At 43.5% G+C, this 60,469-nt stretch overlaps 1 long non-coding RNA gene across 1 annotated transcript; it reads right to left on the minus strand.

Annotated features, from left to right (window-relative positions):
- Positions 1-11,277: 11,277 nt before the first annotated feature.
- On the minus strand, positions 11,278-45,231 carry LOC110295255. Its single transcript, XR_002378034.1, has 3 exons — positions 45,152-45,231; positions 38,181-38,328; positions 11,278-11,824 (listed from the first exon to the last, which is right to left on the minus strand). It is a non-coding gene; the product is annotated as an uncharacterized LOC110295255 (long non-coding RNA).
- Between the last annotated feature and the right edge of the window lie 15,238 nt (positions 45,232-60,469).

Raw genomic sequence — 60,469 nt, forward strand, 5'->3', positions numbered from 1 at the left:
CAGTGTAGACCCTGTGCTCACACACTGACTCTGTGACAGTGTAGACCCTGTGCTCACACACTGACTCTGTGACAGTGTAAATTAACTGTGTGCTGAGCACAGATGCTCTCTCCTCCTCCTACCCCTTCACAATCCTGGAAGTGAAGACTTCGAATGTCTCAGAAGGAGGAGTGTGATGTCACCAAGCTGTTGGAAAGAACATTCTAGAGGAAATACCAGAGGCAGAACATGAGGTACAAATGCCGTGGGAATCACAGGGAGCTATCAGAGTAAAACACTGGGAGAGAATATGGACCCAGGCACGTGCATGCATGTGCATGTGTGTGTGGTGGGGCTGCTTCACCAGGTCGGGACCAAGAAGCTGACCCTGTCCCACAGGTGCTGAGGGACCGGTCATCATGGCAGCAGAGTACAGTTGGGCTAGAGATGTCTTGGAATAACTTTGATGACCAGTCTCCAACTTCTTGGTTTGCCACTTGCCTACAATGACCTTTCACCTCCTTCATAGCAAAGTCCTTTGTTGTCATTGTTCTTATGTTGTGCATCTGAGGAGGTCAAAGGTCAACCTCAGGCATTGTTCCACAAGGTGTCATCCACGTTGACTTTGTTTTGTTTTTAGGTTTAGGGTCTCTCCCTCAATCCAATAGGGTGGCACGCACGGCTGACCAGGAGGCCCAGGGATCTTCCTGGCTCCACAGGGTCAGAGCTAAGATTGCAAATGGCACCACCATGCTGAGGTTTTTGTTTTTGTTTTTGTTTTTGTTTTTTAAATCTGGGTTCTGGGGCCTGAATGCAGGTCCTTGTGGTTGAGTGAAAAACACTTTACCACTGAGCTATCCCCTCAGCCTCCTTCAAGACAAAATTTAGATGACAATCAAGGTCAGCTCATGATCCATCACTGAGGGAAGTTCTTGTCAGCCTCTCATAACCCAGCCAATCTTTATCTAAAGCCCTGAGCAAGTCCAGTCTTCTCTACTGTGGTTCACACAGTTTCTGCTGGAAACAGCCTTCCAGACCTCCAGAGGCAAGAGCACCCAGAACTGCCAGGTGTCTGATATGTCACAATGAATGGAAACAGGAAACATTCCGTCCTGCAGGAAGCTCCTTGGGATTAGGGAGGTAAAGAAACCTCACAAGACTCAGGAAGGTTCTAAAGCCAGAGAGTTACAACTGTCCTAAAAGGTTATACAAGCAGGAACGGCTGCTGGAAGAGAATGCCCTGGCTAAGCTACCTGCCAGTTTTACAGGGAGTTCCAGGACCAGGGTGGGCCTTTGATGATTCTGCTACCTTTGAGTCTACCACTCCTCTAAGCAACCCTTCCCCAGTGCTCTATAAGCGTGATACAATTGTTGCCAAGGTGAACTTTGGTGGGATAGTTGCTTTGGTCTCTCATCCATTGTTCTACGGGGAGGTGAGACATCATTCTCGTCTCCCCTGGAAGTCACACAACTGTAGGACTACACCTTGGGATCCTCTCCCAGTTGCACCCACACAGCCACTGTTCTCTCCAGCTGATCACAGAGGCCTCAGAGGGGAAAGCCACGGAGCGCACAGGAACCAACTGCTCATCTTTGCCTGCATGCCACATGTTCAGCAAACAAACCCTGGCTCAGAAATCCCCGGTTTCTCCAGAATGCAAGCGTTCCCAGGGAAATTGAGGTCACTGGATTCTCGGTTCTCCAGGGCCCTTCTCTCCACCAGCAGAAACAAGTGCCTGCTACTAGGGCAAAGCTATTCAATTAGTTCTCATTGAAGTTTCTTCTTTTCCCCACAGGTGTAAATTGGTTACCTGGCATGTTGTTTTGAACTTGACTCCACATAAAGAGATGTTTATTTCCAGACTGTCTCTAGCTCCGAAGAAGGAAGTGAAGACACATTTAAGGCCTCCAGCATTTACCCCCTGGTGCCCCAACCCTCTATCTCGGGAAATCAGGAACAGGGAGGGTTTTGCAAACAAGTTACAGGGCCATTCATTCTTGCAGAGAACTGTGCAGCAAGTAGCACCTAAGGTATTCTAAGCTCTGCTCTATAGATGTCATATATTCTGGCTGGTTTTGTGTGTCAACTCGACACAAGCTGGAGTTATCACAGAAAAAGGAGCCTCCCTTGAGGAAATGCCTCCATGATATCCAGCAGTAAGGCATTTTCTCAATTAGTGATCAAGGTTGGAAGGGCCCATTTTGGGTGGTGCCATCCCTGGGCTGGTAGTCCTAGCTTCTATAAGAAAGCAAGCTGAGCAAGCCAGGGGAAGCAAGCCAGTAAGGAGCATCCTTCCATGGCCTCTGCATCAGCTCCTGCTTCCTGACCTGCTTGAGTTCCAGTTCTGACTTCCTTTGGTGATGAACAACGATGTGGAAGTGTAAGCTGAATAAACCCTTTTCTCCCCCAATTTGCTTCCTGGTCATGATGTTTGAGTAGGAATAGAAACCCTGACTAAGACACTATGATTGTCAGGTACCAAAGAAAAATTCTCCAGGGAGAAAATGAGTCCCTGTAAAATCTGAACTACGGAAGACTGTACTTTTCAGAAGAGATTTTATGTGGCGTCCATCAGGTCCCGTGGCACCCACATGACCACACCTGAGAAGAGAAAATGTTTTCCCCAGTCTCTGTAGGGATTCTGCCCCATTTCTACCATGGTTCTTCAATGGCCTTCCCTTAACATCCAGCGTGTGATACCTTCATGTTCTGGCCCACCTTGCCACTCCCCTATCTTACACTACTGCTGCCAAACCAATCTCATTGCATTTCTTCACATGGAAAATGCTCTACTCCCTCCTCAGTGGAATTTAAATATGACTGTCAAGAGAGAGGCAGGGTGCTCGAAGGAACAGCTTGGGACAGGCCATGCATGCTGACCTGAGGATCCTAGTAATAAGCTGGCGTCTCTTTCGAAGATTGGGGGCGGGGGGGAAGCATTACCTCATCAGATTTAGATATACGATTGCCTTTCCTATTAAATGGAGGGCAGAATAAATAATATTTGAGGTAAGGCGTATTTATCCAGCTGCTCCACTTTTGTTGGGAATGACTTTATTATGTGTCTCTGTAGCAAGGGATCAGCAAAGATTTTTTTTCTTTCCATTGAAAGCTAGATAATACATACCTTAAACTTTGTGATCTATATGGTCATTGCTGTCACTCCACTCTTCCATACAGCACTAATGATGGAATGAAAACAGGCAATGCATATTCAAATGAATGTGGCCTGTTCCAATGGAATTTAATTTCCCTAAATGCATGGTTCCCTTTACTTGAACCACAAGCTAGTTTTCCTCCTCCTGTTCTGGTTTTGTTGAAGGATCTTTGTGTGTTGGTTGAGGAGTTTCTCTGTTCCTGTTGTGCTTTAAGGTGTTTATTTAAAATAGCTGCCAAAGCAAGTGTGGGGCACACACCTTTGATCCCAGCACTTGGGAGACAGAAACAGGTAGTCCTCTGAATTCCAAGTCAGCCTGATCTACAGAACACATTCCAGGACAGACAGGACTGCACAGAGAAACCCTGTCTCAAGCAAGCAAGCAAACAAGAATAGCTACTGAAAACCAAAGTGTATGAGGGGAGGGTGTTGCTCATGCGCTCCGACCCTCTACCCAAGGAGTTGTTGGCAACCATGGCTGCTGGGAGAGGGAAAGTCAGTTGTCTTTAGAGATACGGCTCCTCAGAGGTTGTCCATGCTCCAACAGATGGCCCCTACAACCATACAGGTAACTTTAAGTGGACTCAGTGGGTTTTAAAAAGAGCACATGAAGTTGGGAGAGGAGAGTGTTGGGGTAGCTTGGTAAGGGATGGCAAGTGGATGCAAAATTTGAAAGTCTCAAAGCATTAAAAAAATGCTAAGAAAAATTAATAAATAACAGACTAGGACATGAAGAGTTACCAGGGTTGGTGAAGAGTCTGGGCGCCGGTGGGGGAAGAGTCTGTAAGAGAGGGTGCTCACAGATATAATCAGGATACATTGTATACACACATTTCTACATTTTATTAAGTACCTCTGCTCTGCTATGGTTTGTAATGCCTCCCACAGGCTCAGGCATTTGCACACTTGGTCCTCAGCCCAGGGTGCTGTTGGGGAAGGCTTTGGTGCCTTTAGGGGGTGGAGTCTGGTGGGGAAGAGAGTGATGAGGATTGGATAGAGAGGTCTTATGATCCAGCCCAACTTCCTATCTACTCTGTGAACCATGGTTGATACAATGTTGCCTCTGCTCCTGCCTCCAAGCCTTGCCTGCCAGGAGGGGTTATGGTCCCCAGTCTTAACTCTGTGTGTATATTTCTTATCAGGTATTTGGACATGACAACAAAAAAAGTAACCAATCCGGTATGCATCAAGTCATGTAGCACTGACCTTTCAACTCAAGACTGAATAGATAAACCTCATTATGCTGAAAACACTACCTAACTGTGGACTTTAAATAGTTAAAATAGCAAATATATTATGGATACATTGCAACAATAAAATAAAGCTTTCCAATTTCTAAAGAAAAGTAAGATTCAAGACTTCTCACCCATGCCAAGTTCAAATTTCAAATTGCCACTAGAATATCAGCTTGTGAAACTAGACAAGATCCTTACATTGAAAGTAAGAATGTATGCCCAGTAAAATAAGATGTGATTAAGAGTCATCTCTATAGATAAATAGCCAAAATATTTCATGTTTAATGTTTATTTTTAAATGGTGAATCACACAAATTTAAAAAAAATAAAAATTTGAGTCATATCAAGAATTAAAACTTGAATAAGGTAAGATAGTCATTGACCTACACCATGGATCCCACACGGAAACTGACAGTTTTCAGTACCCTCTCCATGGTGCTGAAGACACCAGAGGCCAACACAGCTTATTGAACATGGGCTTCACTCCTTTAATGTTGGTGGCTGTACTGACTGGTTTTGTGTGTCAACTTGACACAGCTGGAGTTATCATGGAGAAAGGAACCTCCCTTGAGGAACTGCATCCATGAGATCCAGCTGTAAGGCATTTTCTCAATCAGTGATCAGGGGTGGGAGGACCCATTGTAGGTGGTGCCATCCCTGGGCTGGTAGTCCTGGGTTCTATAAGAAAGCAAGCTGAGCAAGCCAGGGGAAGCAAGCAAGCAAGTAACATCCCTCCATGTCCCTTGCAAGTAGGCTGAGAGTTCAGCTACTAAGCTTCACTCTCACACCATTAAGAAGGGAGATCCCAGCCTTACTACACTCTAGTCCCACTGAAGAAACACAGGAAACCCCCAAACTCAAGGCAACATGATCTTCAAAAAAAAAAAAAAAACTGATTCCACAATAATGAATCTAAATGGGGGATGAAAATCTCAGAAAAAATAAAAACTTTATCAAATGTCCAGTGAAATCAAAGAGAAAATAAACCACTGAATGGAGTCAGAGAGAATACAGGCAAATAGCTTAATAAAATAAGAGTCAGTATGGGGCAAGAAAGAATAATTTGATTTTAAAAATATTAAAATGCAGAAAAAAATCAAAATTTTGGAAATAGGATTTCCAGTAGGTCAAAAAATATTCAATAGAAAGCTTTATCAATAGAATGTATCAAAAGAACAAACTGTTAGGGCTTAAAGACAGCTAAATTACTTAAACATCCAAAGAGGTTAAGATAATCACAAGGTGAGAATAAATCCTGAGACCTTTGTAATATTGTAATAGACAATCTACAAATATGGGCATAGAAAAGGAGCAAGCCAAAGGCATAGAAAATATATTCAATAAATCACAGCTGAAATTTTCTCAGCTATAGGAGTGCCGATAATCAGGCAAACGCGGAAGCATCTGAAATGCCAGAAAGCAACCATATTATAGTTAAAAAGTCTGAGTCTTCAGACAAAACAAACAAACAAACAAAAAGCCATGTAGGGTTGCAAGAGAGAAACACCCAGCCAAGCCCACAGAGGAAAACCAGTTGGAAGAGCAGCTCAACAAATATTTCAAAAGTCAGGAGGGCGTAGAGGAATGTATTCCAGTCTGAAAGAAAATAGCTGCCAACCAGATCGTTTTATTTTCATAGCTGGATAAATCGTGCTGTGGGTAGTACAACATCATTTATATACATTCAAGTTATCTCCTTGTTTGTGACAATTAATCTCAACTGTCAACTACAGGTCCTGCAGAAAGACTTGGGTGAGGGGTATCTGGGCGTGGTTACCTGAGATACTCTAGGTGGCGCCCCTCTCTGGGGTAGGACCTGGGGCTGTGTAAAAGGGAGAAAGTGGGCTGAACGTCACTACTCATGTGTCTCTGCTTCTTCCCAGTGGATGTAAGTGACAGCAGTCACGAGGTCCTCGCTCTGTGACAGACACAACCTCAAACCCTGAGCCACGATAAACCCACCCTCCTCCCCTTGGCTCCTTTGGCCAGAGTCTCCTGTCACAAAAATGGGAAAGGAAACTAGGATAATAAAAAATGCACATAAGGCTGGAGATATGTATGGCTCAGCGGTTAAGAGCACTGACTGTTCTTCCAGGGGTCCTGAGTTCAATTCTCAGCAACCACATGGTGGCTCACAACCATCTGTAATGGGATCTGATGCCCTCTTCTGGTGTGTCCAAACACAGCTACAGTGTACTTAAATATATTAAATAAATCTTTAAAAAATAAGTAAGTAAAAATTAAAAAAATGTACATATGCATGACGTCCATTTCTAAGTAGGCAACTGCATAGAGAAAACATTTTTTTTTCTGAAAATACACACAAAGGGGAGGAATATGGTAGAACGGAGCTATTTTATGTGTCTCTTGCTAAGGGTATCACGTGCATCAATGTACAGATTAAGTGAAACGAGATTACAGTCTATGAGGTCCTTCGCACTGAGTGGAAATATCCCCCGACTTCTCTTATAGCTGAGGTAATAACTCCTCTCTGAGCCCACCTCGTTCAATCTGAGCCCACACCATTGGTTCTTTGTGCATGGAAATAATAACTGCAGACCTTAAATGGAAAACTCCTCTCTGCCTGAGGCTTTTGGATGAAAAAAAGAGTAACTCAGAGTCGTAAAGTTGGCAATTGCCAGATGGGAGTCAGGCAGCCCATCCTTCCAACTCCCAATCAGAATAAACAGGTTTAAACTTTACTCTTAGAAACACCTGGATTTCCTTCTTACATTCAAAATACCGGCACCATTCACTTGTTTTTTTTTTTTTGTTTTGTTTTGTTTGGTTTGGTTTGGTTTGGTTTTTGTTTTGTTTGTTTGTTTAGTTAGTTAGTTATTGTTGCTTTTTCCTCGCCTCCAAAAGGGAAAACAAAACAAAACCAGACAACCAACAGAAATCTTCCGACTATCAAGATTGGATCTTTCGCTCTGAAAGGCTTGTACTTGGCTGAGTTTCCCGCCCTGTTTCCACTCACTCTTCAGAAGGCAAAAGAAAAGGGGTTTGAACACGAAGAATCGATGGCTTGTGTCAAAAACACACTTTAAAATTGAAAATAGAGGAACAAAACTCATCACGTCTCTGGTTGTAGAATGATGATGCACCTACTTCAAATGACTGAGTCCCGCTGGGCGCCGGCTGGGCAGTACCTGCCTCCTAACGTTCCATGCCAGGATCTGGGCCAAGTTCCAGGACGGAGCCCCACCCCACAGGCCTTCATCATTTTTTAATTGCCCATGTCTGTAGTTCCTTACCGCCTGCCACTTAGTATTCGAGCACGCTCCCAAACAGCTGCCGCGTCTTCCCCCTAGAGGCGTGTTTTTTATACCCTTACCTAGTTCACAGGGCTGTTGGAAAGCTTAATTAATTAATGTTTCCTGAATGCCTTGAGGTTTTCAGACGAAAGTGCAAGGTGGAACTGTAGAGTCTTATTAAATTTCCATTATTTTCTTGGAAATGGAAGCAGCTTATGTAGTCTGGGTTCCTAGCAGACAGGACCCTCCTGGTCCCCCATGCCTTGTTCAGAGGCTTAGATCATGGTTCAGTTTTGCTCAACCCATCGCTTCAGCCCACCCTCAGAGAAAAGACAGATCACTCAAAACGTCACACGGGGCTATGTGTCAAGACCAGGTTCTTCTCCTCCAACCTGTAACATTTACATATAACAAAGAAATATGCAAATGAAGACATAGATAATAGGCTGCCCTCCACACAATCTACCTGCTCCATATGTGTGCATGCGCACGATACATGGTTTCTATTTTCTGAACACAGCTGGTGATGGTTGAAATCTGAACTGTCTCCCACAGGTGTGTGTTTTTAAGTATTCTGTCCTCAGCTTGTAGAAATGTTTTCAGGGGCCTTGAGGGGGTGGAGTCTGACCATCTCTGGTCACATGCTCTCTCTAGTCATTCGCTGCCACCTCCCAGAATGTTTCAGCCAAAATAAATCTTTCCTCCTTTGTTTCTGTCAGGCATTTTTGGTCAGAGCCATGCACAAGAAACCAGCACACGGGTGTGCATAGAATCCTTTTCTGTAACTATAGAAAGGGCAAGCGACATCATAAAGTGCAGACAATATGAACTTCCTCAGGCAAGCCATAAATAAACCTGTCTAGAGTGGTCTCGAATTAGTTTTTGATTTGAGATTATTTTTTGATTATATTTTGCTTTGTTTTGTTTCTTGTCCACCTTTTTGGGTGCTTTGTTATTATTATTTTTTAAGATATAAGGAAATAAAATAAATTCTTATGAACAAATGCTATTGAGACATTTTAAAGAAAAATAAATCCAAATGGCCAAGATCATAAATGTATACCCAACATCCCTAGAAGACAGTGAAATTCAAATTAAAGTCACATTGGAACTATACCAGTCCCATGAGCCACACCTCATTCTGGACATGGCAAGAGTTGGAAGCCAAGAACGAATTTGTTAACCCCATAAACCGTCAGTGTGCAGTCACATGACACGCAGTGCAACGAGCTGGAATGTGTCATGTGCCCATCTATGATCTAGAAACCCATTCCTGAGGATTTTCAGGGCGTGGGGTGTTTGTCTGTGGTTCTGTGGTTGAACCTCAGGACTTACTCTGCAAGGCCAGTACTTGGCCGCAGAGCCACATTACTTCTTATTGGCAGATGACTTTCCCGAGTTGCCCTGGCTGGCCTTGACTCTGCAGCATTTGTAGACCTTAGGATCTTCCAGCCTCAGTCTCCCTAGCTGCTATCATTATAAGCCTGCAGCATACATCGCTATAATTTCCATTACATAATAAAGAAGCTTTTGCATGTGGGAGAGGTTTACATTAAAACAGTCATTTTAAATAAATTTGTGAGGTTTTAATTAGACTGGGTCTCATGTGCATTGACCTCAAACTAACTATATAACCAAGGCTAACCTTGAACTATCTTCTTGCTACCACCTCCCAAGGGCTGAGATCTTGGGCACCTGCCACACCCAAAGAAGCCTCAAATTTAATTGCCAAAATGGGGGAATAATCTAAATATTTGTGAACAGTGAAGACAAATAATAGATGGATATTATTGAATAGGGAAATACTTAGCATAGGAAATAAGCTGGAGCGACTGAGTCAACATGGAGTCCCTTCACAAGTGTTCATGGGACACTTTACTGTGGAGTGCAGACAGTGCTATTTGTGTGGACAGGAAAACATGATAAAATGTCATATTCTGATGTGCAAAAACATGGAGCTGAGTAAACTTCAAATTGGAGTAGGAGGCCTGGGAGAACATTGAAGGCTGACTATGAGCTGAAGATAGGCAGAGGTCAATACTACCCTTGAGAGTTGATTTATTTTATATTTTTTACCTCTCTGAAGTAGCTTTAAATAAAACTCTATTCACAGTGTATTATGGCTCCATGGGTACAGGTGCTTACAGTACAAGTGTAGGGACCTGACCTGATAAGCTTTAATTCTTACCTTGAAACAGCATAGACTCATCTGAGAGCTGAGTCTCAACTGAGAATTGCCCACATTAGATTGGCCTGTGCCCATATCTGTAAGAGATCGCCTTAGCTGCTAATTGATGTAAGTGGCCCCTCCCACTATGGGCAGAACCACTGCCTGGTTAGGTAACCCTGGGCTCTGCGGAAAAGCTAGCTAAACACGAGCCTGAGCGAGCCTACAGCATTTCTTATGGTTTCTGCTCAAGTTCCTGTCCCTGTCAAGTTCCAGGGAAACCCTGGGGAAACTGAAGGTATGGCTGCTGCCAGAGCCATGGCTCCTAGGGCCAACACCACAGTTCCTCAAAAGTAATTTGATCTCTTCCAGGTCAGCCATGCTGGAAAGCTCAGTAGAACTGGCTGGTGCATTCACCAAAGATGGCCAGACTTTGAGGGTATTTGAAGTAATTATCTGCACAGCAGGTGATTGTTTCGAATCTAAACAGTCTAACTTTTAGAGTTTGGTTGGTTTTTTGTTTGTTTTTTTGTTTTGTTTTGTTTCTGAGACAGGTTTTCTCTGTATAGCCCTGGCTGTCCTGGAACTCACTTAGTAGACCAGGCTGGCCTCAAACTCAGAAATCCGCCTGCCTCTGCCTGCCTCTGCCTCCCTGCCTCTGCCTCTGCTGGGATTAAAGGCGTGCGCCACCACGCCCAGCTCTAACTTTCAGAGTTTAAACATCTAAACTCTAGATAAATCCAGAGACAATTGTGGGAAGATTCTGTGTTCCAAATAGAATCTAGAAATGGCATCTTAGGCTTCGTGAGCCCAGTTTTCCACTGTAAATTTGAGTTAAGCATTCTGTGATGTTCTTAGGTCAAAGGAGGTCAGCAATCTATAGGTAAAAAAAAAAAAATTGCAACATGGCATATGACATTAAACACAATTTGAAGCAGAGGAAACACATGTCCTTTGAGAAAGATAGGGCAATGCAGCTAACAATTAGAGTACTGAACTGTGCCCATCTCTGTTTGTTTCTGTAATGAACTGGTATCATTGGGGTGGTTAGGCTAGAAAAGGCTTAGACCACTGGATAATGGCCACCATGTTGGAAGAGCTGGAAGGTTGGCAAGAGGATGCCTCTGACCAGTTGTTTACACTCATGTGACTTAGAACCTAGGATATAGTCACTGGTGCCTACTTATTGAAAGGGGAACTAGAAAGAAAGAAAGAAAGAAAGAAAGAAAGAAAGAAAGAAAGAAAGAGGAACTAATATTTTCATACAAATCCAATTATAATTGGACTCAAATAATAAATGTTCCTAGGTGTGATGCTATATACTTATAATCTCAGTACTTGGACATATGACTCAGAAAGACCAGAAGTTTGAGGCCAGCCTGTAGTGAGTTCAAGGCCAGTTGGGCTACACAGCAATCCCCCATCTTAACAGTAACAACAGCCTCTGGGAGACCATTTAAAGAGTTAGCCATTTATTGCTTTTTCATAGTTAAGCCACATTTTAAGTTTTCTCCCCATGCCTTAGTATATAGTCAGTACCACCAACCTTGCCAATTTTAATGTGACAGGGTAGTTTGTCCCATTATCATGTGACCCTGACCCCTTCCTTCTCTTCCAAGAAGAGAACAACCCCAAGGAGGTAGAAAACAGTCACCATGTTCCTTCCCACCATGTCCCTGGCCAGGCCTGGACAATAGTTTCTCAGGTACCCTTGACCTGGGACTCACATCATCTGGTCCACTTGGGTGCTGAAGAAGGCTGAGCCTCAATCCCAGCAGCAGCAGTGAACTGTTCCAGCCTCCCCTCTGTCCTCTGAACTAGCTTTGTTTGGTTTTTAGCCCCACTGGAATTCAGTGAGAGAACGGCCTCGTTGGATCTGCTTTGTCGTGATAACAGGAATGATGAAAGGCAGAGGGGAAGAATCAAAAGGTTGTCTTTCCGAGATATAATTTAACGTCTGGCAGGAGTAATTCGAGAAGACTGTGTCCACTTCCTGATCGCATAACCAAACAAACAAGGAGGGAGGAAGCCCTGCTGAGAGACATTTTCACATTAAAAGGTGCTAAAAATGGGCTATATCTCCTCACAGCCCTGTTGGAAGTCTCCATTCAATTTTTAGTCATTTCCTCTCTGTCTGACAGACTGGTAGCAACTGCCCAGGCAGAGGAGGAGGCCAGACTGGGAGCTGCACCTCCACACTGACCCGTGATTGACTCAAGGAAGGGCAAAAAGGAAAAACAAAAAGAAACAAACAAGCAAGCAAACTAGTGTCTGTCCTGGACAGTTCCAGTCGAGGGCATCAGCAATGCTGAGAGCAGGTCGGGGGCCCTTCCTCCCTTCGTTCCTTCAGGAGAGAGAGACCTGAAATCAGTTCTAATCGCAGTGTGCTTCCACACAGAGGGGCTGCATGGACTTCACTGATGCGCACCTATCGCATTAAGAAAAAAAAAAAAAAAGTGAGATCCCAATGTGTTTAAATTCATCCCCAGCTGGAAATGGCGGTGTGTGCCTTTAATCTCAGCATTCGGGAGGCAGAGGCAGATGGATCTCTGTGAGTTTGAAGCTAGCCTGCTTTATATGGTGAGTTCCTCTGAGATAGCCAGAGCTACATAGTGAGACCCTGTCTCAAATGATAGACAGATGACTCATAGATGATAGATAGATAGATAGATAGATGATAAATAGATTATGTGAGAGATGGGGAGAGAGGGAGAGGGAGAGGGACAGGGAGAGGGAGAGGGAGAGAGTATCCCTTGGCATGCCCTCTTCACACAGCTATTGGGATGATTTTTGCTGCTCCTTAGTAAACATGGACATTCAGTCTATAGTTAAAGTCTTCTGTAAGTATAATATAGATGTTATTCTGAGATGGCAATTCTGTCTCTGAAAAAAAAACAAACAAACCTTGAAACCAATTGAAGGTTTCATATTTAGATAGAGAGAGCCACCAGGGAGCACAGTGCATCAGTCCAACACAGAAGGGGGCTGTGATGGATCCCAGCTCCAGATGGGGGCAGCAGTGAGCAAGGGCCAGCCCTCTGGGAAGAGGGATGTAGATGCTTCTGATGGAGCAGGTACTGGGAGCAGCTATGGGTGTTCTGTACAAGTCTATCTCTAACGGTGGGATCCCGACAAACTCTGTGGGCATGGACAAGACCCTGATGACCTCCCATACTAATTGCAAGAGCACACACTGAGAGACACGGGATGCGTTAAAATGTCCTGTGGGAATTTGGGTGCTATTAGCTTTTGAAAGGTTACTTGATGAAGACCCAGACCCAAGCCTCCAGCTCTTACTCTAGTGGAGAAAGACCACACAGTTCCATGGTTGCTTGTCTACCTGCGTTTTTCATCCCCTCCCCTGCCACCCTAAGTGGGAGTTCTTCAAAAGCAGAAATTGGGCCATGTTTCTCTATGAATCTCAGATGCCAAGCAATGCCAATTACACAGATGTATAGAGTAAACACCTGTTAAGTAAAAACAAACAAAATTGTGTGTGATATTTGTGTAAATATCTAAGGATCTGCCTCTAGACATGATTCATGTTTATAAAGATTATTCTTCATTTTGTATCCCCAGTGTATAGCACTGATCTTTGTATGTTTGGGAAGATGGATGGATGGATGGCGGATGGATGGATGGCAGATGGATTGATGGATCGATGGACCAACTGGCTCATTGATCAATGGAGTGATGGGCAGATGGGTAAACTTAAGATTGAAGATTTCACACACCCACACACCCATACACACACACACATACATACACATACACACACTCACACACACACATATATACACACATAATCTCTCTCTCTCTCTCTCTCACACACACACACACAAAATTATTCTCCTTCACAATTTACAGCACTTTGAAAATATCAGGTCTTGACTTCTAAGACCACAATCTAAGATATTCCTAGAGAAATTATTCTAGGATGATCCTGACACTGGAACCATCTAGAGTATTCAGGGTGGTTGTACAGCATGAGATGATGAAAACCTACAGGAGGTTTGTCCAAAGAACTTTGTTCCTATAACCAGCAGCTCCAAATGTCAGAGTCTGGAACAATCTTAGCAATGCTATAGAGCATCGTAGGTCGTCTTACAGCCCAGACTGGTGGTCGGAGAATTGTAAGTCTGACACTAAACAAAGACTAAATGGATAAGTTGAACAAATCTCGGTGTAGAGGTCTAAATAATTTATACAGATGCTCGAGCCTTCTATGTGTGGGTGTGTACCGTGCTCTATGAGAATGCAGCACACGGTTTCACTGGCTTACCAAGGCCACCAGAAGTGATGAGTCCTGTTGACATAAAGTACCCTGGATGCTATCTGACACCAATTGCGGATAGATGGCGGGTTTTGTCTCCTCCAGATCCATAATGCCTAAGTCTACTCGGGAGAAAAACATGAGGAAAATTGAAGGTCATTCTGAAAACCATAAAGATCCCTCCAAAACATCAAAACCATCCAATACAAGGAGCTTGTCACAATTCCAAGAACAAGTAAGGTGTGGACTTGACCATGAAGTAGAAAAAGGAAATTAGCTGCAGAACAAGAAGAGCTAAAGAAATCGTACACCTTACTCACTGATCATGTGGTAATATTAGTTTAACTATGAGACATGTATTCTGCCCATCCAAGAAGTTAGTAACAGGGAACACTGGGCAGAGAGTACTTGGGAATGGTCCATACCATGTTTGCAACTAAAAAGATGTGTGCCTCCACAGCAGGCTAAGGAAGCCAGGCCTAGTGGGGGTAGACATCACACTCTCCTTGATATCTTACTTTGGTGTTTTTTCCTAAGGAGCTATGGTGAATTTTGTTTCAAAGGCAGATCCTAAGGATTTTGTTTCTCCTGTGAAGGCTCTAAAGTAAAATCTACCTCTCAGCGCAAGTAGACAATGGTGCCGCTTTCTTTGTTAATCATTTCTAAGCCTCTGAGTCATTTGCCCTCCACCCCCAACCCCCGTCAGACGTCTTATTCTAGCACAGGGTGTGAATGTCCGGCCCTGTGACCGATGTGATTATTGAAGCTCTTCCTGCTTTGGACTTTTCCTTTCTACAGCCAAGGACAACCTCAGATAACTACACTGACCCCCCCCCCTTCCCTGCCAGTGACACCCCCTGTCCTCCTTCAGGCAGAAGCACTGCTAGCCCTCTCTGAACCCACCCTGAGTGCTGAATACAATAGCTGAGGCTGGGGGATGGCCAGTCTTGGGAAAGAGGGTGACCAGGTGCAGCAGCCCAGCTGCTAGGCCTACCTCAGACTGGGCCCTTTCTTCCAAAGATCTGAGTCATTTCCTCTGGCCCCTTTATGTCCAATTGAGATGAAAATTGGCCTTTCTGCTTGTGTCTCCATGCTCCTTTGGAGTCTAATGTCTACCTTATCCGTCTGTACTCTGATCCTGAAGGGAAATATAAAGTTAAGGTCAGGAGCCTGCTTGAGACCTCAGAGCTCTCAATGGCATGGCAGGAGGCCACAGTAAAATCCTTGGCTCTTCCCAAGGAAAGCCTGGGCATCAGCAATGACCCACGATTTGTAGAGCTGTGTGAACACCTTGCAAAACTCAGTCCTTTAAAGCGTCCCTCTCTGCAGCCTGAACCCCACACACACCATCCAGAGCAGAGGTGATGGACACAGGCAGCCAAGTGTCTGGCCGCGTCCCTCAGGCTCCATTCACTTGCAGAGGCCGTTGCTTTCTGACCAGCCACTGAGCTTGACTGAGAATCCTTGGTTTATTTCCCTGCATACACAACTCTGAATTAGATTGTAAACAAGGGTCTGCGAGGGAACAAAGCAGACACAACTTTCATAATTATCAGAAGCGTTCATTCTCATTAACAAGGGGTAATTGTTTCTGTTTTGTAAATTGATCTGAGATGAAAGAAGTTAGTTAATAATTTATACTGTACCAAGGAAAGGGGGCTGTGAAAAGACTCTACGGAAGGATTTGAATTAAACAGCCTCTCGCCCTTTTAATATCTCACAAGAGATCTTCTGCACTGGTTCATTTAATTTAGTGGACACCGCAGTGTGGCCCATTGATTGCAGACAAAACTTCTGAGGGCCTGGTGCGCACCCTGTTAAAACGTGGGAAGAGAGTGAAGTTGGATGTGAATTAATTTGATTCTGTACATAATTCTTTTTCAATGGGATTCTGTGTCCCATTGCAGAGGCATGAAAAAAGGAGACACTGAATTTGATTGCTCAATATTCATCTACACTTTCCTCTCTATGGGCCCAATATGCTTGGCTTAATTAACTTTGCTCAAAGGTGAAACAGTGCGCACCATCTGCTGTGAGACAATCACATTTGTATGCCTCTCAGAATAATCCCTTTACCACTGAAAACAGCTATCAGAGAGTAGCCAAAACACAAACTTTCAAACTTTCTCCCCCCTTCCCAGAAAAAGACCAAATCCATTCTGGTCCAGTGCTGGAAACCGGTGTGTAGTGGAGGCCGAGGCTGTTGTTTTGTTACAGCCCAATTCCTTGCTCGATCGCAAACCATTTTGCTTGCATTTGCCTTGTCTTCCCTCCTCCACCAAATTAAAAATTCTACATGCTTCATTTAAAACCCAGCTCAAGACGGACCGCACAGCAGGGCACCCTCCTCTGCTCCTACCTCTTAATTTCAAACTAGTAGAAGAATAGGAAAGTGGTACCTTGAAAAGAACCATCAAGTCACCCAAAATCCTAATGCAAAATATTGAGGCAAAGTTTAGCCATTTAATTTTTTTTAATCAAGCCTCAAGGACCACACAGTGTTACCAAGGGCCTGCTGAACTTGCTCGAAAGCTGGGTCATTATTTGATCTTTGTGGCTGGTAATCTGATTATCTCATTGTGGGGGTAAACTTCAGACCCAATCTTGTTAGCAGCTGGCGAAGCTGGATTAGGACAGCTACTGAGCTGGAAAGTGAGCCGCGAAGTCCAGCTTTGGCCTTGCTCCCTTTGAGAGCACAGTTGGCTACTCTGCGACGTATATACTTTTGTGTCTGAATCAACACTTTATTCTAGAATCTCCCACCACAGAGTAAACATGTTCCGCGGTGCTACTACCAAGCCAGGCTTGGGTACCGTGAACACAGTTTTCAAAGATTCACACCTCTATCTAGATTCTCCATAGCCTCCTTCCCAAGAATCTGACACAGGTAACACTGTGGTCAGAAAAGTCGCCAACCCAAGATATTTAATGAAGGAAATTAATGAACCGAATTCTTTGCTTTGAGATTCACACTCGACAGAGTTGCTAAAATATGCAAATTCTCACAAGAGTTGTGTGGTCCCTGCTTAAGACACTCTGAGTTTTGCTTGTGGTCTCACTGAGGCATTGACCGCGTTTACAGTGAATGCCGAGCCCCGTCAAAGCCCAGAAAGTCTTGAATCATAGCTTGAAAGAGTTCAAAGGATCGAAAAGACAAAAAGAGACTAAGCTGGGATTTTTATGTACACTGAAAAGAAGAATAAAATATAAGTTCCTGAATGCAGGCTGTTATGGCAATGCTACCCATATCAAAGCATTATGGTGCTACGGAAGAGGGTTGAACACTCCCTTGCACACCATATGCAAAAAAGAAATAGGAACAATTTAGGCCGTCGGTGATTTTGTGACATGAAACACTGAATGCTCTTTTTTGGCACACTATTGAGTGAACAAGGAATTCAAAGAGTTTGAACTGGAACAAGTTTTCTGCCTCAATAAGCCATAATCAGCCCCAAAGAACTGAGTACGTATCAGAGTGGTCTCTGCTCTCACGCCTGCCCAGGGTGGGTTTTGCGGGCTATTATGAGGTGCATCAAAGCAAGGGCTCTTACGCTGGCTCTCCTCTTACCAATTCCGTTAAGACCTCAAGTCTTTGGTGTGATTTCTGAAACCCACAAGTTTACGGGGCAGCATTCCCAAATATCAACGTCGTGCACAACCCATCACGAAACACAACAGCGTTCGGAGCAACTTAGACAGCAAGGCGGCTTCTTTGCCCGGTGTGCGATGCCACAGACATTGTTCGGCAGCCCAGACAATGTCCTTGGTGTATTTGCAAAACCTGATGAATGGGGAAACCTGGCTCTCTGACTGGAGGAGAGTGAGAGAGAAGTGGAATTTACAAGAGATCATTTGCTTGGAAAAGAGCCGGAGTTTAAAAACCACTCTTGTATTTTAATTCATCTTCGTTCCTTTCAGGAAGCTTCATGCATTTCCATAGCTTTCTGATATTTAAATTTTAATGTGCAGGATTTTCAGCTCATCTGTGTAGAAATTCTTAGTGTTAAATATTAAATACAGAGTCTAATTGCGGTTCCACATCTGATGACTTAAAATTTCAGCTCTGTAGAAATATGTTGTTAATCATTAGTACCCTTATTTTGTATTTTAGGAGAAACGTACACTTAAGTGTTAATTTCAGATGGTTAAATGGTAATTGAGTTTATGAACACTCGACCGCTGTCATCTCAGCATTGCGGATTATGCTGATGTGACCACTGGTGAGATAATAGTCTGAACGGAGCTGCTGTGGCATTTCATGCAACTGATTATATCTACCCTTAAGAGCAATGGTCGAGTTTCTGAGATACTAACGTGACAGTTGCTTAGCCAGTCAGGACGATGGCTGTTACTTCTGCCTCAGCAACACAACCCAGCAGATTTTAAACCAATAAACAGAAGGGGGTGGGGACTGTCTCCTTAGAATTAGAATTCAGTCAACCTATAAATGTCCAATTTAAACCTAGAGTCTCTCTGTAGCTAAGTCTTAGCACACATTATCAGTGAAATGTCCTCCTTCTTGTTTTCAAATGGAAGAAAAAAATGCCTTGGGGGTTCAGGTTATTTAATAAAACCCCAAAGTACAAAGTATAGTTTTTCAAGAATGATGAAGAGAGGCGATGAATTCTTACATCTAATTTTAGATCTGAATTTGCAAGGAACACCTTTTAATTAAGCATGACATTTGACACACTCGAGTTTGAAGTCACCTGCGTAGCTTCACACCTGTGAAAATCGTAAGTTCTCAGTGCAGCTTAACACGGCGTCCCCAGCACAGCATGCCAACTCTGACAGACACAGCCCCGAGAGAATTGCTTTTCAGCGAGTGTGGTTATGGGTTATTTTCCTAATTGTTGTTTTTGACCTAACCAAAAAGGGGTCTGAATTTTTCCTTACTAGCTTGTCAGAATATTGTAAGATTCCTTATATCCTTTTGGCTATATTAACAGAGACTTTGTCAGCAAATGAGTGGAATGTATCCCCCTATTAGAAGACACCAGATGAATGAAAACAAAGGTAAAAAAAATATATTTATGACAAACATTAAAAATCATTAAGATGTGATGCTCTACTTACAACATCTGTTAAGTAGATAATTTGATAATTTAAATAAAGAACTATCGTAGTTCGCTTCCTGTTTAGCATCTGTCACTATCTTGGTAAGACGTATATTTATAACAAATAATTATATTATAGAAATTAAAACTATAGTTTCTGCTTGACCAGCACCGGCCAAAATAATTCAGGATTCCAAGGATAAAGTGTGTGGGGGAATGTCAATCAAAACTGTGTATTACAAGCAGATGAGGTAATGCAAATGGGGCTTTCAGAGTATGAAATGAATAGGCTTTGACAGCACAAGGAACTGTAGCTTTCCACTTAGAGCAGAAAAGGTAATTCGGAACAGCATTTAAGATACACTAGTGTCAACATTCACCTTAAAGGTAGCTCTTACCCCAGCAACGCTGTGGCTGTTCCGAGTATATTCTGAACTGTGATTTTGTGAAATGTTCTAGGGTAGGTTTACAAACATCAGACACAAATGAGCACCCTGCTGCCAGAAGAAGGCTGGTGTTTTGAAGGTCTGCCCCCCACCCTACCCACTGAGTGGCGCTCTTGTGTGGTGGTAGAAATCTTAAGGATGGGGTCTAACACCCTTGCAGATAACTGTGGCTCCCTAGTCCCTCTCCCTCATCCCTGTTTTTTTCCAACCATGTGTGATGGGTAGGTCTGACGTGTGATGGGTAGAATTTTCTGGCAAATGAGCCTTGGTAAAGGACTGTGTACATCCCATTTCCCCAAGGATATTTATGTCCAAATGGCCAAAAATGATGTGGGAAGATGCGCCATCAGCCCAGAGAAAGGAAGATGGAGAAGGAGAACTCTCTGGCTCTTCCCTCACTTTGGCTTCACTCTTGCTGGCAAGTTCACCTGCCTTGTGGCTGCCGCTCCTGATCCTTCACTGACCTTAAAACCAGCTTTCTCCAGCTTCTAATGTAGATGGAAGACCAACAGTTCTCCAGGAATCCCTCAGGATTTTGACACCCTGTACCAAATTGGGACTGCTAAGGCATCCAGTCTGGTAGACAGAATGACAGCCAGATTCTTGGTCTCTGCAACAGGACATGAACCCTGCTCCAACTGTATCATGTAAGCCAACGTGAGAATGCTTCCTTTAATATATATGCTATGCATCTGTTCTGTTCCTGTAGTGCAGCCTGGCTGCTGCACCAGGGTAGTTTTGCCTCCTACTACCCTGGACTGAATCAGCACAGACCCAAGGGCCACAAGAGCCAACTGACCAGCCATGGGTTTCCAAGACAACAAGCCATGGTCAACTGTCTCTCTTTCCAACTTGATAATCTCAAGCATTTTGTCACAGTGATGGAAACCCAAGCAACCTAACTTCTTAATGTCAGGGTCGGGGGTTGGGGAGAGAGAGAGAGAGAGAGAACCAAATCTATTTTATTTTAAAGAGCTAAGTTTATAATATTTGCTTTAAATTCCTTCCTAAATTATTTTCTAAATTAGGATCCCAAATGATCTGACTGACCACAAAAATAAAACTCCTTGCAAAGAGGAAGTGTTCCCTTGGATTTAGGATTTTGTGTGGCTATGAAACAGAGTCTCTGATAGCAATTCACAAACAGAATGGAATTGCTTCAAGCAATGGTGATTGAAATTATAAAACCGTGTGTGTGTGTGTGTGTGTGTGTGTGAATGGTCTGAAGGAGATCTTTAAATGATGTGGCAGAGTCTTGGAGAAAGATGAACTCTTTGGATGTATATATACACATATACATATCTATATGTATGTGCATATGTAACAAGGAAGGTGACAGCTTGGACAAAGGTCACGTGTCTTGTCATTGACCCTTCCCTCTTGTTCAGAAGTATTTAAGATGCCTATGTCTTTATGAGGCATTCACACAAATACAAGAGGCTCATGTATTTGGATACTTGGTTCTCAGTTGGTGGAATTGTTTGGGAAGGATTAGGAGGAGTGGCCTTGTGGAAGGAGGTGTGTCCCTGGGAGTGACAAGCTTTGAGACTCATTCCCAGAGTCTCTGAGCCTCCTACTCATGGTTTGTGATGTGAGCTTTCAGCTGTTTCCACCATTCTGCTCCCTGTGGACTTGGATCCTCTGAAACCATGAACCCAACTAAATGCTTTCTTGTTGCCTTGGTCCTGGTATTTTTATTCCAATGACAGAAAAGTAACTGATGCAGATGCTTTCAGGAATGGTAACTGTAATCTCCTCATTGAATTAAAAAACAAAAGGTCAAATAACAACCATAAACAACAGCTCTCAGCTGTGATTATATAAAGAGTCCTGGGTTTTTCTAACGGTTATTTAAATGAGGGGCCTAACTCTTCCATGGCAGGAGCCACACCTACCTGCTTGGTTCCTTTGTTCATAAAGTTAGTCTTTCTCCAAAACTCTGCCAGACCAATAAAGACTCCCTTCAGCCAGCACACTGACCACTTTTATTGGGAAACCCTGGTTTATAGCCTTCAACTTCTGTGTACTATGTTGTTGGAAGGAGATCATGCCATTAGGTTAAATTTAATTAGTTTTCACCAAAGCTGTTACATAATAAATACAAAAGATGGTGGTAGGTGTATTATTCTTACTACGGATACCATCCTTCAGCTTACCAGGGGCTTTAAAACCACAGTAAGGACTCCAATAAACAGAGGTAACACATTGGTAGAGGAAAATTAATAAGTACAGTTTTTAAAAGTATGAAATTTCTATATTCTTGTAAAAAGAAATTAAAATTGTCAGAGAAAATGATGTGCTATCATGGATGTGCTACATAAAAACTATAAGCCATCCACGCTCACCAAAGAACCAAGTGCTGGCTCATCTCCCCATTCACCTGCCAAGATAGAGGCTGTGCTGAGGAGAGCCAGCAGAGCGACTCAGAGACTCAGTGTTGTGCTCTGTGGCCAGGCTTGCTGGTCCAAGGATGCTCGCTCTTGGGCTAGAATTACCTTGCATGAGTGATCCCGACTCTGGGGATCAATGGAGAACACCCAGATTCCTGATTGATCCTCTCACATTTCCTCCTGCAGTTGAGGGTTGTTATGAAATACCTCTCCTTACTCGAAACAGTGTTTCAAAGTCTTAAGTAGCCGTTTACTTTCACAGTCTTAGCTTCCGGTCTACCAAAAGGAGAGCTTGAGACAAGGCCTTGAGGAAACACTGGGCAGAGGATTCCAAGGAGAGAAACCAAGAGGGTGAGCAAAGACAGGGAGAAAAACAAATAAACAAACAAACAAACAAACCAAATACATGTGCTGCCAGGGGCTGCAGAAGTGGTTCAGTGAATAAGAATATGTACTGCTCTTTCAGAGGATCCAGGTTTAGTTTCCAGCCCCACATGGAGGCTCACAACCATCTAAAACTCCAGTTCCAGGGTATCTGACCTCTTCTGACCTCTGCAGGCACAAGGTATGCATGTTGCACACACACATACACCCAAGCACAATACTCAAATACATAATAATAATAATAATAATAATAATAGAATAGGAAGAGGAGGAGGAGAAAGGAGAGGGAGAAGAAGAGGAAGAAGGAGAAGAAGAAGAAGAAGAAGGAGGAGGAGGAGGAGGAGGAGGAGGAGGAAGAAGAAGAAGAAGAAGAAGAAGAAGAAGAAGAAGAAGAAGAAGAAGAAGAAGAAGAAGAAGAGATGCTTAGTATTTTTAAAAGGCATTTTATTTGCCCAGCTTCCTAATGGGGTTTTCTGAGGAGCATGCTCGTGCACACAAATGACAGCAAGCTGGGACACTGGGTTTTGTAGCACACTGGCTGAGGGTTGACCTTGAGGTTATGACAACCCCACATTTTGCGGCTGCTCTTGCATGTAGGTAGAGTCATCATCCAAGACAGCCCTGGGGAAAAGAACGCAGAGACACCTGCTGCCCAGCTTCAGAGCAAGGTGAGTGTGAACTTGTTCGGATCTGTCCACCGCAGCAGCCACTGAAAGTGGATGCGGGCAATGAAACATGACACTGGGCACCAGAGGCGCTCACTGCTCACATCACCATGAGACGGGTTACAGCCCAAGGAGCAAACAGGCTGCAATCTCAAGGCCTAAAGACGGCACTAACGACTGCACGTTTAAAGCGTGTGGCATTCCATCACTGATCCAAATACTGAGAAACAGCTTGTATACATTTCCTTCACCAGCTCAAAGAGCTAGTGGGCAGGATATTGACTTCCGCGTGTTTGCAACTCTTAACAGCTCTTAGACTCTATCCAGCGTGCTGAAGATTCTGATTCAAGATGGCTGATCGATGTCTTGTTTCCTCATTGTTTCCCCAAATCTGAAGACTGTGGCCTGAACAACAGACAGAAATCCGTTCTTTCACATAGAGTGAATAAATTAATTAATGGGGGGGGGGGAACGAAACCCTTTCAATCAGCTGCAGGGCTGGATGCAGAGGTGGTTCCTGCCAAACAAGAGACCTCTGGGAATCTAAAAGCCAGTGAAGACAGGGGCGGCATCTCTGCCTCACTGTTTGGCTTGGCTTTCACTGTCTTATAAGTAAAGGGCTATACATGGCCACCTTGCTACACTCCAAAAAGTAGAGAGATGCTGTGTGCCATCTCAAGCAGTGGGAGAGACAGAAGCTCCCAGCTTTTAGCAACTGCAGTAATGGGTTCCTCTCTGTCATGGTAGCTGTTCTTGACAAAACTCTGGCACAGAGAGTCTGCAACCCTTGAGCATGTATTTTCAGGTCCTGTAGACTCCCTTAGAATGGCGTCTACATGACTAAACACCTGACGCCTGCCAAATAAGATGTTGCAGTGAAGATGGTGACCTGAATACAGAAAGGTTACTATAAGATACAAAGTATTTACTTCTTCCTCACACATTAAGCTACTCTGACTGCTTACTGAGAGATTCTGCCTGTGCTTGTCCCCTTTATCTTTATCCCCTTTATCCCCTTTGTGTGTGTGTGCATGTGAGTGAGTGTGCCTGTGCAGGAGTGGGTGTGTATGCTCACGTGTATGTATGTACATATGTGTGAGAGCATGTGTGTGTGCTAGCATGTGTGTGTGTGCATGTGAACGTGTGTCTGTCTGTCTGTCTGCTCATACATACATGTGCCTGCCTGTGCCCGTGGAGGCCAGAAGTCAATCCCGGACATCATTTCTCCATGCTGTATATCTATTTTTTGAGACAGGATCTCTCACTGGCCCTAGTGAAGCAAGCTGACCAGTGAGCTCTGCGGATCTTCCTGTGCCAGGCTCCCCAGCACTGGGATTGCAAGCAAGCCACTAAGTCACTACATCTAGCTGTTCTGTTTCACATGGGTAGTTGGGACTGAAATCACATCCTCATACTTGCAAAACAAGGACTTAACTGCCTGATCCATCTCCCAGGCTCCATCTTCCTAAGCCATCCACCCAGCCTAGCCTCCTACATTATCAGTATGAGAGAGACAGGAGATCCAAGGTCTTATACGCACACCCAGTTGCAATTAGGCAGTGAAGTGTGGAAAATTCCCCGCGATATTCTATCTCTCTAACACAAGAAATAGGCCTTGGAAGAATTGAAAGCACAGAAGCTGAGAAGAAAAATGAATATCTTGAGCAGCAAGCAGACCCATTCAATAACACAGTAAGAAAAATCACTCATAATTCTTCCCCTAAAAAGAGCACGTGAAAATGACAGTTCCAACAGGAGAAGTACATAGGTTAGTGCTCCTCCGTTTATGCTCCTCGGTTAGGTACTCCTCAGTTAGTGCTCCTTGATTAATGCTCACTTGTTAGTCCTCCTTGGTTTGTGCTCCTTGGTTAGTGCTCCACAGTTACTGCTCCTCGGTTGGTGATCCTCGGTTAGTGCTCCCCAGTTTGTGCTCCTCTGTTAATCCTCCTCAGTTAGTCCTCCTCAATTAGTGCTCCTTAGTTGGTGATCCTCAGTTAGTGATCCTTGGTTAGTGCTCCTCAGTTTGTGCTCCTCTTTTAGTCCTCCTCGGAGTGGTGGAGTATTTCATCTAACTTAAGAGCCACAACAAAAGAGAAACAACCTGCCCTCAACCTAGCCAGCGAGCATCAGACAAAAGAAGTAGCCTCCAAACACACAACCCACTCCTTAGAACCTGGAAACACATTCCTGAAAAGGAAAGGGGTAGTTTGTAAAAGGCATTGCAGTGAAGTCCAGAGTGTCTAAGTGTCTTTATGGGGGGTTTCAAGCAGGAAAGGAAGGCAGGGTGCCCGAAGTGTAGAGTAGAGAAGGAAGCAGAAACAAGCAAAGCTATTTCTGGCTCTGAATGGAAAGGGGGGGGGGTGTTTTGAATCCAAGGCAGGGCAAAAACTCAAGGCAGCAACCTGCAGGCAGGAGCTGACACAGAGGCATGGAGGGTGCTGCCTACTGACTTGTCCATCAGCTCACTGTCTGCTGCCTTTCTTACACCTCCCAGGGTAATCTGCCATGGGGGTAGCATGACTCACAGTAAGCTAGACTCTCTGACTAAAGTCATTAATCAAGAAAATGTCTGCACAGACTTCCCTACAGGCTAATCAGATGGTGCATTTCCTCAAGCGAGGTTCCCTCTTTCCAGACGACTCTAGTTTGTGTCAAGTTGATGAAAGAACAAACAAACAGCAACAAACAAACAAACACGGAAGAAAAACTGACCAGCACAGTTATGTAGTTAAAACAGGATCTTCTCTGGCTCTAAATCCAACCTGTCTTTGACTTATGTGACATTTAGAGAGACTCAGTACAGCCCAGTGTAATGGTACACACTTAAAATCTCAGCACTTGGCTGAGAGTAAACGAGAGACTTGAATTGTGAGTTTGAGATCAATTTGGGGTACACAGCCAGACCCTGTCTTAAGAGTCATCACAGGACAGCCAAGCTGAGGCTTGGCACTGTGAGAGGCTATAGAAGGTCATTGGTGAAAGTGCAGCCTCAGTTGCAGTTGACAGCTCAGGACTGAAAGGGTCATGCAAAGGATTTGAGGCTTGGCACCCTGAAGAGAACCTATGAGAGGCCATTGGTGAAGCCTAGTTGTAGCAGAAGATCCCAGTTTATCGGAGATGCCCCACCATAGGATAATCTCCAAGAACAGCAGTGGTAATGGAGTAGATCATCCTAAGCTTAGAGTGCTACAGAGGGCAGAGCTGGAGAAGTCATGCGGCCCTTTGGAGGAGCCCAGAAGATCAAGTGAGGATCCCAGACATTGAAACTAGAAGCTGTAACATTGAAATTGCCTTGGAGACTCAAAGATGTTAAAGATGCCAGAGCCATGAAATACATGCTAAGGAAAGCTGCTAACAGGGAGTTGAACCAACAATCAACAAAGATGAAAAAAAGAAGTTGGAGATCTGAAGACTGCTTTGACATTAGATATGGAAATGCAGAGTTTGGAGTTTGCCTAGCTGGTTTCCTGTCTTGCTTTAGGAATTACAGTTAAGTAATTGGATAAATCTCAGAAGAGACTTTGAACTTTGGACTTTTAACATTGTTGAGACTGCTATAGACTATGGGGACTTTAAATTTCAAACTAAATGTATTTTGAATTATGCTATGGTTAGATATGGCCCCCATAGACACATTTTTGAACAAGCCTATGAGGGCCAGGGAGTGGAATGTGATGGTTTGTATATGCTTGGGCCAGGGAGTGGCACTATTAGGAGGTATGGCCTTGTTGGACTAGGTGCGTCACTGTGGGTGTGGGCTTTAAGACCCTCATCCTAGCTGCCTGGAAGTCAGTATTCTCCTAGCAGCCTTCAGATGAAGATGTAGAACTCTCAGCTCATCCTGCACCATGCCTGCCTGGATGCTACCATGTTCCCACCTTGATGATAATGGACTGAACCTCTGAATGTGTAAGTCAGCCCCAATTAAGTGTCATTCTTTAAAAGACTTGCCTTGGTCATGGTGTCTCTTCACAGCAGTAAAACCCTAACTAAGAAAGCCACAGAGGCAGGCGAGCCCTCAACAAGGCTTTAATACAGGAAATGGGAAATGGTTGGACTAGCTCTGAACTGAAACTCTGTCACAAAGATAAAATGACAGGCAGCTATCCAGTAAAAAAAAAAAAAAAAAAAAAAAAAAAAAAANTGAGATGGCTCAGTGGGTAAGAGCACCCGACTGCTCTTCCGAAGGTCCAGAGTTCAAATCCCAGCAACCACATGGTGGCTCACAACCATCCATAACGAGATCTGATTCCCTCTTCTGGAGTATCTGAAGACAGCTACAGTATACTTACATATATTAAAAATAAAAATATTAAAAAAAATAAAATAAAATACTAACATTTATCAAACTAAAAGTCTCCAACAGGACAGACATTAGAATAATGTCCTGAAGTGTGACACTGAGGACTGTCCTCAGGATGCGATGGAAAAGAATGAAGAGACTTTAAAACACAACAGAGGGGAAAGCTGGCAGACAGGACCACAAGTTCCATGTCTTTTCAAAAACCAGTGAAATATATACAAAAGCTGATGGCATATTAAGACCTCAAAGAAAACTTCACCAAATTTAAAATATCTAACATATCATCCAAAATTAGAAAGTGACAGGGGTGGGGGACGCGGGAGGTGGGTGGGGTGCTGCTCAGCAGTGCCATGCTTGCTTTGACTACCCAAAGACAAGAAAGGAATCTTCTTGGTAATTTAAAAGAAAGAAAGAAAAAACCTCTGGAATACCAAATTCTAAAAAACTATATTAAAGCAAGATTGTAACTAAATAAAGGGTAGGAGGAAATCAGAAAGGAATCCCAAGGAAATACCAAGAAAGAGAACAGAAAGGAGAGCCGGTGGTCACCCGAGGAGAGAGGATGTGAGTGGTTCCTGTACAGAGGGAGTGGTCGCAGTGCAGAGCCCGTGGTCGCCCATGCAGAGCCTATGGAGAGCTGGTTGTTGCCCGTGCAGAGCAGGTGGTTGCTCGTGGGGAGGAGTGCAGGTGATTGCCCATAGAGAGCTGTGCTGAAATGAACAGTATCTATGTAGCAAGCAAAGCTCTCAGTGTCTTCTCAGAGCTCCACAGACCAGACAAGTTCATTCCCAGGTCCATGTAGAGAGGCTCTGTGGCTCAGGACAAATTGCTTGCTGGGCTAAGAATAGAAAATTAATCTTTACCTTTTATTACTTATTAAAATAAAAGATGTTTCTTACACTAACAATGTAAAATGTAAAATGAAATCATGTAAAATTTAAGTATATATAATTTAGGAGTAATAGCATAGAATGTATTTTCTGACATAAAACCTAAGGCTACAATATAAGACTGGTGAATCTGAATAAATTAAAATATACAACTTCTGAATGTGGAAAATTAAATAAAATTAAAATTTTAATTGAAATTAAGTAAAAATTAAAAATTAAAAAATTAAAACCAGCCAGGTAGTGGTGGTGCACGCCTTTAATCCCAGCACTTGGGAGGCAGTGGCAGGCGGATTTCTGAGTTTGAGGCCAGCCTGGTCTACAAAGTGAGTTCCAGGACAGCCAGGGCTACACAGAGAAACCCTGTCTCAGACTCCCACCCCCCAAAAAAATTAAAACCAAAGTACAGACTAAAAAGCTATATACAACAGAAACAGTTAGTGTCTTTAATATTGTAAAAGTTCACATGACTCGATGCCAATAAATAAAAATAAATTACCAGCAGAACATTCAGGGAACACTTCAAATTAAAGTGGCAATGATATCCTTTTTTTCCATGGTAAAAAAAAAAAAATGGCACTTATGTTGCTGTTAGGACTGAAAATTGTCATTTTACAAGTAAACTGAAAAATTTACACACATGTGGTTTGCTTAGTTTAGTTTTAACTGCAGGAGAGGGTGCAGTGTGTATGATGAACATGAGTAAGTGTGGCCATGGAGACCAGATAGGACATCAGCTCCACTGGAGCTCGAGTTACAGGAGGTTGTGAGCCACCTAATGTGAGTGTTGGGAACCCAACTTGGGTCCTCTGCAAGAACAGTACATGTTCTTAACCACTGACCCACCTCTCCACCCTCCAGCTCCTACATATTTTTTACATTTTTTTTTTTAGAATTTCATATATGTGTACTAGGTTAGCTTCATTTGCACCCTACTTTACCTCCTCCAATTCTTCCTGTGTCCCTCATTCCCTCAGAATTCATGGCCTCTTTTCCTGTGTGTTTGCGCGCGCGCGCATGTGTGCGTGTGTGTGTGTTCTGCATGCAGTCAAAACACAGTTTACACAGTATAAGCACACACATGTATGTATAAATTCTACTTGCAGGGTTTATTTAGTGTTTATATGGCTGGCCACTTGGGATCAGATGATCTACCCCGTGCCTGGAGAACACTCTCTTCCCCTCTAACCTGCATTTACTCCCTCATGTAGGAATGGAGCCTTGAAGACTTCCGCCATCTGCTTTGTATTGTCAACTGATACTGTCATTGTTCAGGTCTTGATTAGGCAATGACTTTGTGAGGAATTCATGAATACAGCTTCCCTGTTTTTTAGAAGATACTATGTTGCAGCAGGCCTCCTAGTCCTCTGACTCTCACAGTGTTTCTACTCTGGGCACACTCTTCCATGATGATCCCTGAAGTTTCAGTAAAGGGCTTGTGTTGAACATGTATTAGAGGAGGCCCAGCACCCTGCAGTCAGCTGATCTCTGCTGTTTGAGCAGCTGTGGATTTCTGTGATGGTCTCTGCTTCTGGGTGGAGAGCTGAGAGCTGCAGTTAGTCTTTTAAGTGACAGTACTACATTCTAGGAAGTTGTCACAGACAGATGACTTAAAATGTGCAAAAGAGGGTTATATAAGGATCTTCTCACAGTAATGTTAAAGAGACAATGGCAGTGGTCGCAGTGCACAGCAGCAATTCACTGAATGTGTTACAAAGGAACGACGAAGAAAACAGATTGCAATGTGGCCGATGATAAAGAAACATCAAAACATATTAGCTTGTATGTAGACATATGCTGGTAATGAGAATAAAAGACTAGGTGGTGCTGGATTATTATCCAGTGTGTGTATTGTTCCTTCCTATGAATATATCAGTCATCTAGCACATAATAATATTTTCATAAATATGGTGTGTATGAACTTTGAAGTGCAATCATTTATCTATATAATCACACCAAAAATTAACTGTAAATGCAAACTCTACAGTTTAAACTAAACCATAAGGTCTAATGTCAATGTATACAATAAGCTTTGTATGTCATACTAATTAATAAAATACATAGAATATGGACTAGGGAGATAGCACAGTAGATAAAGACATTGCTATACATAAGGGCCCAAGTTCATCTCCAGTACCCACATAAAAAAGCCAGTGCACAGTGTATATGGGTGCAAGCTTGCAATCTTAGTCAGGGGAGCTAGAGACAAGTGGATCCTTAGGACACACTGAGAAGCCAGCCTTGGCTAACTCCTAGTCAAGGAGGGACCCTGTCTGAAAAACACGCTGGATGGCAACTGAGGGGGACTGCCACTGGAGGCTGTCCTCTAGCTCCACACACATACAATTACACACATGTGCCCCTACATACATGAGTATCTTAGTAACTGTTGTGTTGTGTGGAGACAACCTGAGCAAGACAACAGTTATAAAAGAAAGCCTTTAGTTGAGGACTGGTTTACAGTTTCAGAGACTTAGTCCTCCATTATCATCACAACAGGGAGTATGGCAGTAGGCAGGGTGCTAGAGAGTAGCTAAGAGCTACATCCTGACCCACAAGAAGAGAAGGAGAGAGACATGCTCAGCCTGGTGTGGGCTTCTGAAACCGCAAAGCTGGCTCCCAATGGCATACTTCCTCTGACAAGGCCACACCTCCTAGTCCTTCTCAAACAGTGCCACTCCCTGGTGACTGAGCATTCAAATATGTGACCCTATGGAGACCATGCTTATTCAAACTACCACACATGATCATTCACATACATACATAACACACACACATACACACTGGCTAGATAGATTATATAGCATAGAGATGATTGAGATACCTACAGAAATAATGGGAAAATGGAAACTTTACAATAAAATGATCACTGATTTTACATTTTCTTCTTTTCATGGTTTCTATAATCACTGGCAATGAATACTTCATACTGGGAGAGAAAAAACAAGCTTCATGCTCTGAAATCACAGCACTTTAAATTACATTTTAGAAGAATATCTAGCTTATGAAAAGTAGTCACAGAACATAATAATATAAAACAAGGAGTTGTGTACACTATAATACACAAAATTACCACAACTAAACATGCAGGGGCTTGAAGACCACACAGTCATAGTAATCTATAATTTGATTTTACTCAGTGGTTCATAAAATTATTTTATCTCCTTGTAATATTCTCCATTTTCCAGATATTATACTTTTGGTAGGAGAAAAAAGCATCTTCTGTGACCAGGAGAAAGCACGACAGGAAAGGAACGGAGAAGATGTTTCTGCTCCTAAAAACTGGGAAATGGATGGATGGGCTGAAGGTCAGGCCACAGCCCTTAGCAGATTGTCTTACACTGCAGGAATTCATTCTCATCTTAAACTCATCTCTCCCTCGAGGACACACTTTCTGCAACTGTTCATGCTCTGCTCTGAACATTATTAAAATATTAATGCATTCTTCTCTTTGTAGGTCTCTCACATTGCCCACCTTCTATGAGTCATGAATCTATACTTCTCCAGTCTCTGAAAGATCAGGAAGTTTGCACAAGGTGACGGGTACCCCACTTGTCTGTGGAGAGGCCAGGGTGCAGGAGTCAGGACTTTCTGAGCAGGGTTTTCAGATCCATGGGATAAATTCTGAATGTCTCTGCTTCACAGCTTCCAAATCTGAGTCAAGGATATCGTTGACCATTTGGTTGGGGACCCTGCTCTAAAAAGCTTCCAAGGCCTCCTGCCTCTTTCAGAGAGAACTGAACCATGACTTGTACATCAGGGTGGCCCTCAAGAGGGGCACCTAAGGGATGCTTAAAGGCTACTTTGTCTTTAATTACGGCCCTGTGTGGCTGATGAGGTTAGGCCTCCAAAACCTGCAGAACCAGGGCAGCCTATCTTTGGCTGTCACTCACTCTCCTTACTCACCTGTAATGTACCTTAGAATCCAGCAAAGCTCCCTCAACCCCAGGGCTACATGCTACATCAGAAATGCTAGCCATTCACACCTCTGCAAGTCATACGTACATTTCATTCAGGAGACATTCTGCCAAGGTTCCTCCCTGGTCCAAACCAGAAAACAAAACAGACTTCAACATTCTGTCAGAGCCTAAGCGGCACAGTGTTGAATAACCCACAGTAGGGTTCTAAAACACACCAGAACAGCTTTTCAAGAGGAACGTTTCCATGAACTATTCATGAAACAGCTTTGCTGTTTTGGGGGAGAAAAAAAAAAGTCTTCAAGTCTAGCATTTGAAATTTAATCCAACGCAGAACTCTTTAAACATCAAATCTAACATCTCGAGCACAGTAAACACCAAGTCCAGAAAGCATCATTAGCCTAAGTTAAGAGTGAAGTCTTTGCTGCTCTTTTCTCTCATCATGAGAGAGACTGCTCAGGGGAGACGTTAGAGAGTCCACATGCCACGTGAACCTCATAAATATACGACTCTCACTGCCTTTAAGTATCAATCACATGAAGGAAATGAATTCCCTGGCAACATTCTTTTTACTTTGCCAAAAAACCTCTCTCAACTAACCCGCTCATCTTAAGAAGCAATGAATTCAAATTAACTCCTCTACAATTTGGTGGGCTGTTTACATCTCCGGGTGCGTAACTGTCCATTTTAATCTCCTTCCAGAAGGAAAACCGGAAGCACCTGAGGTCTTTCGGCTTCCAGGCCCACAATCATGTTGCAAGAAGAAAATCACCAATGCCCTAAATGCAAGGCTCCCCTGAGAGCTTCCAACTCCACCGTGAATCCCACTGTACTCAAAACGCCGACCTTCATGTTTTAGAATTTGAGGGTGCTGAGACAAATCTCTCTTGGTGTTTAAGGAAAGTATATTCACTTCAGAGGAAACCACCACTTCTTGCTAGAAAGACAAAACAGTATATTGGCAGGGATGGAGATGCAGAAACACTCTAATTGATGGCTTTCTAAAGGCAGTGGAATGCTGAGTGGTACTACACCCCATGTCATAAGTGTCAAATTATCTGTTCACTATGTGGACTCAGATTTTTGGGTCTCAACCCATCTTCAAAAGAAGCATTTGATTAATCAAGTTAATGAGGACAGTATTCAAATGATACTTTTTTTCCGGCCAATACAAGAAAACTACAAGATCCAGCTCTTGTGACAAGAGAAGGCATAGTATCAATTTGAACGAGGTTAGGATGGAAGACATAGTATCAGTTTCAACTAGATTAGGATGCCTAGTTTAAATCTCACAGTGATGGAGCACATGAATCAGAAGGAAGGGTTACTTAACACTAATTGCCTAGTGTCTGGACATAAAAAAAGCCATCAGCAAACACAGGGATCTATTTAGGAACTCTCTAAAAAGCTGCTAGTTTGAGCTAATTTAAGTTTGGTATGTTTCAAGAACAATGTGACCAGATATTCAGTTTCAAATTATATACCCATGTGGTGAGAACAGCACTTAAAACAGAAAGAGGCCATGCACCCTCTTCTTTTGGAGGTCTAGGAAACTCACTTGAGTGGCCCAGTGTAAGCATCTGATAGTAAGTGCTCTGAGATGGGAACAGGAAACTCTAGCCTAACCCACAGGCCAAATGCTATAGTCCACTTGTATACAGATAAATGGTGTACTGATTATGAGACCCAGCTGTAGTCACTGAGAGAGCATGGTAAGCAAATAGAGACCCATGGAACAGAACAGCATCCTAGAAAGAAATCTTTGTGTCTGTAGCCAGCCCATTCTCAATGATGACACACAAAACAAAACAAACAAAAAACAGACAGACACACAGACAAAAATTTTGGAAAAGGACAGTATCTCCAGTAGAGGGAGATGAGACATCTGCTTGCAAAGTATTGCTTTTGAAGCAGGACTCCTATCTCTCATCATATACAAAGTTCAACTCAAAATGAATCAAACTCCAAATATAAGATTCCCAAGTAGACATTTCTAGGGGAAAACACTTCAAGATAAATATAGTGACCATGTACAAAGTATGCACAGTCTAGTACTCATGTATACAGTCCATTATACATTCTAGAATGATACGGGATGTCAACAGGTGCATTTAACGACTAAATTTCACCAACTTTCAAGGAAATACAAATCGAAACCACCACGAAAGCCAGGTAAGGTGATAAAGCCTGGGCTAACAGCAAGCAGAAGGCAAGCCTGGGCTAACGGCAAGCTCAAGGCAAGCCTGGGCTAACAGCAAGCTCAAGGCAAGCCTGGGCTAACAGCAAGCTCAAGGCAAGCCTGGGCTAACAGCGAGACCCAGCCTGACACACACACACAGAACTGATGTGGTGGTTCATCCTGAAGCTCTTGGTACTTAGGAGGCTGAAGCAGGATGATTGTCTAAATCTGAAACCTCAAGAGCAGCCTAGGGAAAATGTAAAATCATGTCTGAAAAATGAAAACAACAAAAAACAATGAAAAAATCATCAACCATTAGAACTCAGTCAGAATTATCAAAAATGCAAAAACAAACAAACAAACAAACAAAAACCCCAGTGGCAAAGGCCACTTCCATGTGAAGGAAAGAGAGTTCACACATTGAATTCTACCTGAAAGGCTACTGTCTTAATTAGCATATTTGTGGCCATGATAAAACACAGTGACCAAAAGGAACTTGTGGAGGAAAGGGTGTGTTTTGCTCACACTTCCAGGTTCACAGTCCATCCATGAGAAACCTAGGGCAGGAACTCGAGCAGGTCAGGAACCTGGAGGCAGGAACTGATGCAGAGGCCATGGGGCTTGGAGGGATACCAGCTTGCTTTCTTACACAATGCAGGACCACATGCATAGGAATGGCACAGCACAATGAACTACACACACACACACACACACACACACACACATACACACACACACTGTCACAGACTTGCCTACAAGCCTGTCATATGGAGGTACTTTCTTAATTAAGGCACCCTCTTCCCAGATATGTCTAAATTTGTGTCAGGTTAACAGCAACCAGCACTCCTCCCAAATAAAACCTCTGAAACTAGTATTTTATTAGTAAGCAAAGAGTCTGTGAGTCAAATCACCCTCTGTGTACTCAACATGAAGTCCATAAAGGAAAATGGGAAGAATTTCGTGTGTGAGAGAATCGGAAGAGCGCAGCGTCAGGTGATGGCGGCTGTCACAGCAGCACCCTGGTCATTATTTGAGGAAATTTCTTTGCGTGTGTATATTTTGTTCTTGTTGCAGAGAATTGCTTCACACAGATAAGCGGTTGCAAATAGTAAGGGGTGCCCTGGAGTTAAAAAGATCATTGGAGTTTTATTCCAAGAAATTGCCTGACTTAACCTGGCACCCCAAGCTAACACATCACTGATCTCCGTGGCTGTAAAAATCAGTTCCTAACACTTTTGTTTATTACCATTTTTCGAACAGATTTTTTTTAATTTAAAGGAAAATTTAGCGTACAACAAGAGTTAATTACATGCAAAGTACATACAAACTGTCTGTCAAGTGTTCCCTCAAGTTTTAGAAAAATCTTTCCCCTACAAATCTCAAACCTGTGCTCTTTCTAAGAAAGTCCATATGCCCTGATAACTCCCACTTCCAGCACAACGGCTGGCTCAAATCAGCCTAATCTTGGTTCCTTCCTGATCATGTTTCTCTAGATGTCAGCACACAGAGGTTTCGTCTCCTCTTTGATGATGGAGTGAGGAGAGCAGAGGCCCAGACGTGGACAGGGAAGATTCTGGTGGTCCTGAAGGGTGTGTAGCCAAATGACTGGGACAAACCACCAAGAACAGAGTGGGAAGCTGGTGAGAGCTCAGTGGACCCAAGCCCATGCTCCTGATCATCGTCCACAGCCAAGCGCATAGAGCATCCCTGAGGGCAGGTTATCAAAGCCAAGGACTTCTATCCTTCCTGTCTCACACAGTATAAACCAAAAAGGGCGAGTAAACACAAAACCATAAAAATATAACTGCAAATCCGTGGGTGAAAGTATAGAAGAATGCAAGACAGTGGATCTTGGCAAGGGTGTGACAGAATCAACATTGACATCTCTTGTTTTAGTGACTTAGCAATGGCAACACCATTGTCTGAGATGGAATCAAGAAGGGTCCAAGCTTATACGAGAAGATAATGACTTCGGCTCCGTCTTGTTCAGCTCTGAAGGTCTACAAGATATCTATATATCCAATAGGCAGATGCAAATGGCTGCTTTGTATCCACAGATTTAATGAAGATCACAAGGATATTTGTAGAAACGTAAATTATGGCACTGGGAAGAAAGATCAGCAGTTAAGGGCTCATTGCTCTTCTGGGGGACCTGGGTTTGCTTCTTAGCAGCCACAGAGGGTGACTTTGAAACTGCCTGTAGCTCTTCTAGCTTCCTCAAGTACCTGCACACATGTCTCACACACACCCCAGACTCACTCATACACGCACTCACTCTCACACTCACATACACAACTCACACACTCAGACACATACTAACACAAACTCACACTAAGATATATATTCACACACTCATACACACTAACACACACTCATATACAACTCACACACATACTCACACTAACATACTCACACATTCACACACACTCACACACAGAGACTCACTCACACACACACAGACTCACACACACATTCACTCTCACACACACACATTCACTCTCACACACACACACTCATACACACTAACACACTCACACACAGAACTCACACACTAACACACATACACTAACATACTCACGCATTCACACACACTCACACTCAAGAGACTCACTCACACACACACGCACACAGAGGGTAGGAGAGACAGAGAAAAAGAAACAGAGATTAATAAAAAATAAAAGTTTTATAAAAAAAATCTAAACTATATCCCTTTACACCTGTTGAATATCAATATTTACATTGGCTTTCAGGCAATCTAGTGAGGATGCCCAGGGATTTTGAATTTAGACGATATGATCAAGCCAGATGAGGGCAATACTAGAAGTTCTGGTCTCCATTCTCAATGTATTTAGGACACCTAGAATTTAAATGTAAATAACAGTAGAATGGTATCAAGATTCTACTATGACTGGCAGTTTGTAAGTAATTGGGCTCTGATTCTGAGGGGAAAGGCAATTCCTTATTCTCTCTGGAGGCGCAGAAACCCATGGTCTACTTTCTTCACACAGCAGAAGGAATTACAAATCATATGCTCTTGAACATACACTCTCTCCTCTGTTTTTATTACATTTTAAATAAGACTTTAAAAATGCTAACTTATCAGAAATACACCAGAGAAAACAGCAGCAGCGTGGCTGTAACCCCCACTAATGAGGCACTAATGCATAATTACTGTAATACACGCACTTCTCTCCACAGACGGGTATTTATAAACACTGAAACAGTCTAGTCTGCAGTGGAGCCTTGTGCACAGATTGTTTTTCTCTTGTGGTTTGTCCCTTCTTCTTATTGTGGTAATATTTAATGAATTTCTCAGGCTCTGCTCTTTCTCTGGAAATACTGAATGAACCTGTGCACAAAGAGTGTGCCTCCTTCTCTGGATGTAGAGATGCTGCACCAGGACCCGGGTGAGAGAGTCCGGCCACCTCCATTTCACACTCAGAGTTAGGCTTAGTGACTAAAAGCAAACACTGCTCTTACAAAGAACCAGAATTTGGTTCTCAGCCCCCCGCCCCCCAGGATGGCTCGGGACAGCCTGTAATTCCAGCTCCTGAGACTCAACTGCTGTCTTCTGTCCTTGCATGCTCAGATCCACACACATGCACACAAGCACGCACACACACGCAATTCAAAATAAATCTTTAAATATTCACAATTGAATGAGAATACATGTTAGAACCTTCTGGTTGACAGGAGTAAGTCCATAGACAGGCAAGTTATTACACACACACACACACACACACACACACACACAGAGAGAGAGAGAGAGAGAGAGAGAGAGAGAGAGATTCCACACACAGAGAGGAGAGAGGGAGAGAGAGAGGAAAGAGAAAGAGAGGAGAGAGATAGGCAGGCCCACATGCACACATACAACTTGTGATCTCACCTTGAGACTTTACTTAAGTGAGATGTTTCCAAACTCCGTCTTGTGTCAGTGAAGTTCACTGCTTCTTCAGCAGCAGTGGCAGTGCCCTCCACCGCCTCCACTCTTCCTGCTGCCCACCTGGTTGACGCAAGGCAGCCCAGGATCATCTCTTGTGGAAACAAATTTTAAGGACCTTAATTATTCCTAATCTTGTCAGCTTTGTCAAAATCCCTTGACTAGATGCTAGTCACAAGTTCTGCCTTTGTCCATGGACACAAATGGGGGGGTGGGATCACATGATGGAGGTCCTTGCTCTGAGTGAATCTGCATAATGTATCAAGTTCCAAGAAATCTAGAAGAACACAGCAGGAAAAAAAAAAGTGGGAAACACAAATGGCCAGAACTGGACCATGCAACAACTACCCCTAAGCATACACAAAGATGCTCAGTTCCATTTGTACTAAGAAAAATGTCCATTAAAGAGACAACTCCAGACAGGCAGTGGTGGCACATGCTTTAATCCCAGCACTTGGGAGGCAGAGGCAGTCGAATTTCTGAGTTCGAGGCCAGCCTGGTCTACAGAGTGAGTTCCAGGACAGCCAGGGCTACACAGAGAAACTCTGCCTCGAAGGAAGAAAAGGAAAGGAAAGGAAAGGAAAGGAAAGGAAAGGAAAGCCTGTTGGCTATAGTCTAGAACCCCAGTGTCAGCTTGGGAGCTAAGAGTCCTCCTCACCATTGTTAACAAAAGCACAAACTTGTTTAATTCTTATGAAAAATTAATAGCAACATCTACAAATTCATGTGCCCATCATCCCAGCAATCCTACACTGGAAAGCTGGTCAGCATGTATGTGAGATTACAGGGAGGTCAGCAACCCGTGTAAGAACAAAAGACTGGATGCCAATGTGCAGTGGAGGTGTGGTACATCAACCGCATTCACAAACTGCCTTTACAGGCTGGTTTTGTGTGTCAACTTGACACAAGCTGGAGTTATCATAGAGAAAGGAGCCTGCCTTGAGGACATGTCTGCATGAGATCCAGCTGTAAGGCATTTTCTCGATTAGTGATCAAGGGTGGGAAGGTCCATTGTGGGTAGTGCCATCCCTGGGCTGGTAGTCCTGGCTTCTATAAGAAAGCAGGCTGAGCAAGCCAGGGGAAGCAAGCCAGTAAGAAACATCCCTCCATGGCCTCTGCATCAGTTCCTGCTTCCTGACCGAATAGAAGCCCTAAGACACTCTGCCAGTGTCACTGAAAACAAGAATGAGAAAGCATTACAAATGCCACCATGGGCAAACATAAGTATGTGTGACTATAACTATAATAACTGGTTTTGTAGAAAGAATAGAAGACTAAGAATGCAATTTATGTGTTTATATATAGATAGAAAATTCTGGAGTATATGAATGTTTAGTATCTAGAAAGCATATATGCCCATAAATATATGACTAGTATACAATTGATAGATGACAGGCAGTAATGTAATATAATATTTTAAGGTACTATGGTAACTCAGCTATATCCCTTATAGATATTAGCTATACTGATATATTATGCTATATGTGTAGGTGATAGAACGATGGGCAAGACGATAAACAAGCGGGCATGATGGTACACACCTTTAATCCCAGCACTCAGGAGACAAAAGTAGGAGGATCTCTGTGAGTTTGAGGCAAGTCTGGTCTACAAAAGGAGTTCCCAGATACTCAGAGCTCTGTTACACAGAGAAACCCTGTCTCGGAAAACAAACAAAAAAACAACAAAAAAGAAAGTCAGACAGACAGACAGATAAATAGATAAGTGTAGTTATTATATACGGGCTCTATCATGACAGAGTGAGAGTAGAAAGTGTTTCTCGCCATTAACTCCTAGTGTGTAAAACAGTTGATTTTCTTCGGAAGGATTTTACAGTTGTGATTGTTTTCAGGTGCTCTGCAATCATCTAAGCTGACTTAAGAAAATATGGCAACTTGAACCTGTGTATTTATCTCTCCCTCTTCTACATTACTACCGAGATGAAGGGGACATTAGAAGCTATAAGCCCACAAGGGCAAAAGGAAGAGAACAGCAGCCAACAATCAGTAAGAGAGAGAGCTGGCTAGCTCAGTTGAACGCAAACAAATGTCCTTGATTTCACAAAGTGGAAAGCCTGAGATTGTAGAGGAGAAAAAAAAATCAACAAAAACCAACTCTATTCACAACACCAGAAACCCAGGAAGGCAAAGTCATTCGCCCCATTACCATCAAGCTAATGGTCTTACAAAGCTTTGCTGGTTCGGCCATTGTCCCAACAGATGGGACAAAGCTAGACAAAGCAACGTCAGTTAGAACAACAGGAAACATGAGGACCTGAGGTTAGTCCCCACACCCTCATAAAAGTAAGATCTCCATGTCTGTCGTTCCAGTGTTTCGGAGGTGGACCCAGGAGGATCCCTGGCTGACTGCTCAGCCAGCATAGCCAAGTCAGCAAGCTCTAGGTGAAAGGAGAGACTTTATGTCAGGAAACAATTAAAAATAAGCAGACGGGGGAGGACTAAGGAAGACAACCAACCTTGATTTCAGACACACCCATGAGCAGACACCCACGTGCAGTTGCTGAGGAAATGAACTCGGAGGATGGAAGGCCTTTGTGCTCATGGTTTTGGTCCCCGGTTGTTTCAGGAGTGTGATGATGCAGTACTTATATGGAAGCCTGTGGGTGCAGTGGAACCAGGGAAGCAGGAGAGGAAGGGGTGGGGTCCTAAGATCTGCACATAGGCCTGCCCTTTATGACTCTATTTCTTTCCATTAGACTCCACCTCTGGTTCGTTTCGCAGCTCCCAATCGTGCCATAAGTTGGCAATCACACCTTTAGTTCAGGATCTTTGAGGATCACTGCAGATCAAAACTGTAAAAACCAGTTTGTATTCTAAATTGAGTGTAACTCTTCCAAACCCAAATTTTTTTTCCTTAAAAATAATGTATCTTACCAGGTTATAGTGGTCCATGACATCAATCTCAGCACTCAGAGGCAGAGGTAGGCAGATCTCTGAGTTCAAGGACAGCCAAAGCTACACAGAGAAACCCTGTCTCGAAAAACATTAATTAATTCACTTATTAGTTAATTATTGACTTATTAATTCATTAATTAAATGACCTTGAGCAGTATCCTTTCATTTTAATCTTTGTCAATACAGCCTGCTATGCTAGCCCTTATAGACAACTTCCACAATAATGTTTTTTACATAGTGACTTAAAGATTGAATCATTCAGATTGCCAGGAAAGCTCCTCTCAGAGCCACCACCAATGGAACGTGACACATGTGAGAGTACCAGTCAGTTACAGCTAGTGACAATAAGGTATACATCACTAAAGAACAGTAGAGAGTCCCTCACTGCCAGTCCCTTAAAGCTCACAACAATGTGTGCCACACAGGAGAAACTCCTGCCTACATAGCCCCAGAAAGGCTAGATGTGGAGGCAAATGCTTACTAGATCAGTGAATGGACTTGAAAGAGGAAATTCAAGGTTGGGGTTATGGCTCAGTTTGCAAAACAGTACTTGGTACACAAGCACTAAGGGTTAGAGTTTGGATCCCCAGCACCCACACGTATGCCCAGCAATCATGGCAGAACACTAGTGAACCCAGCATGCAGGGAATGGAGGCAGAGCAGATCCCCAGCAAGCCGACTAGCTGGACTGGAGAGTCAGCAAGGTCTGGATTGAAGAGAGAGACCTTGTCTCGATGAATAAGGTCAAGGGTGAGCAGGGAAGACACCCACCACCAGCCTCTGGCCTCCATATGCACCCGCATGTATGTGCATGCAGGCAAACGCACATGTGTATGTGCACACACGCCATATGAATACATGGATCAGAAGGAGATCTAGTGAGAGAATTCAAACTGTGTAGAGCTTTTGCACAGAGCACAGAATGTTCAAACCTCAGCTCATTTCCCACTGCCTAAATGTCCTGTCCTGCAGAATCAGGCAGTTACCTTGACAGTTTCTTTTGTACACAGATTGTATTTACCTGAATTATTAATGCTTCTTTGTTTGTGCCGTATCTTAATTTCCCCCCTTTCGTTCACCTGTCGCGAGTGTTTTGAATCACGTTTTAGGAGCTAGCGAACAATATGTTTCTTTTAGGAAACTGGATGGTGTCACCGGTGGGGATTTTTTTGTGTGTGTGTGTGCTGCTAAGAGATTACTCTGTTTTCTCGGTTTTGAAAAAGTGAACATGTCTTGTTTTCATAAACTGTCAGTCAACAAAACTTTAAACTGTATCGAATGGATAAAAGATAGGCTTTAAAGTATGGATTGTATGTCAGATAAGAAAAAAAAAAACATAATACATGGAGACTCCAGGGGGCAAGGAATTCTCAATAAGAAATAAGTGCCTGCAGGAGAATTCCTCGGGCTGACAGAAATAAACAGCAATTAGTAATACTCACGAGACTGTTATTTTGGTCATACAGAAAGAACTTTTTTTTTAAACTATCACCCTTTATAGAACAAAATGGCCATGCCCAAAGCCTGTTCTATTTATCTGGGTTCTGTCAAAGCAAAAGTTGTGAATAGAAATAGTCAAAGATGGGAAATCAAGAATGGTAATGCTCAACTATAATTTCAACACTCTGAAGGCCAAGAAGGGAAATTTGTAAGTTCAAAACCAGCTGAGCTGCAGAGAGGGTGAGGGGGTGACCTCAGCACTAGTCCAAAGCCCCTGTGTGATCCCCAAAACCATTCTCAGGGGTAGGGACTATAGCAAGACAAATTCTTCAGCCCTAAGAGTGAATGAAAGGGGAATTAGCACTCTTAGATCTTTTTTGAAGTGCGATTGTAGGGGGCTGGAGAGGTGGTTCAACCGTTAAGAGCAGTGGCTGCTCTTTCAGAGGACTTGCTTCGATTCCCCCCATCCACGAGGTGGCTCACACCATCTGTAACTTCAGTGCTAGAGGATCCTCTTCTGGCCTCTGTGGGCACCAGGCACCCAAGTGATGCAAAAACAATCATATAGGAAAAAAACACCCATACACATAAAATAGTCTGAATGCACTTGAGGGCTTTCTTCTTTGCATCATTTTACAATAAGCTGAACTGAATTACTGAAGAGCAGAGAGTATGTCCAGGTTTCTGCAAAGGAGACGTGAAACTCCAGAAGAGCCATGCTTTAGAAGAGCAGTTCCTGCTGAACCAGCAGAGATCAGCTGAGATGTTAAAACAAAACAAATGTACAAACACCACACAGGCTCATTGGGAATTAAAAAAAAAATCCTCCATCTTTGATTTCCTTTAGAAAGATAAAATGAAAGGGACAGCAATACCTATTTTAAGCCCTGTAAATTCACAATGGGGCTTTAGAATAAAGAGGGAGAACTTTTGAACTAACAAAGGTCCATCGCTGTACACATCTTTTCTCACAAGTACCTTGTAAAGGAAATGATGCTGGCTAGGGGGACCAGCTGGCTTTGCCACACCTTCAGGAATAAACAGCGAATTTCAGAATGCATCAATCCAGCCAAATGGACCATCATTGACTTCTCTTGCACATACAGCTGTTTTCAGTCCAACGTGTTGAGAAAGCATCGGCTCACTGCTCACATCTGAGTGTCTCTTTGTACTATCCCAAAGCCCAAAGTCGACAAATCTCATTAAATTGATTAAAGTGGTCCCAGGGACTACCTAGGCTTTCACACTGGCCTTAGATGAAAGACCAAGGAAGCCTCCTTCTGAGGGCGCTTCAGTCTGAGATGGGGAAGTTATTTGGATGAGGTCTTGAGTTTTGTGAATTTTTTTTGATGGATTGATTTTTATATTTTTCTGTAGTTTTCAAAGAGGTCAACAAATACACAAAGGCTCTTCCATCAGAAACAGAGAAGTGGCTTTTATTACAAATGATCTCTAATTACGCCTTTGTTCTAAAAAGGTAGCAATGACAGCTTACAAAGCTAGCAATACGTCCTGAAGAGGCATGTTCCAGGCTCTGGAAAAGGGCACCTGGGTAAGTAAGCACCAGTAATGTCCCTGAATTGAACAGAATGGAAGTGGCCTCAATTGAGCTGAAAATCTAAAGGAAGAAGCGAGAGCTCTGAAAAGCAAATGTCAGGTCTGCGAACTGATGATAACCCCAGGACAGAATCAAAGGAGTTTAGTAGAACAGGACACTGAGTGCTTATCTCCTCTCTGTGTATGCATATAGGCGCATGATTGTGTGGGTGGATATGGGTGTGTGTGAGGTGCATGTGTGTCCATGTGCATGTGTGCTTGTTCATGTGTGGGCATATGTGTGCATGTGCATGTATGCCCATGTGGGGGTGTGTGCATGTGCATATGTGTGCCCGTGTGCATGTGTGCCATGTGCATGTGCATCCATATGCATGAGTGTGCATGTGCATGCATGGCATATGTGTGCATGGCATGTGTGTGCATGGCATATGTGTGCATGTGCATGTGGGTACATGGCATGTGTGTGCATGTTCATATGTGTGCCCGTGTGCCGTGTGCATGTGTGCATGTGTGTCCATGTGCATGAGTGTGTGTGTGCATGCATGGCATGTGTGTACATGGCATGTGTGTGCATGGCATGTGTGTACATGTGCATGTGCATGTGTGTGCATGGCATGTGTGTGCATGGCATGTGGGTGCATGTGTGTGGAGCTCTAAGGTCACTTTTTAGCACCATTGCTTGGTAGCCATACATGGTATGTTTTTAAGACTTTATTTCTATTATTTTTAATTGTTTATGAGAGTAGGGGTGCACGGGTGCTCTGGTGCCTGCAGACTGCAGAAGCTTGAGTCATCAGAGCCCCTCGAGTTAAAGGTACAGGTTAGCCATCTCCTCATTCAATTGTCTGTTTTCTACCATAGGAGGAAAGGGTATTGAGCAGTAGCTACAAGGGGTTGAGCTCCCTGGGGTTTTTTTGTCTGTTTTGTTTGGTTTGATTTTGTTTCACTGGCTTCACAAATCACAGGACTCAGAGAAAAGGACAGTTGCTCAACCTAAAAGGTTCTTACCCCTAAAAACGAGGAAGCAGGACGGAGGCTGCAGGCAGTCGTAGAACACTTGCCTAGCATACAATAGGGCCCAGGTTCAATCCCCAACACTAAAAAACAAAACAAAAAAAAATTAAAAAGCAATAAAAATTAGCTAATTAAATATCTACATCTTTGCGCTATTTAAAAAAATAAAAAGGAGTCAAGAGAAAGCTTAAGTATTTAGCATATCCAACACTAGAACTACACCATACACGGAACTCGTTTTAATAACTAATGTCATCTATGTGAGATCTTTCCCTCAGGTTCAAAGAGTAAGTTTACAAATGGCATATGGTATTATCTGATATGCAAGGTATTATTCTAAAACACCTAGATTTCTGCTATGGTCCGATCATTTTCTTTCTGTGGACTCTAAGTAACTCTCAGAATGGTATTAGTTATCTTCACCTATAAAATAAGAGACGTCAACAGGATATCTGTGTTTCTAAGTACGCTCTCAGTAAAACCAAAGTGAGTTCCTGCTTGCCCAGACCCATTCCACTTGGCCACAAAAAGGACTTTTATCTTCTCTCCTAGACGCATGGCTCTATAGACTGAAGCTCAGTTCTTCACCCAGTCCTCCAGGACCAAGAGTTTGGAACACACTAACTCCTCCTTGCTGTTGTGAATCCCACAAGACCAAGTCCCATTGGCACCTGTCTGTAAATGGGCACAGAACTTGACCATTTTGAGATCACTTGTTACCTGTTGTGGTTTTCTTATAGATTAGAAGGTGTTGTGCATATTCTGGTTTAATAAAATGGTCATCTTATCACTTCTTAACGCCACTAGAGGCTTAGATCATAATTCTGTCTAACCCCTCCCCGCTCCTTTATACTCCTGTACATTGTAGTTATGAAGTGATTGAAGACTTGAAAAGACATTACTATTTCTGCTCTAGACAATGGATATTCATTTATATTTACCCGTATTTTTATTATCCTTTACTTTTTTTTTTACATTTATCTATGCCCACGTAGGGTGGGAACATGGCACAGTGTATGTGGAGCTCAGAGAGCAGATAGCATTAAAGTCAGTGCTCTCCATCTCCCACGTGGGCCCTGGGACTCCCACTCAGATTTGGCAACCCATTGAGCCATTTGGCCAGCCCCAGTCGCTGAAGATTCAGGGAGAAAAATGGTGTTAACTATAACTGTTCACAGCTCCAACTTTCTTTCTAGTGAGCCCTTCTCACGTCAGTGCCAGGCCCTGGGAAGCCAACCAAAATTGGCTCTAGGCTTCTCTCTGAACAACAGCATCAGATAAAAAGGCTCCATTCCCTAGAATGATCTAGAGTAAAACAAGCTGTGCTTGCTGTTGTATCTAAGTCTGTGCAGTTTTATGGTTTGACTTCATTAAGATTTTAGGCATAAAGCTATATGCCTCTGTAGAGGAAAAATCATGTTCCCACTGACCCTTGGCCTCTTTTCTCTGAATATGAAAAAGAACTTCACAAAAGTAATGACCACATGAGTTCCAGCAGCTCCCAGCCATGGGAAAGAACAATGTTTCTTCAACCAGGCCATTAGTAATCACTCATACTGACCCAGTATTTTCTCCCCACCAAAGTATCAATTTGTTTTAGTTTGTCCCCTCACTCTGTCTCTCTCTCCCTCTCTCCCCGTGTATCTCTGTCTCTGTCTCTCTTCTTCTCTCCATGTCTTTCTGTCTCTGTCTCTCCACCCTGTGTCTGTCTATATGTTTCTGTCTCTGTCTTCCTCTCCCTCCCCCTCCCCACCCCCTGCTCCTCCATACCCCTTCCCCTTCCTCTCTCTGCTAGCTCCTACAATCCCTCAAGACAAGATTTCCTAAAAGTGCCAGCTTAAAAAGCTGTGTCTTTGCTACCTAGCCCTATCACTGAAATACATATTCCCCGTAGATCCCTTGACCCAGGTAGCATGTGGTTTCGTTTCATTTGGTTTGCCTAAGTAAACCAAAATTAAAAAGAATTAGTCATTACAAACACTGCACTAGACTGAAAGGTTAATAATTAACTAGGGCTCTGGAAAATACTTGAAACAACCTAACTCCCTAAAACCAGAAGGCGAACTTGTGAATCCGAAGTACACTCTGTCTCTGACCACACCTCCATCCGTTAAGACTATTTATTTTCTTAGACACAAGAAGAGGTTCTTTTCCCGGCAGAATTCTTAGCTCCACATTATCAAATAGTTTTCAACACCAGTCGAAGCCATAACACTCATAGTAATTTAAGCTTTATACAAACCCCACTTAAGATTTTATACAAATCTCCCTTCGCATTTACTCACTAACCTGATGAGCTTGCGACTGGTTTCGGAAGTCAGACCTCCCCCCACCCCACTCCCCATCCCTCACCCCCGAGAATCTGTAGTGACTAGTGTCGTCAGCACCTCGATAATCAAACTTGAGCATTTTGTCTCCAGATTTTTGTAGGGTGTGCTAACCAAATAAAACGCGGCTCCTTCTCGACTCAGATATGGCCTATAATCTGCTCAGCCATCAAGCCAAATCCAACGCATAGTGGAGTTTTCTTTAACATATTACAGTGGAGAATGGAATCCACCTCTAGGTGGCGCTGTGCCGGTGTCTTCTCCCTTAAGAGTTAATCCAGTGGGGCGGGTCAGGGGCCTGGCTAGGGGGCCACCCTAGGGTGCGAGTTCACCTTGTGACTTTTCCCTCCCAGGATTCCAGGTCCCTTGCTAGGCCTGGCAGCCCTCAGCAGACGCAGCTGTGTCTGCCTGGCTTTCTGAGTCTTCACTACTCCTTCAGTTGCTGGTCAGGGCCTGAGCAGCCTCGGAATTCCCAAGTACTCCAGGCTCCATTGCTCTCCAATTTCTCCAAAACTCCTCTGCCACCATGCAGCTGCCCGGGGACTGACCTCCAAGGCTGCCATCCCAAACCGCCTGGCGTTTTCTTTCCTTCTGCTTTCTCCTCCTCCAAGCGTCAAGGTTTACAGTTTGCTTGCCTTGGGTTTTCCTTTTGAACTCACAGAACCTGTCCTTGAGCTTCCATTTGAGTCCTTTCTGGAAATCTTTTACTAATGGAACTAGGAAATCCACGGCCCTCAATTTTCCTGGGATCACACAGTGAGTGGCTCTACCAGGGTGCCCCAGGATTTCTAGTAACACTGTTTTCCTGCCTTTTCTTTAGTCAGAGGAGAAAACAAACCCAGACCTGTACCCTAGATGGCTCCGTGCCCACAAAAAGGTAATTTATTTGTTTTTGTTTGTTAGACCCAGCCTCGATATGTAGCACAGGTTGGCTTCAAACTCTCTATCCAGCCTGGAGCTTAAAGATTTACACCACAGCAGGCCTTACACTGAGAATTTAATTATTATTTTTTTATTTTGTTAAATAGCTTGAAAAGAAGCTATCATTACAAGGGGGCGGGGGAAATGTTCTAAAATTTAAAATTAATGATAATTAATTTGGATCCTGGCAAATTTTTGAAACAACCTAACTCACTGACAGGGTATAAAAGTCAAGAAACTGCACTTTTAAAATCCACGCACCCTGCTTCTCTCCAAATAGGGTATACAGCCGTAAGTGCAGCAGGCGTCCGGCCTGCAGCCTGTATCACGCATGCGCACTTATTTGACACGCCAGCTCTGTAACTGCTCAAGGAAAGAAAGTTTTTTTTTTTCTGACTCTCACCAGTGTGTTGTGCAGTGTTGAACTTGATTCCAGCCCAGGCCCAGCGGGCAAACAGCAGACACCTGTGTAATTGAGACCAAGCAGTGAGTGTGAACTTAACAGCACTCCCTCCTCAGGTCCCCTTACTCGCTTTCTCCTCTGTATGATGAGGCCTGCCTGTTTTCTCTGAGGACAGCTGAACTTACTTTGGGGGTAGGGGGAGGATGGCACATGGCGGCGGGGGCGGGGGGGAAGGGAGGAGGTATGGGATGGGGGATGTCAACATCAAAAGTAAACATTCCTTCTAGTTTACTCACTAAAGTGTGTAAGTTTTCTAAGAAGTTAGTCATTCCACACCTGAGACCAACGGAGACCCACAGCGCTTAGATCTCACAATCAGACCTGAGTAGCCGTCTTGTTGAGGAAGCCATAGGACCTATTGCTTATCCGTAAAGTTAAATTGGTATTCCTATCCTTTAGGTTTTCGGTGGAGATTAAATTAGATGGTGTGTAGCATAGCGCTTCCTATACAAACACAGTACTGGGGGGGGAAATGATTTCTTACGTATCCCCAAAATGGCTACGAGTGTTTCTGACTCTGAAGCAGAGACACGGTCAATTGTTTCTAGAATCACCAGCATTTGTTCAAAGTTATTGAATAAAAGAGGCAGGAGGTGGGCTGGTGAGATGGCTCAGTGGGTAAGAGCACCCGACTGCTCTTCCGAAGGTCCAGAGTTCAAATCCCAGCAGCCACATGGTGGCTCATAACCATCTGCAACGAGATCTGGCGCCCTCTTCTGAAGTGTCTGAAGACAGCTACAGTGTACTTACATATAATAAATAAAATCTTTTAAAAAAAATAAAATAAAAGAGGCAGGAGGTAGACTTAGGCCTGACTTGTAACTGTTTCTGCTCAGCAGTGGCACATAGTAGGGACTTTTTACAGTAGAATAACGAATGAAGAAAATTGCTTTCTAGACCTCTCCAAGAACATGGAAAAAGAGAAGATTCCTTGTCTTTAGTTAATGCTGGAGTCTTTTCCCCACATGAAGCAGGAAATCTGTGCCAGAGGCGGTGGGAAGATGCCTATAAGCACTGTGAGGGAGATGGGGCCCTTACCTTAAGCTGACATAGATGTCCTGGGCCATTAAGCTGCAGAATACCATAATGAATTGGATCCAAAATCAGGGAGGGCCAAGTCACCCCCATCACCAGGGAGACACATTAAAAATCTGTGAATCAAAGACTTGGCTGAGGACTTGTGCCTGGAACCCTTACACAAAAGAGCTGTGAACTCACTTTTCAAGTGGCCCTTGGGAATCGTGAATAACTGGAAGACTTATTGAAAGGCAGAAACTTCTGGAAGCTAGAGATGACTCACAGATAGTAAAAACATGAACCAATAACAGAGTCCAGTGGTCCTCCAACATTATCTGGGGAGGCGGGGGAGAGGATGTGATGCAGGAGAGAACTTGGCAAGGAGGCATTTGGCAGCTTCGGGAGAAGACAAGAAAGTCTAAGGGGTGATCATGAGCAGGGCCCATTATATATGTTTATGTAACATGTAAGTAAAATTTCTCATACTTACAAAATTGCAAAATAGTAATTGACTTTAAAAATAATAATTAAACACCTATTATGTCCAACTCATTTGAGCCTTCATGATGTTTTTCTCAATAGGGAAAACAAGAGTCAGAAAGACAGTTTAGCAATTAACCAGAAATTCCTTTTTTTTTTTTTTTTTTTTTTTTTTTTGATGACTTAGCGTGCTCTATGGTAGTCACCTAGAATCTGAGATGTAAATGTGGTGACTCATCACTCCTGGTTACCCTCCGAGTAAACGCCCTCTGAAATATTCGGGGCTGGTACAGCGTGCCCCAGTGACGGACGCTTCTCGTTTTTTACATCAGGACAACTGGGGGATACCATGCTGCCTCCTTCTGTGTAATGTAGCACGGCGGATGCTCACCGAGGCATGCAACCAGAACGTGTCAGTTTGGAGACGAAAATAATTTTCCTTCTCTAGCAAGATATTTTACTCAAAACCATACCTATTTCCAATGTACAGGAAGCTTATACACCCAAGGGAAGTGGCTTCATGTAATAAATACCTTATTACCCAGGATCTGGAAGTGGCTTCATGTAATAAATACCTTATTACCCAGGATCTGGTTTGATCTACCGTCTTTTTCAAGGATAATGATTTTTTTTCAGCTGTTGAAAAATCTAGGGAATTTGTGATCATGCATTCCCTAATGTGGAGAGCTCTGTCCACATTACTTTTATCACATAGATATTATGCTGTTGAAAAAAAAACCCAGATTCTGCTAGTTTGATAAATAAAATCTTGTTGTTTTTAAAGGAGAGAGCAGCTTTCCATTTGCTGCCGTGCCTTGTTGCCTCGTTACTTGAGTGGGCGCCTGGAAAGGGCCAGGTGGTGTTTATGCAGATGACTGAGCACGTTACAATGTGTTCTTCCTTTTGGATAAAACATTAGTGTATCAGATGTGACAAATCAGATGTTCATCTTCCGCACCCCTGAATTATTTTACATTGAGAATTAGATGGTGTGCTGGCTTAGCTTTTGCCTCCGATTCTTGTTTTCCTGGAAACTAAGTTTAAATAAAGCTCTTTCTACACTCTGCATAATTACAGTCTCACAGAATATCTAACTGGCTAGGCAACATGATGATTATAGCTATACCTGTCTTGCGCTGTACAAGAGAGAGAGAGAAAAAAAAACACAAGTGTTCTGGGGTAACCAGGAGCACGCCATTCATGCGCTGTAACAGCTATTTAACATACTATCCATTCCTGTGCTCTGGGTGCTGAGGGAAAGCATGGGCTCCCTGTAAACATCTTCAGAAGAAGCACCTGAGGACCCAGTATCCAAACAGGAAGTCAGTGTTTGCTAAGCTCTGAAATGCAAGGCTCAAAGAAAATTATTATTCCTTCTAACCTAAAGGCAGGTCTCACATATGCAAAGATGTTATAAATCAAACTCGAGAAGATTCCTCCAAATAATTTTAAGTACCCAGATATCCTTGCCACCTACGGGACCTGCTGAAATCTTTTTCCCAGTTAGCATGACCACACACTCAGCCTACCCAGACTCCTGCTACCGCCTCTCCACAGCATGGGGATTCCAGTGAAAGACTGGGGCTCCCAGATTTCCAGCAAGAACTGAAAACTGTTCTGCGCATGACGTCTTTATATTGTCTGTTCTGAATTGGGCTGGCCACCAGTGAGACACTAATAACAAGAAAGCGCCCGACTAGCTCCGGGGCTTCAAAAGTTCTATCAGTGTTTTAAGTCAACAGATCCTATTGCACAAATATTTACCAGATTCCCTTCACTAGGAGATCAACATATGGCCTTTCCCCACAGTCAGACAATGGAGGAGATGTGGGGTCATGGAAAGACTTGTAAGCGTTCTGGGGTTGGAGGGCAGACAAAGTTGGAGAAGAGGCAGAAGCAGGTGGATCTACAAAGTGAATTCTAGAAACAACCTAGTCTACAAAGTGAGTTCCAGCACAGCTAGAAAAAAAGAATCCATAAGTGAAGTTGTGTGAAAAGGACCCACCTGCTAAGTGCCAGGCACCTAAAAAGGCTGAATCAGGCTCCTCGTCTCCCCCCAACCCCCCCGTTCCCACCATCTTCCCATTCCCATCATCTTCCCCATTCCTACCGTCTCCCCATTCCCACCATCTCCCCATTCCCACCATCTCCCCGTTCCCACCATCTTCCCGTTCCCACCATCTCCCCAAACAGTAGCATCAACAAAGCACCACACATCCAACACACTAGCCTGTGGGGAACATTTCCTATTTGAACTGTGGCAGCAGGCAAGGTCTGAGTTCTGTTCAGACTTCACATAGTTGCTGCAAGCTAGGTGCCACACATGCTGCCTGCCTTTCTGGAACAGGAAAGAGAAAGAAGGCAGGATGGACACTAGCATGCAACAAAGTTTCCATGAGGGTAACATGCCACAGTCCTTCAAAGATGCTGGCTGTTTGTGTAACATCTAAGGATTGTCTAGGTTTGGAGTAAGAAGGGTAGAGCATGACCTTTCACCCGCTGGTATCAGAGCTGCCCTAAGAGAATATCAATTCCCACATTCTTTAAGCACCCATAGGAAAGTAGGCCATCCATGGCCCTATAACCGGTTTGCTAGTAAAGCAATGGGGGTGACAGATTATGGACAGCCAAAGCAGCAATGAGTGAATGTGTGCTGCTGACATGGAGGACCCCAGTGCCTTAGACCCTTGGGAGTAGCAAAGCAGTTGCCAAAGATTTCTTCAGGTCCAAGTACCAATGCTGATGAATGATAGACCATTGTGTGCAAAAACCTGCAACTCCAGTTTCCTCTTCCCACATGGCTGCAGCCTGACACTGTTCTCCTGCAAAGACCACCCACCACGACTAGCTAGCTCCTCCTGCCTGTCTGGGTTGGTGCTGAAGAGGTGCTTCCATTAAAGAGATCATGGCACCCCTGACCCTCGCTTTTCTGTACACATCTACGAGTCTATCTTTCCTCATCCCACCAGTCAGGTTTCTAGAACCAAGCTGTGCAGGTCACAGAGCTGGATGTTGGGGCAAAACCCTCTGGGATGCAACATGATCAAGAATGGAAAGGGAACTTAGAGAAACAATAGCACGGGCATTGGCGTTATGTGGCACTAACTTTTGCAAAAGTTTTAAAACATTAAATTGCCAATTATATCCACTTGTTACATCAGAATGTCTCCGTCTATGAATGTAATTAATCATTTAATGAAACATGCACCCACCAGGCTTGGCAATGTGGTAAGGCGAGTTATTATGGGCCCTCTCCCTCACCCAAGATGCACAATTACCACAACTTAACACCAATAAATGAACAAGAAGCCAATGACCGCAAAGTTCAAGAAAGGAAGACACTGAAAGTTCAGCTTTTAGTCTAGCTATGGTGCCTTGTGCTTCATCTGAACACACGTGGAGTCCACCAGAGTCAGCACAGCAAAGTGTGGGGGATTTCTCTACAGTAGATGCCAGAACTGCAAAGTGAGTTCTGAAAACCAAGATAACACTGTAAAATCTTAAAAAAAAAAAAAAAAAAAAAAGTACCAACCTTGGAACCAAAACCAGAGAAACCAAGTCAGAAGGAGGGGGGGAGAAAGAGAGAGGAAGAAGACTGTAAGAATCAAGAGTGAAAGAGGAAGTTACTGTAAAAATTCTAGCCAATAAAGACCATGAGGAAACACTTCAAAAAAGTTCACTGAGTATCAATTTGATGAAGGAAATGAAGGAATTCTTTAAAAGATACTAAGTACCACTAAGTAGCAAAATTCCATCAAGAGAGAGGTAACCTGTTAAACAGTAGAAGGACTGAAAGCTTTCCAGGAAAACAAACTCCAAAATCAGGTGGCAGGCTTGAAAGACTCTTAGTCCTAGAGAATGCCATACGTGGAGACAAGTTATTCGTATTGTGCTTACCCTCCTCTGCCCCTGCGGTTCCTCCCAGTCCTTCCTATCACACCTCTCGAAATTTCATGTCCTCTCTTCATGGCTCTCTCGATCCACTCGATCCACCCTGTGCTGTCTGTGTGTTCATGTTATCCAATAAAACAAGGCAGCTACCAGAGTTAACTGTCTTGAAGAAAACCGACTGTCCATGTGGGGCAGCATTGCCAAAGCTCCTGAATTGTGACTGGCTTGATCTTGTTCGGGTCTTGCACAGGCAACCAAAGCTGCTATTAAGTTCGCAGAAGCTAGTAGAATGATACATAAAAACTTATTCCTAATCAACTTATGAAGCCAATCAGACAGTGGTCCAAGAAAATTGCTGACCAGAATTCCTTATGACTACAGATCTAAAACTGCTCCACAAAGCTTTCACAAATCAAACTTTGTTGTATATGCGCTCATTCAGCCCAACTCAGTAGGGCTTATCTTAGAAAAGAAAGGTATTATCCCACTGGAGAAGCAACCAGCACAACCTACCATATTACCGAACAAACAGGAAAGGCCACGCAACTGTACCACAGGATGCAGGGAAAGAAAATCAACACCCACTTATGATTTTTTAACAAAAGGAAAAAACTCCTCAGCAAAATAAAAATAAAAACTATTTTCCCTAGTGTGAGGAAAGATACATAAGAGGCCCCAGGCAACATGGCACATGTCTGTGCTCCCCCCATGCAGGAGTCTATGGCAAGAGAGATTGACAACTTGAGAGCAGCCTAAGTTTCATGATGAGTTCTTGTCAAACAGCCTTTGTCAGCAGATGGACATACAATGACAAGGTCTCCATATTCAAAACTTCATTCCTCACCTTCAATTCTGCAAATGTCGGCTCCCAAATTAGCCAATGACTTACACATAAAATTCAGAAGAAACCTGGGAAAATGCTCTATGCCTTTGGATTATAAAGTTCTTAGGTAGAACAATTTATTTTAAAAGCTTATAAGCTGGGCTTTATAATACCTGTCATAGAGCACAGTATTTTAGTTTTGATAAAGAGAGGAAGGAAACACATCATAAACTAGGGAACAGCCCTAAAATCTAAATCACATAGATGGGAAAGTCATTGTCCACAGAATACATGAAAAAAAAAATCAGCAAAAAGGAAGGAAGGAAGGAAGGAAGGAAGAGAGGGACAGAAGAAGGGGGAGGGAGGGAAGGAGGGAGGGGGAGAGAGAGAGAGAGAGAGAGAGAGAGAGAGAGAGAGAGAGAGAGAGAGAGAGAGAGAAGAGAGAGAAACAATTACCTGATATTTTTTCCTGTGTTACTTGGAAACCTAAATTTTTTTAGTGTAAACAGTACAGAATTGAGACTGTAATTACGTTGGTAAAGTCATTGTCTGGTATCACAAAGCCATGGCTTTGATCTCCAATATTTCACAACTGGGCATGATACCTCACACCTATATAATCTCAGTACTTGGAAGGTAGTGAGACAGGAAGATCAGAAGTTCAGTGTTATCCTTGGTTACATAGAAAATTCAAGGCCAGTGTGGGACAGAGAGAGAGAGAGAGAGAGAGAGAGAGCGCACTTCACCAAAGAAAAAATATGAATACCAAATGTACATACAAAGACTAGCACTGAACGTTTTGGAAACAAATTTGAGCCACAGTGACGTGGCAGCACGCCTCGGTTATCACAGATCTTAGAGAGACCTATGCACAAGCCAGGGACAATAGACCGAAGGCCAGCCTGGGAACCTCAGCAAACCCATCTCCAGATAAGATGAAACAAAACAAAGCTGGGCTAAGAGAAACTAGCTAGACTGCTCAGTGGGTAGAAACAACTGTAAGAGGCAAGGCTTGACAACCTGAGTTTGAAATCCAGACTTCATAAGGTGACAGGGTAGAGTTGTTTCCGGAGACAAAACAAAAACAAGCAAAAACATAAAGGCTGAAGAGACGGCTGGGCAGGCAAGAGCCCTTGCTACTCTAACACAGGACTCAGAGTGGGTTTCCAGCATCACGTGGTGGCACACGAGCATCCGGTTCCCAGCATCACGTGGCGGCTCACAAACATCCAAAACTCCAGTTCTGGGGGATCTGGCGCCATCTTCTGACCTCTAAGGGCATCAGGCACACAAGGTACACAGACACACATGCAAACAAAGCACGTAAAATAATATATCTAAAATATTGCAAGTAAATAAAATATAAAAGAGGAGATTGAGAACATGGCTCCATAGTAGTTATTGCATCATACATGTGAAGCACCGAGTTCAGACCCCAGTGTAAACAAAGAAACAGAAAACGCACAGAGTCGCAATGTGGAGCGGCAATCACAGAGCAGCTGGAATCCGTGCGCTGCTGATGGAAACGCAGCAAGTGGGGCTGGTTCATACTCAGCACCCACATGAAAAGCCGTCCACAGCGGGTCAGTGCCTGTAACCTCAGCACTGGGGAGGTAGACAGGCAGATCCTGCATGCCCTCTGACCAGCCTGCTGCTCAAGTTGCTGAGCTCCAGGTTCACTGAGGGACCCTGTCTCAAAAAAATAAGGATAATGCTAGCAGATGTCAGACACCGACTTCTGGTATGTGTGCAAACACCACATGTATACTAAAATAAAGGGAGGGGAGGAGGGAGGGAGGGATGACGGAAGGGTAGAGGAGAGAGGAAAGCAAACCAATATGGTATGGCTACTCTGGAAATTTTGGCTTTCTTTTCTTTTGTTTTCTTTTCTGTTTTGAGGCAGGGTCTTTCTATGCAGCCCTTTCTGTCCTGCAACTTGAAATGTAGACCAGCCTGGCCTACAGAGTAAACAAAGATCTACCTGCTTCTGCCTCCGGGGTGTTGGGATCAAAGGCTTGTATCACCACATGGTTTCTTATAAAATGAAACCTATGCTGACCATAGTGTACATGTGTCTAGGTATTCATCTCAGAGAAAAGAAAAACTGCATTAATTGAGAAAGCTACACAGAAATGGATATAAAGTCTTCTTTTTAACCATGGAACTCAGCGGAAGAAAGCTGACTTACTAACACGGTTACACCTGCTTCCTGGAGAGAGCCTACACCCAGTGACTGACGCAGGGAATCCAAAATCTTTGGGCTCTCTTCTTCAAAAGTTACAATTTGATCTGGGCACTGTAGCACACACTATCGGACCAGCTAAATCATCTGTCATGACTGAAGCAATTTCCAGAACCAGAGCCACCCTTGCCTCACCCTGGACTCCTAACCCCGCTGTAGACAGCAGTAGCCTGCCACTGAGACCATCGCCTTCCTTATTCTGAGGAGCATGTGTGCACACTCACAAGAGCTGATTCAAGCTCATGAGCCTGAGGCCCAGCGGGTCCTCTGAAGGGTGATAATCGCTAAAAGGCTGTACAGAAAAATTGTCAAAAAAATAAAAAAATAAAAATTCTGCCTACAAGGCCTGAACTTCCAGGAGTGAGGCAGGGTAAGGGCTAGATTGACGAAACTTCTGTACTTTGAGAACAGATTAAACATCAAAATGCACAGAAGAGACCCTCCAAAAGATTCTTTTTAAAACTTTTTGTTTAATAGAGTTCTTAATGCTTTCCCTCTGTGAGTAAGATGTGAAGCCAAGACAAAGCAAGTTAGAAAACCAGAGGAAAAAAAACATTAAAGAGCATAATAAAGGGACCCGAAGAGCTGGTCAGTCGACAAAAGACTGAAACATGTTGGTGGGATGTTTATTTTCTGGAGTGTGACTTAAACTACGGAGGCCTGAGGGGAAGAGTAAAAAGTCTTGGGTAAAGGCTAAGACCACAGGAAAGACTCGGGCTAGCAAAGAAGATGGCTCTGCAGAGGTAGCCAGAGGCTGTTCCAACAGCTGCCATCTGCTTCCTGGGACTGGGCTGTTTCAGTGATGGTTCCTAAGCTTAATGTTCAAAACAAGGCAATGTCACCAGATGAGATCTGGATTAAACAAAAACAAGACAGAACAAAACAAAACATTTGGGTCTACTAAAACCAGTTAAATGACCCCGCTACAGAGCATGCCCTGCCTAGATCTATGGGTACCACTGGAAAACAAAACAAAACAAAAGCTTACCCTTGCTTTCGGTGTGTTTCTTTTTCTATATCGAAGAAGAAGAAGAAAGAAGAAGAAGAAGAAGAAGAAGAAGAAGAAGAAGAAGAAGAAGAAGAAGAAGAAGAAGAAGAAGAAGAAGAAGAAGAGGAGGAAGAAGAAATAAATCTAAATTTAAAAAAAACATGATTTTTAAATGATAGGTTGATGCTTATCATTTTAGTTAACTAGTGACAAATTCTGGGTGCGTAAGGAAAATAAGAGAAAGAAAAGATGGAACAGGGTGATTCCAGGCAGAAAATGGCTAGCATGGCATAAAGAACAGGGGGTAAATATTGCCTAAAAGAAGTTACACTTTATACATTAAATTTAAGAGTAGTGAGTATGGTGATTCTGAGGGAAAGAATATGAAGATGTTACAGGCATGTCGTCCCTCTGTAGAGTTCTAAGGAAGACATGAGAAGACTGCTTCCGATGAGATTTTACTGAAACTTGTGCTGTGTTGCAGCTCCTCAAAAATTGCAGCTAGAGAGCTGGGCGCGGGGCTGTAGAGATGGCTCAGCAAGAGCGCCAACTGCTCTTGCAGAGGACCTGAGTTCCAGAGGATCAGACACCCACCTGGTGCACAGGCACAGGGGCAGACAAAACACCCGTGCACGGGCTGGAGAGATGGCTCAGCGGTTAAGAGCACAGACTGCTCTTCCGAAGGTCCTGAGTTCAAATCCCAGCAACCACATGGTGGCTCACAACCATCTGTAATAAGATCTGATGTCCTCTTCTGGGGTGTCTGAAGACAGCTACAGTGTACCTACATATAATAAATAAATTTTAAAAAAATAAACAAACCCGTGCACAAAAGTTCACGGAGTGGTGGCATGTGCTTTTAATCCCAGCACTGCTGAGGCAGAGATGTGATGAGCCCTAGGGTCTGCTGGCCAGCCAGCTGTACCTAATTCCTGAGCTTCGGGACAAAGAGAAATCCTGTCTCAGAAAACAAGATGAGGGCACTCTGGAGGCTGAGACAGGCAGACCTGTCTGAGTTCAAGCTTACAATCATTGCTAACTCCAAGGTATCTAACACCATTCTGGCTTCTATGGACATTGCATTGTACATGGAGCATGTACACACAGGCAGGTACACACACAAGCACACACATGCACATAAAGAAAAATATTTTTAAAAAAATCTGTGGCTCCTGAGAAACACTTTGAGGTTGGCCTCTTCCCTTCACAGGTCACCTACACAAACACCACACACATCTACACCACACACACACACACACACACACACACACACTGTTAAAATGGGAGCACAGATGTTTTGTGGAGTAAATAAACAAGCGAATGAACAGAGTGGTATGACTGCAGCTTGCAGTGGCATGGAGATGAGCTATGAACTATGAAAAGCTCTTAGGTCTTCTGGGTTTGGTTTTCTCTGTGTAGCCCTGGCTGTCCTGGAACTTGCTCCACAGACCAGGCAGGCTTCAAAGTCAGAGATGCACCTGCCTCTGCCTCCCAAGTACCAGGATGAAGGCATGCTCCACCACTTACCAGCCTGTAAAGTCTGTGGATTTAACCTTACTAGAAAGCCAGTGTGCTAGCCTGCAACACTGTTAGGTCTCTATACCAGAGACATAAGTCCATCAGAGCATCTTTGTGATTCCATGACTTGTACTCCCTAAGCAAAAGGGCCCAGGAGAGTCTCACACCTGCAGAAAGGTTACATCACAGCAGTGAAACACTAAGCTTTACACAACCCAAATCCTTTATAATGGGCACCAGCAGACTGTCCTGAACATTGCTCCACAGTTTGATTCTACTGCACAGTAAACTACCCTATCCTGAGAAGATATTTCAAAATGCAGGAGCCCTCTGAAGCATGGTATCCCAAAATAGTAGAGGGGAGAATGAGTATACCAGAAAACAAGAATTAGGACAGGGGTGGGGGCATAAGGGAAAGAAATGGAGGTGAGGAACAATATAGCTTTAAAAAGGGGGGCAGCAAAACCACACTATGAAATGGGAAAGAAGAAGAAGAAGAAGAAGAAGAAGAAGAAGAAGAAGAAGAAGAAGAAGAAGAAGAAGAAGAAGAAGAGGAAGAGGAAGAGGAAGAGGAAGAGGAAGAGGAAGAGGAAGAGGAAGAGGAAGAGGAAGAGGAGGAGGAGGAGGAGGAAGAAGAGGAGG

The sequence above is a fragment of the Mus caroli genome, chromosome 5 (genome assembly GCF_900094665.2).
Source record: "Mus caroli chromosome 5, CAROLI_EIJ_v1.1, whole genome shotgun sequence".
Classification (NCBI taxonomy): domain Eukaryota; kingdom Metazoa; phylum Chordata; class Mammalia; order Rodentia; family Muridae; genus Mus; species Mus caroli.